This window comes from Bos taurus, chromosome 20 (assembly GCF_002263795.3).
Source record: "Bos taurus isolate L1 Dominette 01449 registration number 42190680 breed Hereford chromosome 20, ARS-UCD2.0, whole genome shotgun sequence".
Taxonomy (NCBI): domain Eukaryota; kingdom Metazoa; phylum Chordata; class Mammalia; order Artiodactyla; family Bovidae; genus Bos; species Bos taurus.
Window position 1 is genome coordinate 71,912,001 of NC_037347.1, and position 62,595 is coordinate 71,974,595.

General features: G+C 56.6%; 1 protein-coding gene and 3 gene segments (V, D, J or C); all 4 read left to right on the forward strand.

Annotated features, from left to right (window-relative positions):
- The first annotated feature begins 14,956 nt into the window (after nt 1-14,956).
- On the forward strand, nt 14,957-16,747 carry IGCGAMMA (Ig gamma chain C region). The segment is given in 5 exon segments: nt 14,957-14,966; nt 15,031-15,363; nt 15,695-15,733; nt 15,871-16,191; nt 16,274-16,747. Coding segments are annotated over 5 exon segments (1,032 nt in total).
- Nucleotides 16,748-17,922: 1,175 nt separating this feature from the next.
- Nucleotides 17,923-19,477, forward strand: LOC101906441 (immunoglobulin heavy constant gamma 1-like). The segment is given in 2 exon segments: nt 17,923-18,281; nt 18,448-19,477. Coding segments are annotated over 2 exon segments (330 nt in total).
- Nucleotides 19,478-31,725: 12,248 nt separating this feature from the next.
- LOC524810 (IgM) lies at nt 31,726-53,885 on the forward strand (the record flags this gene model as incomplete). The annotated part of the gene is given in 9 exon segments (NM_001205186.1): nt 31,726-31,741; nt 39,352-39,369; nt 48,995-49,006; nt 49,008-49,010; nt 52,310; nt 52,312-52,321; nt 52,397-52,737; nt 52,918-53,247; nt 53,436-53,885. Coding segments are annotated over 9 exon segments (1,126 nt in total), but the record flags the coding sequence as incomplete, so codon positions are not given.
- On the forward strand, nt 36,414-38,873 carry IGHE (immunoglobulin heavy constant epsilon). The segment is given in 4 exon segments: nt 36,414-37,513; nt 37,632-37,955; nt 38,043-38,366; nt 38,439-38,873. Coding segments are annotated over 4 exon segments (1,329 nt in total).
- Nucleotides 53,886-62,595: the final 8,710 nt, after the last annotated feature.

The window sequence follows — 62,595 nt, forward strand, 5'->3', positions numbered from 1 at the left end:
TTGAGCTGCAAGGGGTGGCAGTGTTCTGGATCTTTGTCTTCCTTCGAGCCAGTCATCTTGCTTTGCCCACAGCTCTCCCCAGGCTAATTTGTCTCAGGACCCTCCCCTGGGTGTGCACCCACCCCTCAGCCAAGCTGGATCTCAAAGTGAAGGTTTATGGGAGGAGCAAGACCCATTATGGCCTGGCGTTATTCCCTGACTCTTGACCCACAAGGAAACTTTCTGCACATGTGTAGTATTTCACATGTCCCAAAAAGGAGTAAAGATCCCTTAATTCTTTACTCAAAAACAATTTTCCCCCCTTTTTTGATTGTTGCCGTGACTATTACCTTAACATGTTTACAAGAGAGAAAGACGGCCTGTTTACCCTCTTTTTACCAATGCTGTAAAGAACAGTATTGCATAGGAACCTGGAATGTTAGGTCCAAGAATCGAGTGGTCAGCAAGGAGACAGCAAGAGTGAACATCAACTTATTAGGAATCAGTGAACGAAAATGGATGGGAATGGGCAAATTTAAATCAGATGACTATTGTATCTACTACTGTGGGCAAGAATATCTTATACTAAACGGAGTAGCCCTCATACTCAACAAAAGAGTCTGAAATGCAGTACTTGTGTGCAATCTCAAAAAAAAAAAAAAAAAGGCAGAATGATTTCAGTTCATTTCTAAGGCAAACAATTCAATATCACAGTAATCCAAGTCTATGCCTCAACCATTAATGCCAAAAAGGCTGATGTTGAATGGCTGAAGACCTATAGGACCTTCTAGAACTAACACCCAAAAAAGATGTCCTTTTCGTCATAGGGGACTAGAATGCAAAAGTAGAAAGTCAAGAGATACCTGGAATGACAGGTAAGTTTGTCCTTGGAGCACAAAAAGAAGCAGGGAAAAGAATAACAGAATTTTGCCAAGAGAACAACACACTGGTCAAGCAAACACCCTCTTCCAAGAACACAAGAGATGACTCTAAACATGAACATCACCAGGCGGTCATACCAAAATCTAATTGATTATATTCTTTGCAGCTGAAGACAGAAAAGCTCTATAAAGTCAAAAAAAAAAAAAAAACAAGACCTGGAGATGACTGTGGCTCAGATCATGAACTCTTTATTTCAAAATTCAGGCTTAAATTGAAAATAGTAAAGAAAACCACAAGACCATTCAGGTATGACCTAAATCAAAAGCCTTATGATTAAACAGTGGAGGTGACAAATACATTCAAGGGATTAGATCCGGTAGCCTGAGAACGTGAAGAACTATGGATGGAAGTTCATAACACTGTACAGGAGGTGTTGACCAAAACCATCCCAAAGAAAAAGAAATGCAAGAAGGCAAAGTGGTGGTCTGAAGAGGCCTTACAAACAACTGAGAAAAGAAGAGAAGCAAAAGGCAAAGGAGAAAAGGAAAGATACACCCACTGAATGCAGAGTTTCAGAGGGGAGATAGGAAAGCCTTCTTAAGTGAACAGTGCAAAGAAATAGAGGGAAACAATAGAATGGGACAGGCTAGAGATCTCCTCAAGAAAACTGGAGAGATCAAGGGAATATTTAATGCCAAGACGGGCACAATAAAAGACAGAAGTTGTATGGACCTAACAGAAGCACAAGAACTACACAGAAAAGGTCTTTGCTGTTGTTCAGTAGCTCAGTCATGTCCAGCCCTTTGTGACACCATAAACTGCAGCACGCCAGGCTTCCCTGTCCTTCACTATCTCCTGGAGTTTGCTCAGACTCATGTCCACTGAGTAAGTAAGGCCATCCAACCGTCTCATCCTCTGTCGCCCCCTTCTCCTCCTGCCCTCAGTCTTTCCCAGCATCGAGTTCGCTCTTCGCATCAGGTGACCAAAGTATTGGAGCTTCATCATCAGTCATTCCAATGAACATTCAGGGTTGACTTCCTTTAGGATTGATTGATTTGATCTCCTTGCTGGGCAAGGGACTCTTAAGAGTCTTCTCCAGCAACACAATTCAAAAGCATCCATTCTTCAGTGCTAAACCTTCTCTATGGTCCAACTTTCATATCTGTACATGACTACTGGGGAAAAAAGTCTTAATGACCCAGATAACCATGATGGTGTGATCACTCACCTAGAGCCAGACATCCTGGAGAATGAAGTCAAGCAGGCCCTAGGAAGCATCACTATGAACAAAGCTAGTGGAGTTCCAGCTGAGCTACTTCAAATCCTAAAAGATGGCGCCATTAAACTGCTGCACTCAATATGCCGGCAAATTTAGAAAACTCAACAGTGGTCACAGGCCTGGAAAAGGTCAGTTTTCATTCCAATTTCAAAGAAAGGCAATGTCAAAGAATGTTCAATCATACAGTTGCACTCATTTCACAACTAGTTAGGTTATACCTCAAATCCTTCAAGCCAGGCTTCAATAGTAGTGAACAGAGAACTTCCAGATGTACAATCTGGATTTAGAAAAGGCAGAGGAACCAGAGATCAAATTGCCAACATCCGTTGGATCATAGAAAAAGCAAGGGAATTCCAGAAAAACATATACTTCTGCTCCATTGACTATGCTAAAGCCTTTGACTCTGTGGATCACAGCAATCTTTGGAAAATTCTTAAGGAGATGGAAATACCAGACCTCCTTACCTGCCTCCTGAGAAACCTGAATGCAGGTCAAGAGACAACAGGTAGAACTAGACATGAAACAATAGACTGATTCAAAATTGGGAAAGGAGAACATCAAAGCTGTGTATTGTCACCCTGCTTATTTAACTTCTATGCAGAGTACATCATGCAAACTGCTGGGCCGGATGAAGCACGAGCTGGAATAAAGAGAGCCAGGAGATATATCAACTACCTCAGATATGCAGGTGACACCACCCTTATGGCAGAAAATGAAGAGGAACTAAAGAGCCTCTTGATGAGGGTGATAGAGGAGAGTGAAAAAGCTGGCTTCAAATTCAACATTCAAAAAACAACAGTCACGGTATCCGGTCCCATCACTTCATGGCAAATAGATGGGGAAAAAATGGAAACCAAGGCAGATTTTGTTTTGTTTTCTTGGGCTCTGAAATCACTCTGGCCAGTGACTACAGTCATGAAATTAGAAGATGCTTCCTCTTTGGAAGAAAAGCTATGACAAACCTACTTATTGTTCAGTTGCTCAGTCGTGTCTGACTCTGTAACCCCATGGACTACAGCACACCAGACTCCCCTGTCCTTCACTGTCTCCAGGAGTTTGCTCAAACTCATGTCCATTGAGTCGATGATGCCATTCAATCATCTCATCCTCTGTGGCCCCATCTCCTCCTGCCCTCAATCTTTCTCAGCATCACTGTCTTTTCCAATGAGTTAGCTCTTCACATCATTTGCCCAAAGTATTGGAGCTTCAGCATAAGTCCTTCCAATGAATATTTAAGGTTGGTCTCCTTTAGGATTGACTGGTTTGATCTCCTTGCTTCCAAGGGACTCTCAAGAGTTTTCTTCAGCACCACGGTTCAAAAGCATCAATTCTTGGGCACTCAGCCTTCTGTATGATCCAACACTCACATCCATATATGACTACTGGAAAAACTACAGCTTTGATTAGACGGATCTTTGTTGGCAAGGTGGTGTCTCTGTTTTTTAATATGCTGTATGGGCTTGTCATAGCTTTTCTTCCAAGGAGCAAGCATCTTTCATTTTCACGGCTGCAGTCACCATTCACAGTGATTTTGGAGTCCAAGAAAATAAAGTCCGTCACTGTTCCTGTTTTTTCCACATATATTTGTCATGAAGTGATGAGGTCAGATGCCATGATCTTATTTTTTTAAATGTTGACTTTTAAGCCAGGTTTTTCACTGCTCTATGACCCTCATCAAGAGGCTCTTTAGTTCCTCTTCACATTCTGCCATTAGAGTGGTGCTGTCTACATATTTGAGGTTACTGGTATATCTCCTGGTGATCTGGATTCCAGCTTGAGCTTCATTCAGCCTGCCAGTTTGCCTGATGTACTCTGCATAGACATTAAATAAACAGGGTGACAATATACACCTTTGATGTACTCTTTTCCCCATTTTGAAGCAGTTTGTTGTTCCATGTTTGGTCCTAACTGTTGCTTCTTGGCCAGGATGTGGGTTTCCTGAGAGGCAGGTAGGGTGGTCTGGTATTTCCATATTTTTCAGAATTTTCCAGTTTGTTGTGATCCACACAGTCAAAGGCTTTGGCATAGTCGATAAAGCAGAAGTAGATGGTTTTCTGGAACTCTCTTGCTTTTTCAATGATCCAGCAGATGTTGGCAATTTGATCTCTGGTTTCTCTGCCTTTTCTAAATCCAGCTTGGACATCTGGAAGTTCTCAGTTCATGTATTGTTGAAGCCTGGCTTGGAGAATTTTGAGCATTATTTTACTAGCGTGTGAGATGAGTGCAATTGTGCGGTAGTTTGAGCATTCTTTGGCATTGCCTTTCTTTGGGATTGGAATGAAAACTGACCTTTTCCAGTGCTGTGGCCACTGCTGAGTTTTCCAAATTTGCTGGCATATTGAGTGCAGCACTTTCATAGCATCATCTTTTAGGACTTGAAATAGCAAAACTGGAATTCCATCACCTCCACTAGCTTTGTTCGTAGTGATGCTTTCTAAGGCTCACTTGACTACCATTCCAGGATGTCTGGCTCTAGGTGATTGATCACAACATCATGGTTATCTGAGTCATGAAGATCTTTTTTGTAGAGTTCTTCTGTGTATTCTTGCCACCTCTCCTTAATATCTTGTGCCTCTGTTAGGTCTATACCATTTCTGTCCTTTATTGAGCCCATCTTTGCATGAAATGTTCCCTTGGTATCTCTAATTTTCTTGAGAAGATCTCTAGTCTTTCCCATTCTGTTGTTTTCTTCTATTTCTTTGCACTGATCACCGAGGCAGGCTTTCTGATCTCTCCTTGCTCTTCTTTGGAACTTGTCATTCAGCTGGGTGTATCTTTCCTTTTCTCCTTTGCCTTTTCCTTCTCTTCTTTTCTCATCTATTTGTAAGGCCTCCTCAGACAACCATTTTGCCTTTTTGCTTTTCTTTTTCTTGGGGATGGTCTTGATCCCTGCCTCCTATACAATGTCATGAACCTCTGTCCATAGTTCTTCAGGCACTCTGTCTATCAGATCTAATCCCCTGAATCTATTTGTCACTTCCACTGTATAATCATCGTAAAGAATTTCCTTTAGATCATACATGAACAGTCTAGTGGTTTTCCCTACTTTCGTCAATTTAAGTCTGAATTTTGCAATAAAGAGTTCATGATTGGAGCCACAGTCGGTTCCTGGTTTTGTTTCAGCTGACTGTATACAGCTTCTCCATCTTCGGCTCTAAAGAATATAATTAATCGAATTTCAGTATTGACCATCTGATGATGTCCATGTGTATACTTGTAACTTTTGTTTTTAGAAGAGGGTGCTTGCTATGACCAGTGCGTTCTCTTGGGAAAACTCTGTTAGCCTTTGCCCTGCTTCATTTTGTACTTCAAGGCCAAACTTTCCTGTTACTCCAGGTATCTCTTGACTTCCTATTTTGCATTCCAGTCTGCTATGATGAAAAGGACATATTTTTTTGGTGTTAGTTCTAGAGGATCCTATAGGTCTTCGTAGTACCTACAACATCAGCTTCTTCAGCGTTAGTGGTGGGGCATAGACTTGGATTCTGTGATATTGAATGGTTTGCCTTGGGAATGAACAGAGATCATTCTGTCATTTTTGAGCTTGCACCCAAGTACTGCATCTCAGAGTCTTTTGTTGACCATGAGGCCTGCTCCATTTCTTCTGAGGGATTCTTCCACACAGTAGTGGTTGTAACGTAATGAATTAGATTCACCCATTCTGGTCCGTTTTAGTTCACTAGTTTCTAAAATATTGTTGTCATTATTTCCATCTCCTGTTTGACCACTTCTAATTTACCTTGATTTATGGACCCAATATTTCAGATTCTATGCAGTATTGTTCTTTACAGCAGCAGACTTTACGCCCATCACCAGTCACATCCACAGCTGGGTGTTGTTTTTGCTTTGGCTCAGCCTCTTCATTCTTTCCGGAGCTATTTCTCTGCTCTTCTCCTGTAGCATATTGGGCACCTTCCAACCTGGGGAGTTCATCCTTCAGTGTCAAATCTTTTTGCCTTTTCATATCATTCATGGGATTCTCAAGGAAATAATGCTGAAGTGGTTTGCCATTCCCCTCTCCAGTGGACCATGTTCTGTCAGAACTCTCCACCATGACCCATCCATCTTGGGTGGCCCTACATGGCATGGCTCATAGTTTCATTGAGTTAGACAAGGCAGTGATCCATGTGATCAGTTTGGCTCATTTTCTGTGATTGTGGTTTTTATTCTGTCTGCCGTCTGATGTATAAGGCTAAGAGGCTTGTGGAAGCTTCTTGATGGGAGGGACTGGCTGTGGGGGAATCTGGGTCTTGTTCTCATGGCCAGGACCATGCTCAGCAAACCTTTAATCCAATTTTCTGTTGATGGCTGGGGCTGTGTTCTCTCCCTGTATTTTGGTGTGAGGCCAAACTATGGTAGGGGTACTGGTTGTAATGGCAACCTCCTTCAAAAGGACTTTTGCCAGCACCCCCCGCGGCTCCCAGGACCTTGGTATTCAGTGCTCTTGACCCTGTAGCAGGCCACTGTTGACCCATGCCTCTGCCAGAGTCTCCTGGACACTCCTGGACACTCAGAGGCAAGTCTGGCTCAGCCTCCTGAGGGGTCACCACTCCTTTCTCCTGGGTCCTGGTGCGCACAAGGTTTGGTCTGTGCCCTACAAGAGTCTGTTTCCCCAGTCCTGAGGGAGTTCTGTAGTCAAATCCCACTGGCTTCCATAATCCAATTCCCTGGGGGTTCTCAGTCCCTTTGCTGGATCCCAAGGTTGGGGAATCTGTTGTGGGCCCTAGAGCTTTTGAAACAGTGCAAGAACTTCTTTGATATAATTCTTCTCCAGTTTGTGGGTCGGCTGCTCAGTGGTTTTATGGCGGGGCTAATGGTGACCTCCTCCAAGAGGATTTATGCCACATGCAGAGCCTCCCAGATCTGCTGCACAGTGCTGTCCCCGTCGCAGCCGCTGCTGATTCGTGCCTCTGCAGGAGACAGGCAAACATTCAATGGCAGGTCTGTCTCAGTCTCTCATGGGGTCTCTGGGACCTGGTGCACACAGGTTTTGTATGAGCCCTCTGAGCGTCTCTGGCAGGTATGGGATTTGGTTTTAAGCACAATTTTGCCCCTCCTACTGGCTTTTGGGGTTTTCCTTTGCCCTTGGATGCAGAGTATCTTTTTTTGGTGGGCTCCAACATTCGCCTGTCAACAGTTGTTCAGCAACCAGTTGTAATTTTGAAGTTCTCACAGGAAAGGAGGAGCGCACATCCTTCTAGACTGTCATCTTGAGACCCAGGCCATAGGAGGCTAGTAAGACAGGTGGTCCAGAGACTTCCAATTCAGTTCAGTTCAGTCGCTCAGTCATGTCTAACTCTTTTCGACCCCATGAATCGCAGCACGCCAGGCCTCCCTGTCCATCACCAACTCCCAGAGTTCACTCAAACTCACGTGCATCGAGTCGGTGATGCCATCCACCTATCTCATCCTCTGTCGTCCCCTTCTCCTTCTCCTCCTGCCCCCAATCCCTCCCAGCATCAGGGTCTTTTCCAATGAGTCAACTCTTCGCATGAGGTGGCCAAAGTACTGGAGTTTCAGCTTCAACATCATTCCCTCCAAAGAAATCCCAGGGCTGATCTCCTTCAGAATGGACTGGTTGGATCTCCTTGCAGTCCAAGGGACTCTCAAGAGTCTTCTCCAACACCACAGTTCAAAAGCATCAATTCTTCGGCGCTCAGCCTTCTTCACAGTCCAACTCTCACATCCATACATGACCACTGGAAAAACCATAGCCTTGACTAGACGACCTTTGTTGGCAAAGTAATGTCTCTGCTTTTTAATATGCTGTCTAGGTTGGTCATAACTTTCCTTCCAAGGAGTAAACTTCTTTTAATTTCATGACTGCAATCACCATCTGCAGTGATTTTGGAGCCCAAAAAATAAAGTCTGACACTGTTTCCATTGTTTCCCCATCTATTTGCCATAAAGTGATGGAACCAGATGCCATGATCTTCGTTTTCTGAATATTGAGCTTTAAGCCAACTTTTTCACTCTCCTCTTTCACTTTCATCAAGAGGCTTTTTAGTTCCTCTTCACTTTCTGCCATAAGGGTGGTGTCATCTGCATATCTGAGGTTATTGATATTTCTCCCAGCAATCTTGATTCCAGCTTGTGCTTCTTCCAGCCCAGCATTTCTCATGATGTACTCTGCATAGAAGTTAAGTAAGCAGGGTGACAATATACAGCCTTGATGTACTCCTTTTCCTACTTGGAACCAGTCTGTTTTTCCATGTCCAATTCTAACTGTTGCTTCCTGCCCTGAATATAGGTTTCTCAAGAGGCAGGTAATGTGGTCTGGTATTTCCATCTCTTTCAGAATTTTCCACAGTCTATTGTGATCCACACAGTCAAAGGCTTTGGCATAGTCAATAAAGCCAAAATAGATGTTTTTTCTGGAACTCTCTTGCTTTTTCAATGATCCAGCAGATGTTGGCAATTTGATCTCTGGTTTCTCTGCCTTTTCTAAAACCAGCTTGAACATCTAGAAGTTCACGGTTCACATATAGTTACTGTTAATAAGGTCCAGTCCAGTAACAATACATTGAGTGGCCTATCAGTGAAATATTTTCCAGAACCAGGAATGAGCATTCCTAGCACAGTGGGATGAAATGGCCATGAAATGCCCCCCAAACCTTGGTCAAATTCATGACCATGAAGGGACCCTGCCAACTGGAAACTGGCACTTGCCAACTATCTCTACAGGATTAATTCGTGAACCACTACAGCTGCTGACCTTAAATACCCTCTGAAACGAGTTCAGGTGTCTATGAACCCATGCCAACGTGAAGAAGCTACAGGAGGCAGAACTTCACCCTTCATCTTCCAAATAAACATTTCTTGGGGTTCTCATCTCTCAGAGGGATTTGAGGTAGTAGAAAGAAGAGCCCCAAGGCTGAGCAGGTGGAGTTTGCCAAGCACAGTAAGTGATTCCCTGACACTCCAAAGACAAAGCTAGTGGCAGGAGCTGAGCTCAGCTGGGATAGAGACAAGAGGACCCCATCTATCAGACAGGGAAGCCTCCCCAACTGTATTTGTGCAGTAAGCCTCCTTGAGGGTCATAAAGGGAGGGCGCCACCCCATAATAAATGTTATCAAACCTCCTGTTACCCATGCACTGAAATCTTTCTTGGTAAAAAGATCCACACGCATGAGGGCAGGGCCCAAGGACAGGTCAAATGTGGGGAAAGAGGTGAGATAATCGGCCAGAAGAGAACAAAACCCAGAAGAACTGCCCTATAGACATGAGTCAACACACACGAGTCAACACAGACATGAGTCAACATACACGTGATTCAACACACATGTGTGTATACATACACGAGTCAACATACATGTGAGTTTACATACACATGAGTCTACATACACAGGAGTCAACATGCACATGAGTTAGCAACCTCTTCACTGCACTCCTCCCCGTTAGGGAGGATGCCCACACCCTTTCTTTCCAGGCTGGTATCTCTGCCTTGCTCTGTCTTGAATAAATGAACCTCTTCTCTGTGTGCTTTCCACATGTTGTGCTGTGTCTTTAATCATAAACTTCACACCTGTATTTACAGTGTTTGCCTCCTTGGAACATTCGTGTTTTCAAATGAGGCAAGAGCCAGGCGATCCTTCCTTCTAGTCTCCAGCCTCTGGTGCTCTAGCTGCTAGGAGTCCGGGATTTCATCCAGGCTATGCAGGTCCAATCGGAGAAGGCAGTGGCACGCCACTCCAGTACTCTTGCCTGGAAAGTCCCATGGACAGAGGAGCCTGGAAGGCCGCAGTCCATGGGGTCGCTAAGAGTCGGACACGACTGAGTGACTTCACTTTCACTTTTCATTTTCATGCATTGGAGAAGGAAATGGCGACCAACTCCAGTGTTCTTGCCTGGAGAATCCCAGGGATGGGGGAGCCTGGTGGGCTACCGTCTCTGGGGTCGCACAGAGTCAGACACGACTGAAGCGACTTAGCAGCAGCATGCAGGTCCAATACAAGGGCAGGGAACTAAACTCCTGCTTCAGGACTGCTCCCTGTTGTCTCTCTAAGGAAAAGACCTCCACCCACATCACTTCTGGGGTGGGGCTATAGTGTCTCCCAATCCCAGGCCTACTGCTCTATCTATGGGACAGCCAGAGTGCACATGGGGTCTAGGGTGCCCTACAGCATTTCAAGACACTAGAAGCAGGGGGCCCCTGTCATCCACACACGGGGAGGTCACTGTGCCCCAACCAGCCGTGGAGGGGCTGCACCATGTCTCTCAGCTGGACCGTCACTTTGGGCCCCAGTGACCACCATAACTGCCAACGGCAACAGCTATGGCCAGGAGAACAGCTGCCCTCTGACCGTAGATGCTGTTCCGGCCTCTGTCAGATATCAGGGCCATAGAAGAAGGCAGGGGGAGGAGGTGGGAAGAGTCAGGACCCAGACGAAACAGTGGTCTAGAGGGAAGCCCATCCGGGCTGGAGGACCAGACACGGCCCGAGGCTGGGCCGCACACTGGGAATGACACGCTCTCCAGGGCTGCAGAGGAACCCACCAGGGCTGGGAGGCCCAGAGGGCAGAAGCAAGGGCCCAGACCCTGGGCTGTGGTTCAACCAGGCATAATCCCAGCGGAAGGTGGAAAGCCGTGACGGCTGGGGTTCCCACTCCTCCCTTGGGTCCCAGGGCACTGCTCAAACCACCCCACTCACCCACAAGACGCAACTCAGCTGCATCTGGACTCCCCCAGGCCTTCTGAGGCAGAAACCACCCAGAAGAAAAGGGAACTTCAGGAAGCAAGTTGTGCCACCAGGTTTCAATCCACTTCTTAGTGTTTGGAGACTTGTGGGCAGGGAGTTCACACATCAGGGGACTGGTGACCAAGTGCTAGGGAGCAGGGCTGCAGACACAGCGCACAGATCCCAGGAGCCACATGTGTCTGGGGCCAGAGCAGGGAAGGGGCCCAGAGCCCCAAGCTGCAGGGGAGCCCCCTCCACAGCCCCCACTATGGGTGAGTGGGGACCCCGAGGATGAGCACACAGGGACAGGAATGAGAGCCCTGGAGGGAGACCGGCCTCAGGATCCCCAGAGAGGCTGGAGCAGCCAAGCGGGCCGGGGGAGGCAGCTGCCCCCGGTCACGGTGCCGGACGAGAGTGGGGACGGAACCCGGGAAGGGCGCACAGCACCGAGAGTGCTGCTGCCCAGGGCTGGGGAGCTCGGGGGGCTGTGGGCCGTCGAGGAGCAGGACAGGCTGGAGACGGGAGGGGAGGGCTGTGCATGACCAGGGGCTCTGGAGGCCCGGGCTGGGCAGGCATGAGGACCAGCCAGGACAGAAGGAGGGTCTGATGTGAGGAGCAGGGAAGGGAGAGGACCCCAGGGCAGTGACGGCTCCTGGACAGGCCGGTGGAGCCGGCACAGGTCTCAGGGCAGGGCCACGTGCAGGGACTGTGGGTCCCGACTGGGCTGGAGCCGAGTGCAGAGGCAGAGCCGAGGGGCAGGGCTGCAGGGCCGGACAGGCTCCATGTCCACAGCGGGCAGCACAGGGCTGAGCCCGCAGCTCCCCAGAACGCAGGGGACTGACCAGAGCCCAGGGCCTGAGGACCAGCACCGGGAGCTGGAGAGAGGGCACGTGACCCGAAAAGTGGAGGCAGCAAGGAGCCACAGGAGGGCATAGGTGGAGGGACAGAGAAGAGTGGAGAGAAAGGGCCAGGACCTCCACCAGGAGGGGCCCGGGTGGACAGAGCTCCTCCAGGGGAGAGCAGCCCGTAGGCCACGTGGACACCTGGCAAGTCCAGGGACGAGAGCTGAGCCTAGGAAATAAAGGGGTGAGGAGTGGAGCTGGGCAGGGGTGAGGGTTCCTGGAGGGGCCAGAGAGGCAGGGGAGCCTGAGGTGGCAGCCCAAGGGACAGGGTGCAGCGAGGCTGCAGGTGAGCAGGGGCTGGGAGGGCAGGGGGGCCCCTGGAGATATGGGGAAGCAGGTACAGCTTGTTGGTGAGCAGGGGGCTGGGAGGACAGGGGGAGCCCTTGGTGCTTTGGGGGAACAGGTGCAGGTCATGAGGGTGAGCAGGGGCTGGGAGGACAGGGAGTGTCCCTGGTGTTTGGGGTAGAAGGCACAGCTTATGGGTGAGCAGGGCCTGGGAGGACAGGGGGAGCCCCTGTTGCTTTGGGGGAGCAGGTACAGCTTGTGAGGGTGAGCTGGGTCTGGGAAGACAGGGGGAGCCCCTGGTGTTTGGGAGAGCAGGTACAGCCTGTTCGGGTGAGCAGGGGCTGGGAGGACAAGGGGTGTCCCTGGTGTTTGGGGGAGCAGGTACAGCTTGAGAGGGTTAGCAGGGGGCTGGGAGGGCAGGGGGTACCTCAAGAGCTTTAGGGGAGCAGGTACAGGTTATGAGGGTGAGCAGGGGCTGGGAGGACAGTGGGAGCCCCTGGTGTTTGGGGGAGCAGGTACAGCCTGTTCGGGTGAGCAGGGGCTGGGAGGACAAGGGGTGTCCCTGGTGTTTGGGGGAGCAGGTACAGCTTGAGAGGGTTAGCAGGGGGCTGGGAGGGCAGGGTGTACCTCAAGAGCTTTAGGGGAGCAGGTACAGGTTATGAGGGTGAGCAGGGGCTGGGAGGACAGTGGGAGCCCCTGGTGTTTGGGAGAGCAGGTACAGCCTGTGAGGGTGAGCAGGGGCTGGGAGGACAGGGGGTGTCCGTGGTGTTTGGGGGAGCAGGTACAGCCTGTGAGGGTGAGCTGGGTCTGGGAAGACAGGGGGAGCCCCTGGAGTTTGGGAGAGCAGGTACAGCCTGTTCGGGTGAGCAGGGGCTGGGAGGACAAGGGGTGTCCCTGGTGTTTGGGGGAGCAGGTACAGCTTGAGAGGGTTAGCAGGGGGCTGGGAGGGCAGCGGGTACCTCAAGAGCTTTAGGGGAGCAGGTACAGGTTATGAGGGTGAGCAGGGGCTGGGAGGACAGTGGGAGCCCCTGGTGTTTGAGGGAGCAGGTACAGCCTGTTCGGGTGAGCAGGGGCTGGGAGGACAAGGGGTGTCCCTGGTGTTTGGGGGAGCAGGTACAGCTTGAGAGGGTTAGCAGGGGGCTGGGAGGGCAGGGTGTACCTCAAGAGCTTTAGGGGAGCAGGTACAGGTTATGAGGGTGAGCAGGGGCTGGGAGGACAGTGGGAGCCCCTGGTGTTTGGGAGAGCAGGTACAGCCTGTGAGGGTGAGCAGGGGCTGGGAGGACAGGGGGTGTCCGTGGTGTTTGGGGGAGCAGGTACAGCCTGTGAGGGTGAGCTGGGTCTGGGAAGACAGGGGGAGCCCCTGGAGTTTGGGAGAGCAGGTACAGCCTGTTCGGGTGAGCAGGGGCTGGGAGGACAAGGGGTGTCCCTGGTGTTTGGGGGAGCAGGTACAGCTTGAGAGGGTTAGCAGGGGGCTGGGAGGGCAGCGGGTACCTCAAGAGCTTTAGGGGAGCAGGTACAGGTTATGAGGGTGAGCAGGGGCTGGGAGGACAGTGGGAGCCCCTGGTGTTTGAGGGAGCAGGTACAGCCTGTAGGGTGAGCAGGGGCTGGGAGGACAGGGGGTGTCCGTGGTGTTTGGGGAAGCAGGTACAGCCTGTGAGGGTGAGCAGGGGCTGGGAGGACAGGGGGAGCCCTGGTGAGTTGGGGGAGCAGGTACAGCTTATGGGTGAGCAGGCTTTGGAAGACTTGGTGTGCCCCTGGTGTTTGGGGGAGCAGGTACAGCTTGTTAGGGTGAGCAGGGGGCTGGGAGGGCAAGGGGTACCTCAAGAGCTTTAGGGGAGCACATAGAGCTCTGAGGGTGAGCAGGGGGCTGAAAGGACAAGGGGCAACCCCAAAGTTTTGGGGGAGCAGGTGTGGATTGTGAGGGTGAAAGCTGCAGGGAGGGCAGGGGACTCTCTGGGGTGTCTCAGGGGACAAGGTGGAGATTGCACAGGTGAACCGGGCTCTGGGAACGAGCAGCTGGCCAGCTAGTGCTGAGGTCGGAGGCAGAGGGTCTGAGCTAAAGGGCGCCCTTTTGGTGGAGGGTCGGGGACAGCAAGGCCACGTGCAGAGGAAAATGAAGGATGCTCTGGCCTGAAGTGGGAGGCCTTCCCGATGAGAGCAGGCGGCCTCCATTCATAGGCCCGGGGTTCCCATCGTGTTGCAGCCATCTCTGGGGACTCAGGATGGATGGGGGTCGGCCAAGGCAAGGGGCAGCTGCCAGGACAGAGGACAAGGCTGGAGTACATGAGGCTGTTCCTCGAGGTCTCAGACGGGCAGGGCCCGGGGGGCTGACCAGGCTCTTCCTCGAGGTCTCAGATGAGGCTGCAGGCCCACGGAGCTGAGCAGGGTCTGGGGACAGCCCGGTTAGACGAGCTGCGGCCCGTGGAGCCGCCCGGTGCTGGAGGTGCAGGCAGGGCCCAAGCAAGGCCCCCACGGTGCTGAGTGCAGGGTGCGCCCAGGAAGGTCAGGGCCTAGACGGTCTGGTGAGGAGGAGCCGGGCGGCCAGGAGCGTGGAGCAGGGGCCGAGGGCCAATCAGGGGAACCAGGTGAGGGACGGGGCCAGAGACACACCTTTGGGAGCCTGGTTGAACCAGGGTTGGAAGGGGACAATCAAGGAGGAGACCTCAGGGACAGGGTCCAGGACCGGGGCAGGATGTGAGCCCAGAGCACCTGTGCGCAGAGCTGGCCCGGAAGTCACGGGCCTGCAGGGCTGAGGCCAGGCCGGACGGGGGCCGGGGGCAGAGCAGGGCGAGGGGGACAGGCTCCTCCAGGCTGAGGGAACAGGGGCCAAAGGAAGGGCCAGGCGCCCACAGGAGGGAAGGGGCCCTGGGCTCTGATCCAGGAGGCCACACTCACCGACCCAAGCTGTGTCCAGACACCCCAACTGCAGTACAGAGAGCCGGGTGGCCACCATGCCGGCCGGTCATCAGACCCTGGAAGCAGGTGGTGGCTGGGCTCGGAGGTGCCCCAGGCCTGGGCTCCTGAGGTCCTGCTGGACCCCGCATTCACCCAGCCTCCTCTTTCACAGCCTCCACCACAGCCCCGAAAGTCTACCCTCTGGCATCCCGCTGCGGAGACACATCCAGCTCCACCGTGACCCTGGGCTGCCTGGTCTCCAGCTACATGCCCGAGCCGGTGACCGTGACCTGGAACTCGGGTGCCCTGAAGAGCGGCGTGCACACCTTCCCGGCCGTCCTTCAGTCCTCCGGGCTCTACTCTCTCAGCAGCATGGTGACCGTGCCCGCCAGCACCTCAGGACAGACCTTCACCTGCAACGTAGCCCACCCGGCCAGCAGCACCAAGGTGGACAAGGCTGTTGGTGAGAAGATGGTCCCCGGGGAGGGTGTCCACTCCAGGAGACCAGGGTCAGCCCCACTGCCTGCAGGGGCCCCACCCCCGGGGGTGCTGTGAACCAGGCCCAGTGTGTCAGGGGAGGCCCTGTCTGTCTCTCTCCTGACAGTCTTGCAGGCTTGGGGAGGGGGTTGTCTGGAGTTTCCGCCAGGTCCAGGGTGGCCGCAGGTGGGTCGACATCCACACGCCTGGACCCACAGAGACGGGCCCTGGGCTCAGACCTGCTAAAACCCGTCCCTGCCCTAAGCCCAGCCCGTGGCTTCCTGCCCCTGGTAACCCCCAGTCTGCTCTCTCTGCAGGGGTCTCCATTGACTGCTCCAAGTGTCATAACCAGCCTTGTAAGTCGGGAAACCTTTTCTCCATCCAGCGGATGTGAACAGCACCAGGAGGACTCAGGGTGTGCGGGTGGAGGGGGATGGCTGCCTTAGATGAGTGAGACCCCGATACTAATCTCCTGCCATGTCTCTGCCATCAGGCGTGAGGGAACCATCTGTCTTCATCTTCCCACCGAAACCCAAAGACACCCTGATGATCACAGGAACGCCCGAGGTCACGTGTGTGGTGGTGAACGTGGGCCACGATAACCCCGAGGTGCAGTTCTCCTGGTTCGTGGACGACGTGGAGGTGCACACGGCCAGGACGAAGCCGAGAGAGGAGCAGTTCAACAGCACGTACCGCGTGGTCAGCGCCCTGCCCATCCAGCACCAGGACTGGACTGGAGGAAAGGAGTTCAAGTGCAAGGTCAACAACAAAGGCCTCTCGGCCCCCATCGTGAGGATCATCTCCAGGAGCAAAGGTGGGCCAGGTGGACGGCACCGGGAGGGCCCCGTGGGCCAATCAGAGTGACCGCTGTGCTAACAGCCTTCCTGTCCCCACAGGGCCGGCCCGGGAGCCGCAGGTGTATGTCCTGGACCCACCCAAGGAAGAGCTCAGCAAAAGCACGCTCAGCGTCACCTGCATGGTCACCGGCTTCTACCCAGAAGATGTAGCCGTGGAGTGGCAGAGAAACCGGCAGACTGAGTCGGAGGACAAGTACCGCACGACCCCGCCCCAGCTGGACACCGACCGCTCCTACTTCCTGTACAGCAAGCTCAGGGTGGACAGGAACAGCTGGCAGGAAGGAGACACCTACACGTGTGTGGTGATGCACGAGGCCCTGCACAATCACTACACGCAGAAGTCCACCTCTAAGTCTGCGGGTAAATGAGCCTCACGTCCCTGCACCAGCAAGCCCTCACCCAGCCCACCCTCCCCGGGCTCCAGGTCCAGCCAGGACGCCCTAGCCCCTCCCTGTGTGCATTCCTCCTGGGCCGCCGTGAATAAAGCACCCAGGCCGCCCTGGGACCCTGCAACGCTGTGCTGGTTCTTTCCGAGGCAGAGCCCTGGTGGCCGCCAGGCCTGCGGGGGTGGGCTGAGCCGACTCTGGGCCACTTTGTTCAGCATCTGTGGGGGAGCTGACCCCACTCCGGGCCAGACACACAGTGAGTGGGTCCAGCAGGCCACCTGAGCACTGCCCGAGGCCACAGAGGGGCTTGGCCAGAGGCGCACCTCCACGGCCCCCTCCAGCCACCACCTGTAGGGCCACACTCTGGACAGGAACGGGGGAAGCCCCCGAGACCCTCAGGGATTGAGGCCCAATGCTTCCCGCCTCTGCTCCAGCCCACACTGTGGGGCAGGGCCACATCCTTGTCCCCAGGCCCCTGTCCCTGGGTGTCCAGAGTCCTTGTGTCCACTCTGGGCCTGCCTGGAGCCACGCGTGGCCGGGGGGTGGCCCTGCTTCACCCTCAGGCTCCCAAGGTCAGGCCTCGCCCTCCCTCGGCCAGAAGGCTCTGCCCAGCTCTCCCTGCCCGGGGCCAAGCCTGTGCACCCGTGGGGAGGTCATCCCTGTGCCTGAAAGGGGTCCAGGCCGGGAGCCCTGAATGTCCAGGGCAGGGACCTAGCTGCTCCCTGTGGACACGGAGCCCAGACCACAGACAACAAGCCCCAGCCCCGCACGCACACGAGACAGCCCACACCAAGCCTCCTCCACACGGACTCAGGTGTCCACCCTCACATGAGCACACTTCACCCCCGGACACACCCACATGCCTGCACACACTCAGGTCTCGCACTCGGGGACCCATGGGGTGACCCCACGGGCCCAGACCAGAGCTGGGTCTTCTGAGCCCTCCCTGTGGACACCAGCTGGGCCCCACCCTCCAGCGCCCATGGGCTGCTCAGTGGCCCTTTCCCACACTGAGCACACTGACCAGGTCAGACATCTGTCCCTCGCCTCCCCTGGGGCACCCACGCCCCTCCCTAGCAGGCTTAGATCCCCACTCAGCCCCTCGTCCCAACACCCTCACCCCTCGGGCACAGCACCCCTCAGGCCCGGTGCTGTCAGCCCTCCCTCCCTGGGGGCAGGGCCCAGGAACGTGTGCTCTCCTGACCCTCCTGGCTCCAGGCCTGGCCCCTAGGGCAGAGGAGGCCCGGAACTGAGCTTCTGTCCTGCGGGGAGGTGGGGTCAGGGCCCCAGCTCAGGGCACAGCTCAGGATGGGAGCAGGACACCACAGGCCAGGCCCAGGCAGTGGCCAGGGCTGGAGGGGTTGGGGCTGGGGCTGGGCCCCAGAGACTGACCTCAGGTGACCCCTGCCTGGCCCATGGGGAGATCACGCCACCTTCCCCCCACCCAGAGGGAGCCCTGCCCTACCCCAGTGACCCTGCCCAGCCCCCCGTGGGCAGACACAGCACTGACCACCCCTCCCTGTGCAGACCTGCTGCTGGAGGAGGAGATCTGTGCGGACGCCCAGGACGGGGAGCTGGACGGGCTCTGGACGACTATCTCCATCTTCATCACACTCTTTCTGCTCAGCGTCTGCTACAGCGCCACCGTGACCCTCTTCAAGGTGGGAGGCCACCCTGCTGTCCCTCGGGCCCCCTCTGTCCCCAGGATCCCCTCAGAGCCCCTCATCAACCATTGACTGTCCCTCACTGTCCACTCGCTGTCCACTCCCTGTCCCTGGGAGCAGCCCGGTGAGATTCAGGCTGCACTCACCCCACTCTCCCCGGCAGGTGAAGTGGATCCTCTCATCCGTGGTGGAGCTGAAGCAGTCGATCACTCCCAACTACAGAAACATGATCGGACAGGGCGCCTAGAGCTCCTGTGGGCCACACCCGGACCACCTCAGACCCGACTGGACCACACCTGTCCACTCGTGACTCTCAGCCTGGGCCAGGTCTGTCCCATTGCCTTATGAACTCACTAATCCTTGAGCTCATGCCCTTCTTGGCCCGTACCTCAGAACTCTGGCATTGTGGCCACCACTGTCTGCCCCAGCCCCCGTCAAAGACCCAAGTGGACAGCAGGTGATTTCCCAACCTGAGCTGATGGACGCCAAGGGCCTCCGCACAGCCTGCAAGACACCACTGCAGCCACATGCCCTACCAAGAATGCACGGGTCCAGGGCTGTCTGCAAAGGGCACCCGCATCTTGTCCAGGCTGGGATCCAGACCCAAGGTCCCTGGAGGAGGCCCCTGTTTCAGATCCTTGGGAATAGCTGTCCTGCTGTCCAAGTTCCTGGGAGGACCACTAACAGTTACTCAGGCCACCTCCACCGAGGACGCTGCTGTGAGCAGGCCTGGGCCCACGGCTGCTGCAGGAGCCCTGGTGGAGGAAGGGGTGACGTCCAGCCAGACGGACCGCCTGGACACGAGCTTGGTGATCGGTTCCCAGTGGACAGAGCTGGAGAGGCTCCCAGAATACAGAACGGCAGGGCAGCCAGTCCATCTGGCGGCCAACAGCCTGACACGTCCCGCAGGAGCTCGGCCTGCACCGAGGGCAGGGGTGAGAGGCGAGACCAGAGACCCACAGAGGCCCAGCCCCAGGCCCCGGGGCCCCACCTCGCCTCACAGTACAGACTCTCCCGTCGTTGCAGAAACGTGCATGGGCGTCTCTGGATGGGAGGCGCTGCCCCTAAGACTGGAAGGAAGGACCACAGTCTCAGAGCTTGGGAAGCTTCTTCTGCCTAATGTGGGGGCCTGTTCTTTCTCTTTGCTGTCTCTTTATCTCTTTAATGACAATAAAGCATCTTTACTTCACCTAGCTCACTGGCCAGTCTCCGTATGTTGACACACCTTCTCCCTTTGAGGAGTCCACAGCCTGGCTGCCCCACCCCCACTGGCCCCTGAGCTTCCTGCCCCCCCCCCACCTGCACTTAGGGTCCCTGGTCCCATCCCTACCTGACCCATGGGTGCCTGACTCCCACCTGCTACCCACCCCTAGGGCTCCACTCCGCCTCCCAGGCAGAGGCCAGCCTGAAGCCAGGGGAGCCACAGACAAGCACCCCGTGCTGGGTGGTCAGCACAGGAGGCTGTAACAAACACCGCGGGCGGCTGGACCACGGGCGGCGCCGCTCACCCCTGGAGCCTGGGACCCCGGATCCAGGAGCACAGGGCCGGCTCCTGCTGAGGCCTGTCTCCATGGGGTGCAGACGCCGTGTCCTCACGGGGGCACCCCTCTGTGCCTGTCTCTGTCCTCACCTCCTCTTAGAGGGTCTCCAGTCAGACTGGACGAGGGCCCACCCTGGGACCCCAGTTCACCCTCATCACCTCTTCAGAGACGCCACCTCCAGAAGCAGTGATGCTTGAGGTCTGGGGGTCAGGGCTGCAAGACTTGAATTTGGGGGTCACAATTCTGTCCCAAACAGGCGGGTTGATGCCAGAAACCCAGAGCAGGAGGGGACACCAGTGAAGGCGGGCCAGGAGGGGCAGCTGGGGGAGGGGTGTCAAACCCCTGACCTGGTTCAGTGCTCAGGACACAGTCAGTGAGAAGGACCTCAGAGGGCGCTGGGGACACCGTGCTCAGCCTGGCTGCACAGAGGTGATGGCTGTGCCACAGGAAAAGCAGGAGGGGCCCAGGGCGCCAGAGAGGGACCAGGAAGGGTGGCCGCTTGCATGAGATGAGGCCGCTGTGTCCGTCAGCCGGCCTGGGTGCAGGATGTAGTCAGGACTCTATCCTCACAGACACCAGGGACCAAGGAGACTGGACACTCCCCGAGGGAAGAGGAGGATCGTGCTTAGGGACAGTTCCAAGTGGGGGCCCAGGCCTGGGAGGGTGCTGGCCGTGCTGGGCTCTCTTCGGAGGGCATTTTCGGGGAGTTGGGTCATCATGGGGGCATGCCAGTGTTTGCCCAAGCCTTTCGGGGGAAAGGGAGGTCCTGCCGCTGGACAGCCCAGGCCTGGGCCCAGCAACACCAGCTCCAGACAGAGAGCTGCCATCATGTCAGCATGACCGCATCACCCCAAGGCCCTCGGAGGTGCTGATCCAGGCTCCTGTGGGTAGAGGGACAGACAGAGGACTTCACACATCATTCAGAGGACCAGACGTAAGACTGGGTACTGGGAGGGGGCCAGCAGGATGGCCATGGGGTCGACACCATGGTCCAGGAAACCATCTGGCCCTGGGGGACCCGGCCAGGCCACATGTACATGAGGCCTCTCTGCCAGCAGCTCTTGGGGGTCCCCCACACTCTGCTTCTCCCACTCAGTAAGTAACCATCTAACCAAGACGCTGACCATCCTATCAGCTGTCCAGCCTGCCCAGCCCTGGGCCCTGCCCGTCACATCCATCCCCAAGACCATCAACAGCTGCTAGCTGGTCCAGCCATCAGGAAGGCTAGGGTAGCCAACTCAAGCACTGGCTCTCTGGCCTCCTAGCTGAACACAACCCCTGGCAAGGCTACCCATGGGCCCCTGGAGAACTGACCCCACCTTCCAGGACTCCCATGCTGACCTCTCAAAAGCCACGCCACAGAGCACCCCTCCTCACACTTTCCCTCTATTTAAAAGCATTCACAACATAAAAGTCATGAGTTGTGTTTACTTGGGCAGGAATTTTTAGGACTTCAAGCCCGGGGGCAGCACCTCAAGCACACTGAGAGAACTACTATGAGGAGGGGAGGGGAGGAGCCAGCATGTAGAAGTTTGCAACAAAGGGCAGGCAATCTGAATGTCAAAAGGTTACTGTTAATTAAATAAAATCAGAAGCCCAAGCTCAGGGACTTAGCACTTTTCTGTACACCTGAAGATACAAGAGTCTGAGTTCGCTGACATGGTTCCTTTCATATGCACCTCAGCTATCCTGGGGCCAGCATCCTGCATCTTCACATCCTGAGTTCCCTAGGACTCACCATAGGGAGTGGCTGCAGCCTGCGGGCTTCTAGGAGGCAAGTGCTCTTCTGAGTCCTGAGTGCCCTCAGGGCCACTGGCTCACGCTGGAGGGACGCAGTCACTGACAGCTGCGGCAGGCTCGTTCACTGATGTGGCAGGAAATACTCCGTTTCTCATGCCAACCTCTGCACATTCCCCATGCCCCCTGAAGCCCAGTGGGGGTGCCTGCCCTTGAGCCACTCCAGCTGTGCCCACATGAGCCTGAGGTCAGCCTCCAGCTGCCTCCTCACCCCAAGAGAGTCCCGGCTCACGCCTGTCACTGTGCCACCTGGTGTGCACGCACCTCCATCTGAGTCTACACACAGAGACACACACACATCTACACACATACACACACACACACGCCCCTCAGTGTGTCACCTGGTGTACACACACCTCCGAGTCTACACACAGAGACACACACACAACATTAGCGTGTTACCACATGTACACACACCTCCATCTGCATCTACGCACACACACACACAATGTCAGTGTGTTACCACGTGTACACACATTTCCCTCTGCATACACACACACACACACACACACACACCTGTCAGTGTATCAACTCCTATACACACACCTCCATCTTCGCTGACACACGCACATCTGTCAGTGTATCTCCTGTACACACACCTCCATCTGCGTCTAAGCACACACACAGGAGTCCTGACACACGTCTGTCAGTGTCTCACCTCATGTACACACACCTCCATATGCATCTTACACACACATACACACACACACACACACACCCCTCCACAATGAGACCCCCTGTCCCAGCCTCCTGCCTTATCCCATGGGAATCATTTGAATTCTGAAACCTGATATAGCCTCAGTGGTGTGGTATCCCTGGGGGGCCCAGGCTATAGAGGGGTCAGTGTGAGTGGGACAGGGAAAGAGGAGGTGCATTGGACTGAATGTTTCCCCCGAGATCCCTGTGTTGAAGCCCTCAGCCCTAATGTGATGCCACTCAGAGGTGGGGCTTCGGGAGATGACGTGGTCATGATGGTGGAGCCCTCGGGAAATGGATTGGAGTCCCTGTCAGGACCCCCAGAGCTCTCAGCTCTCCTGTGTCAGGGCACAGCAGGGAGATGCCACCTATGATGCCCCCACAAAACACTGAATCTGCCAGCACTGTGACCTTGAACTTCCTGCCCCAAGAACGGTGAGAGCGTGTCTGCCATCCACACGTCTGTGGTGCCCAGTCAGAGCAGCCAGACCCACTGAGACAGGAAACTCCTGGCCAGATGCCCCCACCCCCAGGACCCAGTTGGGTTGGCAGAGCAACACTTGGGCTACTGAGATGGGGGAGGGACCCACCACAGTCAGGGTGTGGGCACACGAGACCCCACACACTTGCTACCAAAGCCCCACCATGAGCTCAGCCTGCGTGGGCGGGCGCAGGGACTGGCCAGGCCAGGGAGTGAGGTTCCTGCGGAGTCCTGGTCCACAGGCTCCTGGCACTGCAGTTGCCAGGGCACCAGGCAGCCCGAAGTCACAGGGTCAGTCAGCCTGTGGGGGAGGGGTGGGGAGAGCAGATGGGCCACCCCCAAGAGGCTCTTACAGGCATCCCCAGATGTGTCTGAACCCCTGACAAGGGAGGGAGCCAGGATGGACACCCATCTGCCCACTGCCCCTGTGGACTCGTCAGACTGCTCTGCAGGCTGGGGTCACTGTGGCCAAGGCCTGCCCAGACCCACCCAGAATGGCCCGGTTGTGGGCTGTGGCTAGGGGCCAGTAAGTGAGGTGTGGGTCACAGCATTAGCATGGCTTCAGGTTGGATGTTAGTGCCCACCACCGCTACCCCCGGGCTCCCTTCAAATGTAGGCTGCAGAGGACAAGCCAGAGGAGAGGCCAAGGGGGACTGTAGAGCTTCCCGGTGGGGAATCAAGCCAGGTGAGGAGCCAACAGCGTCAGAGACACAGACAATCCAGCGCAGTCACAGGACACGGCTGACACACCAGCTCTCAGGCAGCTGGCTTCAGGCTCCTTGAGTGTGTCCTCATCCTGGGGGTACGCTGGTGACCGTCCCCACGGTTCACCATGCACCCCCCATGGCTCTGTCCCTCAGTACGACGGTGCTCCCCTCCCACCGGCCTTGCCTCGGCTGCAGGAGCATGCATGGCAGCATCCACACCTGCTCCGTCCCTCCACCCTGACAATGGCAAGTTTCAGAAACACCTGCTCCTTTGGCCTGGATCCCAGAACTGAGAAGCCCAGACAGCCTGGAAGAGACACGGCCGCAAAAGAGAAATATGGCCTGACACCGCAGCCTGTTCACCTGGGGCTGGTACCATGGCATCCTGGTGAGAGCTGGCGACACAGTCATCCTCAGACACCACTGCGCAACGTGAGCTCAGCAACGAGTATAAACGTAATAACACGTCTGATGTGTGCAGAGTCCTGACTGTTCCAGAGTTTTCAGAGACTATTGTCAAGAGAAACAGAACCAACAGGACAAAGATGACGCATGCACTGCATATATGCATACAATACAGCTACACGTACATACATGTACAACTAGGGACAGCTGTAAATACAGCGTAGGATGGATCCAGACGTAGGTGACACACGCACATCGACATACAGAGACCACAAGCTTTCTTACAAAGAGCTGGCTCTCTGCTAGCACGGGGCTGGCAGGCAGGGCTCACACACGCGGGGCGGGCCAGTGGGCTGGAGGCTCAGCCAGGAGAGACCTGCTGCTGTCTTGAGGAAGAACTCCTTCCCCCCAAGGAAGCCTCAGTTCTGTTTCCAGATCCTTCACTGGTCGGATGAGGCTTGCCCACGTAGCAGAGGGTCAGCTCCTCTACTCGAAGCCCTTTGGTTGTAGGCAAGTACAAAATACCTTCACAGCAATACCCAGACTAGTGTTGGAGTGAATGGGCCCACTGAGTGGGCATATGGGACTGACGCTCACAAGGGCCTCACCTCCCTTTGTGCCCATGACACCCCATGAGGCCGGGTCACTGCCACCACCTTACCACTGAAGAAAGCAAGTGCCTGCAGCCCCTGCCCGTGGGAACCCCCTGCCTCTGGCGGGAGGGAGGTGCCAGGGCTTCATCTATGTCTTCTGAGCCCAAAGCTCCTGTTGTCTCCACTGTCCAGGCTGCCTCTGACAGAGACCCTGGGAGGCCCTCCTGGTCAGTTTCCTGCCCTCAGGACAGGCTGCCTGAGGGCATCCATCCAGCCGGGAGGCTTTCAGAGAGAAAGAAGCCCTGGGAGGTCTGTGCAGGTACGTCCGTTTATCTGCTGGACAGCTCCTCACCAGAGGGCAACTCTGCCATCAAGCCAGCCACCGAGTGTCCCTGATGAATGACACAGGCGTGGCCTCTGACCTCAGGAAAGACAAAGCAGGGCAAAGGCAGGTGCCGAGTGAGTCGTCCCACAAGCAGTGATGTGAGGGCTGCCACAACCAGGGCGATGAATGGGGAGCTGGGGCAGGAGGCCCTACAGCGGGGAAACAGCCCCTTCTGCGGGGTCAGGGCAAGCTTCCCGGGGCACTCCCTGAAGCAGAGCCCCAGGGCAATGGTGTGGCTGCCTTGGGTCTGCTTGTCAACGCCTGGTCTCCCGCCCTCCAGGCCACAGGACTTCCTGGACTCGGGCTGCGTGAGGCCGCGTGGGAGAACATGGCAGTGACCTGCTGAAAAGCAGGTTTCGAAACACAATCTGAGGACGAGCACACACGCAAAGGACACTCCTCACAGTGCAACTCACTCACTAGTGGGCCACACCCAGTGCAAAGGAGAGTTCAAAGTGTCACATGCATACAGTTGAATCAAGGGTGCAGAAATGAGTTCATAGGGACGTGCTTGGTGATCCAGGGGTTAAGATTCTGCCTTGCAATGCAGGGGACACAGGTTAGCTCCTTGGCTGGGGAACTAAGAGCACACATGCCATGGGGCAACTTTGCCCACACACCGCAACTGCTGAGCCTGCATGCCACAATGAAAGACCCCACGCCAAGACGAAGAACAACACAGCCAAACAAATGAATGCCTTCTGGAGGGGCTTTCCTCACAGCTCAGTAGTAAAGACTGCGCCTGCTCCTGCAGGAGATGCAAGTTCCCTCCCTGATCCAGGAAGATCCCACTGCCCCAGACAACTAAGCCGGGAGCCACAACTATCAAGCCTGCTCTCTGGAGCCCAGGAGCCACGCCTACTGAAGCCCACACACCCCAGAGCCTGCGCTGCACAAGAGAAGCCTCCGCAGCGAGAAGCCTGCGCACCGCCTCGAGGAAGTAGCACCCGCTCACCGCAACAGCAGAGGCCAAGCACAGCCAAAGTTAAATAAATAAAGTGTTTTAAAAGAAATGAGTTTATAAATGAGAGGCAGGGAAGAAACAATTGTCCTTCCAAAACAGAGAATTTGCATTGCCATCAATTATCCATGGCTTATGGAGTTATGAAGTAGCTCAAAGACAGTGAAGATCGTAGAGCCCTCTAGGATCAGACAACCCTGAAGGGCATTCAAGACAGCACCTTGTTTTCCACAGAAAATACAAGAAGTAGCCTTTGGACCCACTGCCAAGACTTTCACAGTTTCTCCTACTAACATATACAACAGAAACAGATCCAGAATGTAGAGAGAGCTCCTGCAAATCAATCAGAAAAATCAGTTTGGCAGAGAAGTGGTAAAGAGAATTAAACAGATGTTTCACAAAAGATGTCCAAACAGCCCTCAAACGTTTGAAAGGAAACATGCTGGTTACCAGGGAAATGAAAGTGAAAAACCACATCAGAGAAAGTAGTTCTGATTCCAGCACAGGTGGGGCAGCCTGGCCCAGACTAACCCTTTGCAAATAATAATTATAAGCCGTGGGAGAAAAAAAAAAAACTACCTAAAAAAGGATCTGAAGGCACTGGGGAATGCCCAAAAGACACTGGAGACCCTTTGAAAGGTTAGTCTGAGAAGGTACCTGTGGCCAGGCGCCGGGTGTAGCTAGGACACGAGCAGGAACTGCAGTCGGCATGAGCATCGCATCACAGGACGCAGGGCTGCATGCAAGGGCAGCTGGGACTTAAGCTGGGACAAGCCCAGAAAAGGACAGGGCCACAGAAGGGGGCCCCCAAGTGCCGCATGCGCACTCTGCACGGACCCTCAACTGCCCCTTCCCTGGGCCCCCCAAGTGCCGCATGCGCACTCTGCACGGACCCTCAACTGCCCCTTCCCTGGGACCCCCAAGTGCCGCATGCGCACTCTGCACAGACCCTCAACTGCCCCCTTCCCTGTGCATGTGTAGGGAAAACTCCAAAGGGCCTGGGAGAGGCACCAACAGGAGGTCAGAAGAACTGAGGCGACCTGAGCTACCACCAGATACAGGAATGGTGTCACAGCAGACAGACTGGAGCCAACTGCCTCCCAACAGAAAATCAATCCTTGTCTGAGGAAGAGCACACAACCCATCGCCTTTCTTACATTTAATCTGCAACACCCAGCACACACTCAAAAATCACTACTTGTGCAAAGAAAAAAGAAAATGTGACCCACAGTCAAAATACAAGGTTGTCAATGGAGTAGATAATCTCTACAGAAAATTTTTAAACTATTTACAAGAACCAAATAAAAATTCTAGAACTAGAACTACAATTCTGAATTTTTTAAGTTACTTGATGAGCTTAACAGCAGATTGAAGAAGCTAAAAGAAAGGTCAGAAAACTGCATTTCAATATAGAGATATTCTATATTTATTCTAGATATTCTAATGTGTTACATATGTAAAATACATTTTAAATAATATATAGATACACATTAAATCTGTGTTTTATATATCAATAAAATGTTTTTAATCCAATTCAAAGAACACAGAGAAAAATATTGGAGAAAATAAAGAAAAGAGACTCAATGTCCTGCAGGACACTACAAAACACTTGGAAATACGTAAAACCAGAGTCCTAGAAAGGGACGAGAAATAGAATGGGGCAGAAAAAGTCTTTGAAGAGATAAAAGCCGAAAGTTCCCAATGTGGCCAAAAGATCAATTCACAGATTTAGGAAGCTCAGCCAGTTCCTAACAGTAAGTAGGATATGATACACCATGTGGAGGCATATTGCAGAAACTGATGAAAGCAAAGGTAAAGAGGACGCCTTGAGAGCAGTCAGAGAGCTGACACAAATGCGCAGTGAGCACATCACACCTGGCCTCTCAGAGGGAAAAGCAGTGCCCAGGAAACAGTAGAACGGGGAGTTTCTGCCAGAGCTCTATATCCAGAGAAAATATCATCCCAAAGTGAGTATGAACATATAATAGACATTTACAGACACACAAAGCCTGAGGGAGTGCATTTCCAAGAGACCTGCAGTAAAGGAAAGGCTAACAGAGCACCTTGTGCTAAAAGGAAATGACACCAACTGAAGACTCAGATCTACAGGATGGAAAAAGGAGCTGCAGAGACAGTAAATATGCAAGTGCAAAAATTATCTTTCGTCTCTTAGTTTCTTGAAAAGATAATTGATTGTTTAAAAATCACCAACAGTATGTTGTGGGGGTTCTAATATGTATGGATGCAATGTACATGATAATACCACAAAGGATGAGTTCATAAATGAAACTAAAGGTTTCAGAGTTCTAATGACCTATGTGAGGTAGCAAAATATTTAACCTAAGTTCATCGTGGTGACTTCAGGATGCACATTATAATCATGAAAACCATAATGCAAAGAGACTCATCTAAAAAGTCGACAGGGGAATTAGAATGGAATGCTAAGAAGTACTTATTAACCCACAAGAATGTAGGAAAGAAGGAATAAAGCTATAGGGAACACATTTGACAGACAAACTTTAGAGGCATTCCCACAAGATTGGAGATGTGTAGTGCGAATCCCTAATAATGTACTTTCACAGCCTTGAGAGATCCCACAGAAATAGAATCTGGAAAAACAGCATATATTAAGAAACTGCATTAATGATTAACTTTCAAACCCCAAGGCCAGACCCAGAAGGGAGTATGACTGGGATCATGAAAACATGGACCTTGGAACACTGGGTCGGCGCCAGGCGTGAACGCTGCCTATGAACTTGCTAACTGTTCCTGAGACTAGACCAGAAGAGAATGGCCTAGGGTATAAACAAGGAGATCTGGACTATGTCAGTGTCGTCCGGGACATTTAGCAGTACATGATTAACACTGCGTGTGTCTTGAGAAAGATGAGACCTGAGAAAGTCTTGCAGTCTGCAATTAGGAATAAAAGCTGGACTCGGAGTGCTCTACATGCCAGTCCAATAGAGGCTGCAGGTCCCCGACCCATTGCACCAGGTTTCGTGTTCTGTCTGCATCCTCGTCACTCGCCCCTGGACCATTGCGGCAACAGAGAGGAAGCAAGTATGCCTGTCCCTTCTGTCATGCTATGTTGCGGTGCTTTTCACACATGTGACCTGACTATTTGTGGACTGTGAAATCAAATCAGAGAGTTACCTTTTTAATAAAGAAAGAATAAAAAGCCTTTATATGGTTTAATAATAAAAGTTTTTAAATAAAAAACCTTTAATAAAAAACCTTTTCTAACAAATAAAAAAATGAGAAAAATCTATGCATTGTATATAACAAGACTAAATATTTTCATGAAACTTTTGTTTCAGTTACATAAATAAATATACGTAATATGTGTTATATATAAACAATGGTGGGCTTCTCTGGTGACTCAAATAGCAAAGAAGCTAGCTGCAATGCAGGAGACCCAGGTTCAATCCCTGGGTGGGGAAGATCCCCTGGAGAAGGAAATGGCAACCCACTCCAGTATTATTGCCTGGAGAATTCCACGGACAGAGGAACCTGGCAGGCTACAGCCAACAGGGCTGCAAAGAGTTGGACACAACTGAGCAACTAAGACTCTCACTATTCTTTCATAAATAATGTACGCATATGAACGAAATTATAATGTAAAACAAGGACTGTTTTAGAGTTATAATACAGTTATAATACAGTTTTACTGTTATAATGTCAAAACAGTTTGAAAGATGATCATTTAATAGATTATTGGAGGTCCTGGCCGATGGAATGTGACAAGGAAAAAGAAACAGGGCTGTTACAATTGAAAGGAAAGATGTGAAATAGGTATTATTTGCAGATGATATGATCATTTCCAAGGAAAAGCCAACACAATCAGCAAACTGTTAGAACTAACAAGAAAACCAGCACAATTTCTATGCAAGACCAATTTACCAAAAGTAGTCGTGTTCTTCCGTGTCAGCAAAACCTATTAGAAACTGCAATAGAAAAGACAGCACAAGCAACAGCAGTACAAAGAATAACCTGGAAAAGAATGTCCCAGGCCTTTGGAGAAAAAAAAACAAATTCCATTCAAGGGCATAAAAGAAATCTGAATGGCTGGAGAGATACACTAGTCAAGAAAGGGATGGCTTATTAAAGTATCATTTGTTTCCCAGACTAAGAGATACAGTGTATGCCAAATCAAAATCCCAGCTGCATTGGTTGGTTGGTTGGTTGGTTGGTTGGTTGTTGAGATCCATTTACAGCTTAGACCATTTTGAAAAATAAAGCAAAGAATGAAGGGTTTTGGGGAGACTGTCCCCCTCGGTGTTAACACATCCCCTAACCATCACTGAAAAGGGTGGTCTCATGCACAAATCAGCAGGCCCAAGGATTGGAGAGCACTCAGAACAGCCTGGTCGCTCCTAGGAGCTTGGACTACAGTGAGCACGGCACTGTCAGGCAGCAGGAAAGCTTCTGAGGTGAGCGGGGAAACTGGCTTCTTCCATGGAGAAATTCAACCTGCGTTTCTACTCCGCAGCAATTGCGAGGTGAGTGGGTGGGGGGGAGCCTGCTGGAATCCAACACTTACATCAGAAAGGCCAACTTTAAAGCTGAAAGAAAGGGACTGGCCGAGGCTGGCAAAGAAGAGCATCTCCCTGGTGCCATGTGCGTCCTCCCAGAACTCCAGAATGTGACCTTGTCTGGGCATGAGGTCTCTGCAAATGTCATTTGCTTAAGGCCCTTGAGATTAGGTCACACTAGATTTCAGAGGCATGGTAAGTCCAATGACTTAAAACAGGAGGAGCTGATACACAGGGCAGATGACCATGTGAAGATGGAGGCAAAGACTGGTCGCCACCAGGCACTGAGAGAGGCAGGAGGGCTGCTCCCCTGGAGCCTTCTGGAGAGTTCAGACTCCCAGAATGTGAGGGTCCATTTCTTTGGTTTTAAGCCACCAACTATGTGGCCTTTGCTATGGCAGGCCCAGGAAGCCCACACAGCAGCCCCGAATGTGCAGGCTGGAGGGTAAATAACCAATGAATCCATCATGTGGAAATCAAGAATTTCTGTTCAATGAACAGGATTCAATAAGCAGCATTAACAGCCAAGGGATGAACCAGGAGAAGCTTATCACAAGTTGAAAGCTAGCAAGGGGGAACTTTGCTGCTGGTCCACCAGTTAAGACTCCATGCTCCCAATTCAGGGGGCCTGGGTTCGATCCCTGGTCAGGGAACTAGCTTCCACATGCCACAGCTAAAGATCTCGTGTGCCACAGCTAAGACCCAGCACAGCCAAATGAACATACATGCTGGCTGGGCACCAAGGCCTCTGCCCTGAGTGCCCGAAGCAGGAGAGAATGAGCAAAGGGGTGCCGGGGTGGGCCCAGGCGGACAGGCCAAGCCCCAGACCCACTCACACAGTGAAGGCTGCAGGGCCTGACACCACCTGGCAGGAGGCTCCCCAGTGGGGCTCTGCCCTCCCTGTGGTTTCTCTGAGAACCCTGGGTCTTTCCAGGGAACTCGGTGTTCTCCCATCCACCTCCCATGCACCATCTGTCCCTGGGGCCAAGGGGGGAGGGGTGGCACAGACCAGGACAATCTGTTCTGGGGTCCTTGGGGCCCCAACTCTGTGCACTGGGTCCACCCCCAGGCATCCAGCTGTCCCTCTGGGGTCTTTGGCCCTCCAAGGGGACCAGGCCTGACAAGGCCTCTGGCATGCGGACCTCCAGCCCAGGACGTCTTGGGTCCAGGAGACAGGGTCCTGCAGCCCAGGTCCACAACACAGAGGCAAGGCCGACACTCAGCCATCACTGGCTGAGCCACATCGGTGAGCATCTGCGGGGGACCAGCTGCCCCACAGGTCCAAGGTCATGCTGTCCTCACACCCTGGATGGACAATGGCAGCCCAGGTGGCACGGTCCACCCCAGGCTCCAGGGAAGCTCGTGTCCAGCCTTCCCCAGGCCCTCACTGGCCTGATGGGAACCTGGCTGCAGGACAGTGATAGGGCAGCGGGCACACAGACAGAGGATGAGCCTGCGGGCGGGCGGGCTGTCGCTCCCCTACCTACATCCAGCTGGACTCATGGCCCCGCACACACAGCCAAGGCCACCCCAGTGGGCCAGACCCCAGCCTGCTCCTCCTGCCAGTGTGCCCTCGGGTAGCCCCAGGATCCACCGCAGGCTCTGAGGCCACCAGGCCTCGACCTCTCCCTGGCAGGGTGGCCTCAGGGACAGTGGTGGTTGTGCCCGTTGCCCTGTCCCTTCCTGGCCATCACACGACCACAGTGCATGCCAAGGGCTTACCAAGGCAGCTCGTGGCATTGAGGAGAGAGGCCATGACCCAGCAGCAGAGGCTGGGGGGTGAGGCCACAGAGAGGAGCCTGGCCTGGGACCTGCCATCACTCTGTCAACTTCCCAAGAACAGAGAGAGAAGGGAAGTTCCAGGGCTGCTGAGGCCTCAGGGGGTTCCCACCCCATTTTTAGCAAGAGCAGTGAGGCAGAGCTCCCCCAATCCCCGCCCAGGCCCTACCATCTGGATGTAAAAATAACAGCAATGGGTATTAACGATTCACCTCACCCGGGAGCCTATCCAGGGATCCTGCAGATGGCCACCACTGGCCAGACGGGCCACATCAGCCATAGACACATGACGGAGGACCCAGCACCTCAGGCGTCCCAGTTCCTGGAGCCGCCCAGACCCTGGTGGGAGAAGATACCTGAACTGCCTGCCATGGGAACACAGCCTGCAGGTCACTGCTTGTCTCTCCACTGTCCACTCCCCACATGGGGACACGGGAAAGGGAGAAAATGCTCGGAGCCGACCTGGAGGAGACAAAGGGGTCAAGATTCTCAGACAGGTCAGGGCCAGGGCAGGGACCACACACAGGGCCTGGAAAGTGGGCTGAGCATGGATCTGCCCACAGCCAGCCAGGACAGTGGCGGCCAGCCCAGGGTCAGGGGAGAAAGCTGCAGGGGTCAGTCTACATGCCAGCCAACACAGCAAGAGTGCTGCACCCATATCATCTGGCCTGAGCCACCCTGACTCAGGTAGGCCAGGCAAGGCTCCTCTGGGCCAAGTGTGGCTTAGTGGACGGAGCTATGAGGAGGGAGACGAACCATCCCAGCCTCAGCTGGGCCTCACTGGCCATATGGGCTGTCTTCAGCCACGTGGGACTGTGCACTGAGCTGAAGTGAGCTGGGCTGCTTGGAGTCAAGGTGATTTGGCATTAAACTGGGTGGACTGAGCCAGGTGGCTTGGAGAGATGCCGTCCTCAGGGGGCCCGGGTAGCCTGTCTTGGCTGTCCTAGACCAGGCTGGTCCAGCTGAGCAGAGCTCAGTAGTCAACTGTCCTGGGTTGGCTGAACCAGGCTGTGCTAAGCTGAACTAGGTGGACATGGACTTGACTGGACTCGGCTGGATTGAGGTGGGCTGAGTCAGAAGAAACTGGGCTCAGCTGAGTACAGCCAAACTAGAATGGCTAGATGGGATAAAATGGCAACCCAAACCTATCTGGGCTGGATGGGCTGGGCTGGGCTAGAATTTTCTCTAGTGAGCTTGCCTATCCTGGAGGGGTGGGGCTGAGTGGGGATTGGCTGAGTTGAGCTGTATCAAACTGGGTTGAGCTAGGTTGAGCTGCACTGTGCTGGGCTGAACAGGGCTGAACTGGGCTGACCTGGGTTTAGCTGGGCTGAACTGGGCTGAGCTGGGCTGAAAAGGGTTGAGTTGGGCTGAACTAGGCTAAGCTGAGTTGAATAGGGTTGATCTGGGCTTAACTGGGCTGAACTGGGTTGAAGTTGGCTGAATTGGGCTGAACTGGGTTGAGCTTGGTTGAACTGCCTTGAACAGGGCTGAACTAGGCTGAACCGGGCTGAGCTGAGCTGAACAGGGCTGAGCTGGGCTGAACTGGATTGAACTGGCTTGAACAGAGCTGAACTAGGCTGAGCAGGGCTGAACCGGGTTGAGCTGGGCTGAAAGGGTTGAGCTGGGCTGAACTGGCTTGAACTGGCTTGAATAGGGCTAAACTAGGCTGAGCAGGGCTGAACCGGGTTGAGCTGGGCTGAAAGGGTTGAGCTGGGCTGAACTGGCTTGAACTGGCTTGAACAGAGCTGAACTAGGCTGAGCAGGGCTGAACCGGGTTGAGCTGGGCTGAAAGGGTTGAGCTGGGCTGAACTGGCTTGAACTGGCTTGAACAGAGCTGAACTAGGCTGGGCGGGACTGAACTGGGTTTAGCTGGGCTGAAAAGGGTTGAGCTGGGCTGAACTGAGTTGAACTGGCTTGAATAGGGCTAAACTAGGCTGAGCAGGGCTGAACCGGGCTGAGCTGGGCTGAACTGGGCTGAGCTGGACTGAACTGGGTTGAGCTTGTTTGAACTGGCTTGAACAGGGCTGAACTAAGCTGAGCGGGGCTGAACCAGGCTGAGCTGGGCTGAACAGGGCTGGGCTGAGCTGAGCGTTTAGCTCAAGCTGAGCTGGGTTGAACTGGGTTGAGCTGAGCTGAATAGAGCTGACCTAGGATGAACAGGGCTGAATAAGGCTGAGGAAGGCTGAACTAGGCTGAGCCAAGCTGAACAGACTGAGCTGGGATGAGCTGGCCTGAGCTGCGCTGGTCTAAACTGACTGAACTGGACTGAACTGTGCTGAGCTGGGCTTGGTTGAGTTGCACTCGGCTTGACTGAGTTGAGCTGGGCTGACCTGAGCTAAGCTGAGCTGGGCTGAACTGAGCTTAGCTGGATTGAGCTGGGCTGAACTTGGCTAAGCTGGGCTGAGCTGAACTGAACTGGGCTAAGTCGGGCTTATCTGGGCTGAACTGGGCTGAATAGGGCTGAGTTGAACTGAACTGAGTTGAGCTGGGCTTAGCTGGGCTGAACTAGACTGAGTTGGGCCTATCTGAGCTGAACTGAGCTGAACAGGGCTGAACTGGGATGAACAGGGCTGAGCTGGGGTGAACATGGCTGAGCTGGGCTTGGTTGAGTTGAGTTGAGCTGAGCTGAGCTGGGCTGAAATGGCCTGAACGGGGCTGAACTGGACTGAGTTGAGCTGAGCTGGGCTGAACTGGGCTGCGCTGAGCTGAACTGGGCTGAACAGGAATCAACAGGGCTTAGCTGGGCTGAAATGGGTTGCGCTGGGCTGAACTGGACTGAGTTAAGCTGGGCTGAAATGGGATGAACAGGGTTGAATTGGGCTGAACTGGGCTGAACAGGGCTGAATAGGCTGAGCTGAATGAACTGGGCTGAGCCTGAGGTGGGGGTCTACAGAGGGGGCTGAGGAAGGCCTTGAGGGGTCTTAATCCTCTCTCGATGGGGCTGTAGTTGGAATTCCCTGGGGGTCCACAGGCAGAGAACCAGGGGGCCTGGGCTGTTCAGGGGAAGAATGGGGTGGAGGGGCAGCCGTGATGGAACAGCTCAGGGACCTGAAGGGCTAATCCACTGGCCACAGGGAGCAGGGCCCAGAGGGCAGCAGGTGGATCCACCCACAGGATGCCCACAAGGCCTGGGGTGATTTCTGGGAAGTGGGGGCTTTTGGATCCCCAGGGAGGTCTGAGTTAGGGTTGGGAGTGGGGAAGCAGCCTGGTGATTCCTGGGGGTCTCTGACCCAGGCCAAGGCTATGGGTTGGCAGAGGGGACAGACTCGTGGTTGCTGGGGTTCTCAGAGTCCCTGATCTCCAACGGGGGTCTGAGTAGGGACAGAAGAACATCCTGGTATCTCCTGGAGGTCTCTCTGGTCCCCAGGCACTGACAGGGGTCATGGGCTCTGAGCACCCACCTCCAGGACGTGGGTTGGCACCTCCATTCAAGTGTCCTGTGTCCAGGCACTCAGGCCAAGGGCAGTGACTGTCACTGCTCACTGGTGGGGTTCCTGGTGGGTTCAGGAGGTGGAACACAGCTGCTCACTGGAGGGGTCGCTGGAGGGGTCAGGAGGTGGAGCACAGCTGCTAGCTAGAGGGGTCCCTGGAGGGGTCAGGATGTGGAGCACAGCTGCTCGCTGGAGGGGTCAGGAGGTGGAGCACAGATGCTCACTGGAGGGGTCACTGGAGGGGTCAGGAGGTGGAGCACAGCTGCCCACTGGAGGGGTCACTGGAGGGGTCAGGAGGTGGAGCACAGCTGCTCACTGGAGGGGTCAGGAGGTGGAACACAGCTGCTCGCTGGAGGGGTCCCTGGTGGGGTCAGGAGGTGGAGCACAGCTGCTCGCTGGAGGGGTCACTGGAGGGGTCAGGAGGTGGAGCACAGCTGCCCACTGGAGGGGTCACTGGAGGGGTCAGGAGGTGGAGCACAGCTGCTCGCTGGAGGGGTCAGGAGGTGGAACACAGCTGCTCGCTGGAGGGGCCCCTGGAGGGGTCAGGAGGTGGAGCACAGCTGCTAGCTAGAGGGGTCCCTGGAGGGGTCAGGAGGTGGAGCACAGCTGCTCGCTGGAGGGGTCAGGAGGTGGAGCACAGCTGCTAGCTAGAGGGGGTCCCTGGAGGGGTCAGGAGGTGGAGCACAGCTGCCCACTGGAGGGGTCACTGGAGGGGTCAGGAGGTGGAGCACAGCTGCTCGCTGGAGGGGTCAGGAGGTGGAGCACAGCTGCCCACTGGAGGGGTCACTGGAGGGGTCAGGAGGTGGAGCACAGCTGCTCGCTGGAGGGGTCAGGAGGTGGAACACAGCTGCTCGCTGGAGGGGTCCCTGGTGGGGTCAGGAGGTGGAGCACAGCTGCTCGCTGGAGGGGTCACTGGAGGGGTCAGGAGGTGGAGCACAGCTGCCCACTGGAGGGGTCACTGGAGGGGTCAGGAGGTGGAGCACAGCTGCTCGCTGGAGGGGTCAGGAGGTGGAACACAGCTGCTCGCTGGAGGGGCCCCTGGAGGGGTCAGGAGGTGGAGCACAGCTGCTAGCTAGAGGGGTCCCTGGAGGGGTCAGGAGGTGGAGCACAGCTGCTCGCTGGAGGGGTCAGGAGGTGGAGCACAGCTGCTAGCTAGAGGGGGTCCCTGGAGGGGTCAGGAGGTGGAGCACAGCTGCTCACTGGAGAGGTCAGGAGGTAGAGCACAGCTGCTCGCTGGAGGGATCAGGAGGTGAAGCACAGCTGCTTGCTGGAGAGGTTCCTGAGGGATCAGAAGGTGGAGCAGAGCTGTGCTCTGGAGAGGTCAGGAGGTGGAGCACAGCTGTTTGCTGGAGGGGTCCCTGGTGGGGTCAGGAGGTGGAGAACAGCTGCTCACTGGAGATGTCAGGAGGTGGAGCACAGCTGCTCGCTGGAGGGGTCCCTGGAAGGGTCAGGAGGTGAGAAAAGGACCCAGAAGAAACCATCTATCCCTCAAGGCTGGAGCAGAGCCCCAGTGTTCCCTGAGCCAGACCACCCCACCTCAGCTCCACAGCCCACCCCAGGTGAGCAGTCAGCCTGGCACATATGGGTGAGAGTCCTGAGACCAGCGCTGACCCTGGTCCTGTCCCCACAGCCTCCATCCAGGCTCCATCCATCTACCCCTTGAGGCTCTGTTGCACAGAAGAAGCCCGTGTAAGGCTGGGCTGCCTGGTCAAGGACTACTTGCCAGGGTCAGTGACTGTGACCTGGGACACAGTGCCCCTGGATGGAAGCACCCTGACCTTCCCTAGCATCCAAATGGCGAGCTCCAGTCTCTACATTACCACCAGCCAGCTGACCATCTCGGGCGAGCAGCCCAAGGAGTTCACCTGCAGAGTTTTACACGCTGAGACCAACTCCAACTTGAATAAGACCATCAGCACTGGTGAGCCAGGGCTGGGGTAGCTGGGAGTAGGGGGCGGGCCAGCCAGGCTGGAGGAACAGGGAGGAGAGGCTTGGGGTCTCCAGGAGACCAGCCCCATGCCTGCCACCTCTGCCCGCAGAGTGCGCCAAGAACTTCAGCGACCCCTCAGTGAAGCTCTTCTACTCCTCCTGCAACCCCAATGGCGACACCCAGACCACCATCCACCTCCTGTGCCGGATCTCCGGCTACACCCCGGGCAAAATCAAGGTCACCTGGCTGGTGGATGGGCTCAAGTCCGAAGAGCTGTATGCACGATCCGGCCCTGAGATACAGGAGGGCAATCTGACCTCCACCTACAGTGAAGTCAACATCACACAGGGCCAGTGGGTGTCCGAGAAAACCTACACCTGCCGGGTCAACTATTACGGCTACAACTTCGAAAGCCACGCCCACAGGTGCACAGGTACAGCCCTCACCTACGCCAACACTCAGACACCAGGGGCTCAGGGAGGAGGGCGGCCAGCCTCACACAGGCCCCTCTCGCACACAGCCGAGTCCGAGCCCCGCGGCGTGAGCGCCTACCTGAGCCCACCCACCCCCCTCGAGCTGTACGTCAACAAGTCACCCAAGATCACCTGCCTGGTTGTGGACCTGGCCAACGAGAAGAACTTGAGCCTGACCTGGTCGAGGGCAAACGGGAAGCCTGTGCACGCAGGCCCCCCTGAGATCAAGCGTCAGTTCAACGGGACGGTCACCGTCACGTCCACCCTGCCGGTGGACGTCACTGACTGGGTAGAAGGCGAGACCTACTACTGCAAAGTGAGCCACAGCGACCTGCCCACGGACATCCAGCGATCCATCTCCAAGGATGTTGGTGAGCGGCAGGCTGAGGGGAGGTAGGCGGGCCTCCTGAGAGAAGCCTGACTAACCACACACCTGTCTGCAGGCAAGCGTCTGGCCCCCAAGGCCTACGTGTTCTTGCCAGACGGAAAGGAGCTGGAGAACGAGGAGGAGCTCACCCTCACCTGCATGATCCAGAAATTCTTCCCCAGGGACATCTTTGTGCGGTGGCTGCATAACAAGGAACTGATGCGGGCAGACCAGCACACCACCACACAGCCCCACAGGGCCGACAACAACACCCCAGCCTTCTTCGCCTACAGCCGCCTGGCGGTCCCTAGGGCCAACTGGAAGAGGGGCGATGAGTTCACCTGCCAAGTGATCCATGAGGCACTGCCCAGGACTAGGACCCTGGAGAAATCGGTGTTCATTAACAGCGGTAAATAACGCCCAGCCTCCCGCCTGCCCCTCTCCAGGGGCAGGGGAGGGGCCAGTGGGACCTTCTGTCCACTGTCAATAAACACTCTGGTGCCTGCTCAGAGCCCTGGGCATGCCTGTTCTTGGGGCTCGTGGGCTGTGGGTCAGGGTGGTGGGGGGGATGTCCCGGCACAGAAGAAGGGAAGGCTCGGCAGGCAGACAGGGCTGAGGGAGGGCTCTGTCCAGCATCACTCTCCATGTCGAGGCCCTCCCCCTACCCGACTATGAATTCTGCCCACTCAGCAAGTTCTAAGAGCCAGAGGGTGGTCCTAGCGGAGGGACCACAGAGACCTCAGCCTTTTCTGGGGGTCTCAGACCCCTGGGTGGGGGCCCTCCACCAGAGGCTCCTGCCAGCCCCTCTGGACACAGATAAGCCCCCAAGCGCCCAAGTCCAAGAGCTCACACAGAGGCCCTCCAGACAGAAACGGGTCAAGTTAGACCCGCACACAGGCGCCAGCATGCGGGTCCCTCCACTGTCACCTCCGAGGCACAAACAGGCCAGCTGCACACGTGGGCTAGTGTGGGGTCTGCTCCTCCGGCCTCCACCTCTGAACTCCCCGCTACCCACGCGGCCCTGCTGGGCCGGGCTCAGTGCCCAGTGCCCCATCTTGCTGCTTAGCCTCACTCCACTCTGAATCGGTCTGGGACACACCCATCACTCTCAAGCACCCTCAGGCCACCACGTGCACTGGTGCCAAGGCCCCACACCCATCCACTGCCAGGCACAGGCAGCGTCCCACACACTCACAGGAGGCCCGCCTCTCATCCAGGCCACACCCTCACACCCTCTCCGCCAGGCCATATCCTCACACCCTCTCACCCAGGCCACACCCTCTCACCCAGGCCATATCCTCACACCTTCTCATCCAGGTCATATCCTCACACCCTCTCACCCAGGCCATATCCTCACACCCTCTCATCCAGGCCATATCCTCACACCCTCTCACCCAGGCCATATCCTCACACCTTCTCATCCAGGCCACACCCTCACACCCTCTCAGCCAGGCCATACCCTCTCACCCTCTCACCCAGGCCACACCCTCTCACCCAGGCCATATCCTCACACCTTCTCATCCAGGTCACACCCTCTCAGCCAGGCCACACCCTCTCACCCTCTCACCCAGGCCACACCCTCTCACCCAGGCCACACCCTCTCACCCAGGCCACACCCTTCACCAGGACCACACCCTCACACTCGTATCACCCCAGTCACACACTGGACCCTGGACCCTGGACCCTCCCTTGCCCCATGTGGTTTCCTGCTGTGGCCCCAGCCTCCCTAGGCCAACCCTTCTCTGTCAGTTGCGCCCCACAGATGACCAGTTGGACGCACAGACACATGGAAACACACAGACACGTGGACACACAGACACGTGGACAGACACACGTGGACACACACCTGAGTGCACACAGACATGGACACAAGCACACAGACATGTATGTGGATGCACATGTGGACAGCACACAGGCCCCACCGCACGCACGCAGGAAGCACCACATGCACAGCCCACACCCTGAAAGGAGCCCAGAGTGGAGGCTGTGCTGGGAGAGGAGAGGCCCAGCCCCAGGACAGGAGGGGCAGAGGGCTGGGGCAGCTCTGCATTCCCACAGGTTGGGCAAGGTCCACATGTCTGGGCACAGCCCCCAGGCGCCCCTTGTGATGATCTGTTGACTCCAGGGGCCGTCCGGGTCCAGGCTTCTCCTGAGGGCTCCAGGCAGGGAGGCCCAGCCCCGTGCTTTTCGAGGGGCCCCCAGGCTGAGGAGAGTGAAGCTGAGCAGGAATGGGACCCAGGGGCCTGGGCTAGGAGGCCACGGGCCTTGCAGCTGATGGAAGAGGGCACTCCCCGGGCTGGGGGACCACCACCTGCCATGGAGCAGGGAGTCGGGGTGGGACAGAGGTGAGGAGCCCACAGAGTTGAGTGCAAGTGACCAGCAGTTCCCAGAAAAGCTGTGCAAAATGGTGGGAGACAAAACACCAACCACCTGGGGGTAGAAGGATGGACGACAGAGGGCAGGGGCCCGCAGTCCCCCACACAGCTGCCTGCCAGCTCAGGGGCCTCCTGTCCCCGTGGCCAGGGCCGGCTGGAGGGGCCAGAAGCGGGGGCCACCCAGGACCAGGGCACTAGGCCCAGCTCCCTCCACTCCCTAAGGGTGGCCAGGCCTGTCCTCCCCACCTTGACCCCAGGCCAGGGGGCTGACCACCCGGTGCCCACAGAGCTGGCCCTCGAGGACCTGTGTGCAGAGGAAGCTGAGAGCGAGGAGCTGGAGGAGACCTGGACCAGCCTCCTTGTCTTCATCGTGCTCTTCCTGCTCAGCATGAGCTATGGCGCCGCCGTCAGCCTCTGCAAGGTGGGCATGGATGCCCCACTTCCGGGCGGGGCGCCCTGAGAAGGGGAGCCCCAGCTGGGCTCAGAACCCGCCTCACACGTGCCTTCCCCCAGGTGAAGTGGATCCTGGCCGCCATCCTCCAGGGGCAGCCCCAGGGCTCCCAAGACTACACCAACGTCACACAGCGCCCACTGCCTGCTGGTGTCTGAGCATCTCTGCGGCTGCCCAGCTGCCCTGGGAGGAGGAAGGAGCAGACAACCACTGAGGGGCTCAACAACCAGCATGCAGGTGTCCAGACAGTCCAGCTCAGCCTCAAGGTCAAAGACAACAAGGAGGCCCACCATTCACAGCCCCACACCCACCCTACTTAGGGAAAAGCCCCAGGAGAGCACCTGTCCCCTCCAGAGACCTGGGCTGGGCGTGGACACTGACCACCCTAGGCTCCTCCCAGGCCCCTGGGGTGGGGGCCATATCCTGACTAACAGAACCGCCCCCAAAACACAGGGAGGGCCTAGAGCTCACAGCCCACCCCATGCTCAGAGTCCAGAGCCCAACTAAGACTCAAGAGCCCCAGTCCAGCCCAACCAGCGTCTGAGTCCAGCCCAACCAAGCCAAGAGCTCCCTCCCCAGCCTCCGTCCTGCCTCCTTGCCCCAGGTCCAAGAGCCCTGCCCCCCACCCCCTGCCCTGTTCCCATGTCTACCCTCCCTGCTGTCCACCCCCAGACCTTGGGCCTGCAGAATAAGGGGGCAGGGAAGCCCTTCTGGGGAGAGCTGTGGGGGTTTTCAGGGCTGCAGGCAGGGCCTCCAGAGTGGGAAGCAGGTCCCACAGAACAGGGGGATTACAACAGGGCCTGTCCCGCAGCTGGCTCAGCCCAGGCCCACCCCAAACACCCCATTCAGCCTAGCAGCCCATCCCAAACTCCCCCCACTGTGGCCTTGTCTGACCTCTCTCTCCACAGGGCCTGTACTGCAGCCCACTCAGCCCAGCGGCCCACCCAAACCCCCTCCCCACTCAGCCCAGGCCCACCTCAAACGCTCCCCCCCACACACACACTGTGGCCTTGTCTGACCTCTCTCTCCTAACTTTCCAAGTAAAGTTCTTTAAAGTAAAAAATCCCATGAACATACTTTAGGGGAGGTACCTGTGGTCCCATGGAAGTGGGAGGTACCTCCACCCAAGGAAATGGACAAGGAGCAGAGGGAAGCAGGCAGAAGACAGCTCTGGGTCCTGAGCACCCAATTATCCAGCCAGGCCTGATTCAAGCATCCTTCGATGCCCACAGAGACCCTGCCTCAGCCTCCACCACACCTGCTCCCCTGGCCTCCAGCCCAGACTCACACACGGAGTGTATGCCCTTCCCCATACAACAGTGTGTTTGACTGTTGTCAAACAACAGTCCCACTCCCAGCAGGCAAACCCTAGGGGGTCAGTCATGGTTAGCGCTGACAGGAGAGACCATTCATGGTGAAGACCCTTCTGAGAGCCACCACCCATGCTAGGAGACCACACCCCATGGACACCAACATGGACCAAGAAGCCTGCAGGGATCGAGGGTGGACCACCCAGGGTTGGGCAACTCTGAGGTTGTCCAGAGACACCCAGAGTCTGATCCAAATAGAACATGAGACCAGGAGAGAGCCTCATACAAGGCCAAGGCCATGGCCCTGCATGCTCCACCCTCACAGGTGAACACGACACACTTGCCCAGACCTGTACCGTCTCAGGCAACCAGGCCTGAAACCAGACCCCACCTGCAGGGTGCTCTCAAGCTGGGGCCAGGCACCCTCCTCCCTGTCCCCTGAGCTGGGGCTCCTGAGGGCACAGTGGGGTGTCTTCTCTCTCTGACTTGCACCCCAGACCATGAGATCCACTGGGAACCCCAGAACGAGGGCCACGAGGGCTCAGCCCTGTGAGCTGGGCGTCATCACACACAGACCACACACATCTTCCCAGAGTCAGGAGGGAAAGGGGTGAGGTAGGAGAGAGAGGGCCCTGGGCTGAGCAGGTGGAGTTTGCCAAGTGCAGTAAGTGATTCCCTGAAACTCCAAGGGCAGAACTAGTGGCAGGAGCTGAGCTCTGCTCAGGTAGAGACAAGAGGACCCCATCACCACTCCTCAGGTCAGGGGATCCTCCCCAGCTGCACCTGTGAAGGAAGGCTCCTCCAGGGTCACAAAGGGAGGGTGTAACCCATAATAAGTGTGGTCAAACCTCCAGTGAGTCTGTGCTAGAATCTTTCTCAGTAGAAAAACGCATATGGGGAGGGCCTGAGGACAGGTCAAGTGTGGGAAAAGACGTGAGATAATCGGCCAGAGGAGAACAAAACCCAGAAGAACTGCCCCATAGACATGAGTCAACACACACACGAGTCTACACACACATGAGTCTACGTACACATGGGCCAATGTACAGATGAGTCAACATACACAGGAGTCGACACACATGAGTCAACACACACATGAGTCAATACACATGAGTCAACACACATGAGTCTACACACACATGAGTCAATACACATGAGTCTACACACACATGAGTCAACATACACAGGAGTCAACACACACATGAGTCTACGTACACATGGGCCAATGTACAGATGAGTCTACATACACATGAGTCAACACACATGAGTCTACACACACATGAATCAACACACATGAGTCTACACACACATGAGTCAATGTCCACATGAGTCAACACACATGAGTCTACACACACATATGAGTCAATGTACACGAGTCTATGTACACAGGAGTCTACATACACATGAATCTACATACACGAGTCAACATACATGTGAGTCTACATACACGTGAGTCAACACACACACGATTCAACACACACGAGTCAACGTACATGAGTCTACATATACATGAGACTTCGTACACATGAGTCAACACACACATGAGTCTATGTACGTATGAGTCTACATACACGTGAGTCAGCGTACATGTGAGTCTATGTACATGTGAGTCTACTTACATGTGAGTCAACACACATGTGAGTCTACGTACACGTGAGTCAACACACACATGAGTCTATGTATGTGTGAGTCTACATACACGAGTCAGCGTACATGTGAGTCTACTTACATGTGAGTCAACATACACGTGAGTCAACACAGACATGAGTCAACATAGACATAGGTCAACATGCACATGAGTTAGCAACCTCTTCACTGCACTCCTCCCCGTTAGGGAGGATGCCCACACCCTTTCTTTCCAGGCCAGTATCTCTGCCTTGCTCTGTCTTGAATAAATAAACCTCTTCCCTGTGTGCTTTCCACATGTTGTGCTGTGTCTCTAATCATAAACTTCACACCTGTATTTACAGTGTTTGCCTCCTTGGGAGGCAAACTCCTTGGAACATACGTGTTTTCAAATGAGGCAAGAGCCAGGCAATCCTTCCTTCTAGTCTCCAGTCCCTGGTGCTCTAGCAGCTAGGACTCTGGGATTTCATCCAGGCTATACAGGTCCAATTCCAGGACAGGGAAATAAGCTCCTGCTTCAGGACCTCTCCCTGCTGTTTCCCTGAGGACAGTGGCAGGCAACCCCTCTAGTGGGGCTGGATGGTGAGTGCTCGGCCAAGAGCAGGGTCGCAGAGAAGGACAAGAGGAAGGGTTATGCCAGCCAGCTGGGTTCTGAATGAGTGACCCTGCTGCATGTGCCCTCCCAGCAGCAAGATGCCAGCTTCTCAGGGTCCCCTTTGTCCCTCCTCCTCTTCCTTCTCCATTAACCCACCATTGAATGGTGCCCCCCAGAAATTATGTCCACATCCTAAGCCCTGGAACCCATGAGTGTGACCTTATTCAGTCTTTGCAGATACGATTAAAGGATTTTAGAATGAGATTGTCCAGGTGGGCCCTAAATCTAATGACAAGAGTCCTTACAAGGGACAGAGGAGGGGAGGTCAGACTCGGGGTGGGAGGTCATATGAGGACAGAGGCAGAGATCGGGGCGATGCCTGGGATGCCTGGGCAGTCAGAAGCTGGAGGAGGTAGGAAGGCAGGGGAGAGCACGGCCCTGCCCACACCTTGATCTTAGGCATCTGGCTCCAAGTGAAAGTCACTCAGTCGTGTCCAACTCTTTGTGACCCCATGGACTATACAGTCCATGGAATTCTCCAGGCCAGAATACTAGAGTGGGTAACTTTTCCTTCTCCAGGGGCTCTTCCAAACCCAGGGATCAAACCCAAGTCTCCCTCTGGCTCTAAAGCATGAGATTAAATTTCTGTTGTTTTGAGCCCTGCAGTGAGGTCTTTGTCATGGCCCCAGGACCCTCACTGCCAGCCAGCAGGCCTTGGCCATGCTGAGGCCCCTCCTGCTTCTGAAGAAGCCCAGGAGGACTCGTCCAGTCCTAGCTCTTTCCTCTCCAGCCTGGACCCACGTTGAACAAGTCCCAGACTCCAGAAGATGCTCAGTGAATCTTACCAACAGTGCCCAGTAGGGCTCAGACCCTTCCCCCAAACTCTGCGGCTCTCAGTCCTATAGACCCCATGTCCATCCATCTCAAGTCCAAGCTCTTCTTTCTGCCCAAAGCTCCATGCCCATCTGTGACCTTGGTAGGGTAGTGTTGTCTGTATGGGGGCACAGGATGCTGGAGAGGGTGGCCCCCAAAACACCCACCACCTTCCTCTGTTTCCTGCATGCCCGCCAGGCCACATGTGACCACACATCCTGAGTCCCGTTCCTCCGGCTCTCTCAGGGACAGCACCAGAGGACATGAGGGACACAGGACCCCCACAAGGCACAGAGCCCTGGGCACCGGAGGACAGGCAAGAAGAAGGATTCTTGGAGCCAGCCATCTGCAATGCAGACACCACTGATACAGTGGGCATGGAGTGGACCAAAGGCCAGCCGGCAGCCTGGGAGGAAATGTCCCTTGTGGGTGGCACTATGGGTGACCCAGGGTTCATGATAGACCCCAGAGGTCCTTAAACTAAGCCAGGGTGTATGTGCCCACCTGGCATGCTGCCCTGGGCTCCCTTTCCTCCATCCATCTCCTCCCACCCTCCCGGCCCCACCCCTGCCCCAGGGAAAAGCCAGTCTCCCTCTGAGGCCCAACATCTCCACCTGCCAGCCACTCTCCCCACAATAGTGTTCTTTCCAGGAGGGGACTGTTGGTCCCTGTATTGCTCCAGAACCTTCTGTGTGTGAAGAAATGAAGGAACAGGGCTTCCCTGGTGGTCCAGTGGTTAAAATTCACCTTGCAATGCAGGGGACACCAGTTTGATCCCTGGTCCAGGAAGATCCCTCCTGCCGCAGAGCAACTCAGCCCGTGAGCCACAACTACTGGGCTCTAGAGCCCACAAGCTGCGCCTGCTGAGCTCACCCAGAGCCCGCGCTCCACGTTAGAGAGGCCGCCACAGCGAGAGCCTGCACGCCGCAGTCAGAGCAGCGCCTGCTGTCTGCAACCAGAGAAAGCCCGCGCATCACAACCGAAGACCAGCACAGCCAAAAGTAAAAATAAACAAATAAATTTTATATGAACACAGATGCAAACCAAGCCCCTCAGCCCCGTTGTGTGCCCAGGCAGGGGTCACCTCCTGAGGGTCACCAGGGAGTCCAAGCACCTGGGCAGCTGGAAGGGCAGCTGGTGGGAGAATCCTGGGCAGGAAATAGGGCGGAGGCAGCAGGGGCAGGAGGTCAGCTACCCCCACCACACAGGACTCCAGACTCCAGACAAGGGTGACCCCCACACCCCAGCTCCAGTCAAGGACCCCGCCACTCCTGGAGGAAGAGGAAGCGTTGTGGCCAGGCTGGAGAGGCCCCACCCCCACAAGCCACCCTGCACCCTGACGGTCTAGGAGGCCTGCTCGCTGGGGCCACCCTGAAGTGCCTGTGCCTCGGGGCTCCAGCCTCTGCTGACCCGTGCAGCCTCCTCTCCCTCCAGCCTCACTTCTTCTCCACTCTGGGACCACATCTCCCTCGGTGATCCTAGGCCCCTGACTCTCTGGCTACTGTGGCCTCTGCTTCTTGCACTGTGACCTCAGCTTCTTTTCACCTCGGCCCCCACACATCCTATGGACAGCCCCTGGGGCCATGACCCCCCCACCCATGGCACCTGCCTCTGCACCACAAGGACTCAGTCCAGGGTCAAGTTCCTGGGGGTCCCACAGTCCAGGCCACACACACCTGGCCCCACCACAGCCAGACCACAGACCAGACATGACGTGAAGGCAAGCGGCCGCAACTGGCGGGACAGGAAGTGGGTGAGTGACCCCATCTATGGGGTCACGCAGCCGATCCCAGCCTGCCCCTCACAGCATCAGCCTCACCAACAGCCCAAATGGCCCAGAGCGGGGCAGGGTCAGCTGAGACTACACAGCCATCAGGAGGGCCTGGACAAGGCCTAGGCCTCCACCCACTCCAGCACCTCTGGGGCAGGCAAGCAGAGGGACCTGCAGGGCGGGGCCACATGGCCAGAAGGCAAGGGCCCCGCCCAGCCACACTGGACCCTTGGGCAGCCACGAGCAGGTGGGTCCCAGAAGCTGTTGAGGGTCGTCTTCTCTGTAGTTGGGCATACTATGGCCTCCTGGGGTGGGAGGACAGAGGACAGGCTCCAAAAAGAAAGGCAGACTGCCACCCACCAGACACAGAGCAGGATGCTATACACAGCAGGCTGAGCTGGGCTGGGAGCTGAGAGCTGGACTAGCCTGAATTGGGCTTGGCTAGGCGAGCTGGGCTGAACTGGGCTGGGCTAGGCAAGCTGAGCTCAATTAGGCTAAAATGGACTGAGCTGGGCTGCACTGGGCTGCGCTAGGTGAGCGGAACTGAACTAGGCTGAACTGGGCTGAGCTAGGTGAGCTGAACTGAACTAGGCTGAACTGGGCTGAGCTAGGTGAGTGGAAATGAACTAGGCTGAACTAGGCTGAACTGGGCTGAGCTAGGTGAGCGGAACTGAACTAGGCTGAACTGGGCTGAGCTAGGTGAGCTGAACTGAACTAGGCTGAACTGGGCTGAGCTAGGTGAGCTGAACTGAACTAGGCTGAACTGGGCTGAACTGGGCTGAGCTAGGTGAGCGGAACTGAACTAGGCTGAACTGGGCTGAGTTGGGCTAGCCTGAGATGAACTGGGCTGAGTTGGATGAGCTGAGCTGAACTGGGCTGAGCTGGGCTCAATTAGGCTAAAATGGACTGAGCTGGGCTGAACTGGGCTGAGCTAAGTGAGCTGAACTGAACTAGGCTGAACTGGGCTGAGCTAGGTGAGCTGAACTGAACTAGGCTGAATTGGGCTGAACTGGGCTGAATTGGGCTAGCCTGGGATGAACTGGGCTGAGTTGGGTGAGCTGGGCTGAACTGGGCTGAACTGGGCTGAACTAGGCTGAACTGGGCTGAGCAGGGCTAAGCTGGGCTGAGATGGGTGAACTGGGCTGAAATGGGCTGAAATGGGCTGAACTGGGCTGAACTAGCCTAGGCTGGGTTGAGCAGGGTTGAGCTGGCCTGAGTTGGGTGAGCTGGGATGAACTGGGTGGAACTGGACTGAACTGGACTGGGCTAGACAAGCTGAGCTGAACTGGGCTGAGCTGGGTGAACTGAGCTGAAATGGGCTGAACTGGCCTAAGCTGGGCTGAGCAGGGTTGAGATGGCCTGAGCTAGGTGAGCCGGGTGAACTGGGCTGGACTGAGCTGAACCGGACTAAACTGGGCTGGGCTAGGCAAGCTGAGCTGAACTGGGTAGAGCTGAGCTGAACTAGGCTGAGCTGGGTTCAATTAGATTAAAATGGACTGAACTGGGCTGAACTGGGCTGAGCTGGGCTGAGCTGAGCTGAACTGGGCAGAGCTGGGCTAGGCTGGGCTGAGCTAGGCTGAACCAGGCTTAGATGAGCTGAGCTGAACTGGGCTGAGATGAGCTGAGCTGGGCTGAGCTGCGTGAACTGAGCTGAACTGGGCTGAAATGGGCTGAACTGACCTAGGCTGGGCTGAGCAGGGTTGAGATGGCCTGAGCTAGGTCAGCTGGGTGAACTGGGCTGGACTGGGCTGAACCAGACTGAACTGGGCTGGGCTAGGCAAGATGAGCTGAACTGGGTACAGCTGAGCTGAACTAGGCTGAGCTGGGTTCAATTAGATTAAAATGGACTGAGCTGGGCTGAACTGGGCTGAGCTAGGTGAGCTGGGCTGGGCTGAGCTGAGCTGAACTGGGCTGAGCTGGGCTAGGCTAGGCTGAGCTGGGCTGAACCAGGCTTAGATGAGCTGAGCTGAGCTGGGCTGGGCTGAGCTGGGTGAACTGAGCTGAAATGGGCTGAAATGGGCTGAACTGACCTAGGCTGGGCTGAGCAGGGTTGAGCTGGCCTGAGCTAGGTCAGCTGGGTGAACTGGGCTGGACTGGGCTGAACCGGACTGAACTGGGCTGGGCTAGGCAAGCTGAGCTGAACTGGGTAGCGCTGACCTGAACTGGCTGAGCTGGGTTCAATTAGGCTAAAATGGACTGAGCTGGGCTGAACCAGGCTGAGATGAGCTGAGCTGAACTGGGCTGAGATGAGCTGAGCTGGGCTGAGCTTGGTGAACTGAGCTGAACTGGGCTGAAATGGGCTGAACTGAGTTGAACTGGCCTAGGCTGGGCTGAGCAGGGTTGAGCTGGCCTGAGCTGGGTGAGCTGGGCTGAACTGGGCTGAACTGGGCTGGTCTAGGCAAGCTGAGCTGAACTGGGTAGAGCTAAGCTGAAGTAGGCTGAGCTGGGTTCAATCAAGCTAAAATGGACTGAGCTGGGCTGAACTGGGCTGAGCTAGGTGAACTGGGCTGAGCTAGGTGAGCTGAGCTGAGCTAGGCTGAACGGAGCTGAGCTGGGCTAGGTTGGGTGAACTGAGCTGAACTGGACTGAGATAGGTAAGCTGAGCTGAACTAAGCTGAACTGGGCTAGGCTGGACTGAGCTGGGCTGAACTGGGCTGAGCTGAGCTGAACTGGGCTGAGATGAGATGAGCTTGGCTGAGCTGAGCTGAACTGGGCTGAGATGAGATGAGCTTGGCTGAGCTGAGCCGAACTGGGCTGAGATGAGATGAGCTTGGCTGAGCTGAGCTGAACTGGGCTGAGATGAGATGAGCTTGGCTGAGCTGAGCTGAACTGGTCTGAGATGAGCTGAGCTGGGCTGAGCTGCGTGAACTGAGCTGAACTGGGCTGAAATGGGTTGAACTGGCCTAGGCTGATTGAGCAGGGCTGAGCTGGCCTGATTTGCGTGAGCTGGGCTGAACTGGGCTGAGATATGTGAGCTGAGCTGAACTAGGCTGAACTGGGCTAAGCTAGGCTAGGCTGGGCTGAGCCGGGATAAACTGGGCTGAGCTGGGTGAAGTGAGCTGAAATGGGCTGAACTGGGTTGAACTGGCCTAGGTTGGGCTGAGCAGGGTTGAGCTGGCCTGAGCTGGGTGAGCTGGGCCGAACTGGGCTGAATTGGACTGAGCTGGGCTGAACTGGGCTGAGGTAGGTAAGCTGAGCCGAACTAGGCTGAACTGGGCTGAACTAGACTGAGCTTGAAAGGTTGTTGCTGAGCCATGAATGATGCTGGAATTCTTGGCCTCCAGAGTAGAGGAATGCAATCCAGGGCCAGTGACGAGGCTTGATCTCTCAGAGCTTTTGTGTGATAAAGATTTATTAAAGTATGAAAGAGACAGAGACAGCTTCTGACATAGACATCAGAAGGGGGCAGAAAGAGGGCTCCCCTGCTAGTCTTTAGGAATAAGTCATATGCCTATCAGGAGGCTGTTAATTAGAGAAAGGAAATGTCTCAAAACTCAGAGACTGGCACCAGGCCCCTCACCCACAGCATGCATTTTGAGACAATGTTGACACAAAGCGAGTCATCCCAGGCCATATAACGATTGACATGAATCAAAGAAAGGCAGGTTTCCAAGCAGATACACGGTCTCATTAACATAGCTTAAGACAGTATTTGCATGGGTAAAATATACTGGTTTGTCAAGTTGGTTCTGAGTCTTGGGTGGAACCGACTTGCAGAGTCTAGAGTAAATACATAGCTCATTAGCACAGCTTAAGGAAAACATTTCCATAAGGAAAATGCGTTGGTGAGCTCAAGGTTTGAGAAAAGCTAAGTTCAGGTGGAACCAGGTGTCGTCATGGCAACACAGAATTTTGAAAGAAACCTCCTTTTAAATTTGTACAGAAAAGGGAAAAATCTGACGCTTGTAGTCTGTTTCCTCCTGCCGCTTGAGAGAGAGAAAAAATGCCTGACCCTTGCAGCCTATTTCCTCTGGAGACTCCTAGCCCTCCTGCCTGTTCCCCCCTCAGTTGGTCTAAACTGGGCTCTTCTTGGCTGAGCTGAGATTAACTGGGCTGTACTGAACTGGGCTGAACTGGGTTGAAATGGTTTTAACTGCGTTGACCTGGGCCGAGTTGGGTTGAGCTGGGTTAAAATGCACTAATCTAGGCTGGGCTGGGCTGGGCTGAATGTGGCTGCCTGGGCTAGTGCCCGAGTTGACCTGGAGGCGTGGGTTGAGCAGGGATCGCTCCCAGAGCCCTGCTGTCCAGCCAGATAGCACCCCGTGTTTCCTGGGGGCACACAAGGGCCACGCAGCCCCAGGTGCACCTCTGCTCTGCCCTCTGCCTTCACCTGTTGACAGGAAGGGGACTGTGAAAACACAGGTGTAGCCCGCACCCTCTGTAGGGGCCATCCAGGGGGCAGCCCTGAAGGACTGATTTGTTACTGGGCTTCCAGCCTCAAAAACCTCGTAGTCCACGGAAGACAACTGCTGGTTTAGGAGAACAGGTGGGGGGATTCGTCGGGGTGGGGGCGGGGGCGGGCGGGGAGTGTGACTGAGACATTACCCAGGGAGTGGGAGGGGACACAGAAGGCAGGCTTCCCTCTCCCCACCAGAGCCCCAGGACAGCCAAACTAAGCCCCCACAGACTCAGCTTCAAGCCCAGGCTGCTGTCTCTGCTTAGCCCGCTCTCTACTTCTCACGATCCCCCACAGCCTGGGGGAGGGCAAGCTGGGCCCACCACACAGAGGGCAGCTGAGGCTCCTACAGTGCCCACAGCCTCAGCTGGTCAGTGAGAGAGTCCTGTGTCAGCCAGGACCCCCACCCAGGAGTGGCCTGACCCAGAGGCCCCATCTGAAGAGCGTGTGTGGTCCCCATGCTTAGAGCCCTGAGGGGCATGCTCAGAAATGGCTCACCTGGACTCAGGTGGGCACTGCTGACCCCAGGGGCACCTCGTACAAGCTGAGCGACCTTGGGCCAGTCACTCACCCTCTGTGTGAAGGAAAGGGGGGCGCCGCCCTGTGTCCGCGGGGCCGTCAGGGGTCCGGTCAGCAGAGGGCTGCTGTCTCACAGCGCACCCTGTGTTTCAGAGAGTGAAACCAGCCCCAGCATCTTCCCGCTGAGCCTTGGGAACAACGACCCAGCCGGGCAGGTGGTCATCGGCTGCCTGGTCCAGGGCTTCTTCCCGTCGGCACCCCTGAGCGTGACCTGGAACCAGAATGGCGACAGCGTGTCCGTCAGGAACTTCCCTGCCGTGCTGGCCGGGAGCCTGTACACCATGAGCAGCCAGCTGACCTTGCCGGCCAGCCTGTGCCCAAAAGGCCAGTCCGTGACCTGCCAAGTGCAGCACCTCTCCAAAGCCAGCAAGACCGTGGCCGTGCCCTGCATAATTCAAGGTCAGAGGGCAGGCTGGGGTGAGGCCCCGTCCTCCCACCCCGACCCTGTGTGGACCATTTTCCTCTACTCAGACAAGAGGGGGTTGAGCCCCCAGTGGGGGTGCCATGAGGGGCCCGGGCTGGTGCTGAAGGCCAGGGGAGGTGGGCAGAGGGCACTGACCTGCCCCGCCTCTCTTTCAGACTCAAGTTCATGTTGCGTGCCGAACTGCGAGCCCAGCCTGTCCGTGCAGCCACCAGCCCTCGAGGACCTGCTCCTGGGCTCCAACGCCAGCCTCACGTGCACACTGAGTGGCCTGAAAAGCGCCGAGGGCGCCAGCTTCACCTGGAACCCGACAGGTGGGAAGACCGCCGTCCAGGGGTCGCCCAAGCGTGACTCCTGTGGCTGCTACAGCGTGTCCAGCGTCCTGCCGGGCTGTGCCGATCCCTGGAACAGTGGACAGACTTTCTCCTGCTCTGTCACCCACCCCGAGTCCAAGAGTTCACTGACCGCCACCATCAAGAAAGACTTAGGTGGGCCTGGACCACTGCGTGTGGGCAGCTGGGCACTCCACACACAAGGCCCCCTCCCAAGCCTGCCCCTCCCTCTCCAGCCCTGCCCACTCCTCACAGAGGGAGACTGAGGCATGGGGGGCCCAGGGGACAGGGGTGCTCTCCTCCCTGTGAGACCCCTGACCCCTGACCCCCCCTCTGCCCTGCAGGGAACACGTTCCGGCCTCAGGTCCACCTGCTGCCGCCGCCGTCGGAGGAGCTGGCCCTCAACGAGCTGGTGACGCTGACGTGCCTGGTGCGGGGATTCAGCCCCAAGGAGGTGCTGGTGCGTTGGCTGCAGGGCAATCAAGAGCTGCCCCGCGAGAAGTATCTGACCTGGGGCCCCCTGCCCGAGGCTGGCCAGAGCGTCACCACCTTCGCCGTGACCAGCGTGCTACGCGTGGACGCCGAGGTCTGGAAGCAGGGGGACACCTTCTCCTGCATGGTGGGCCACGAGGCCCTGCCCCTGGCCTTCACCCAGAAGACCATCGACCGCCTGGCGGGTAAACCCACCCACGTGAACGTGTCCGTGGTCATGTCAGAGGTGGATGGGGTCTGCTACTGAGTGCCCCACCCCCAGCTCTTGAATAAACTCCGTGCTCGCCTGAAGCAGCTCCGCACTTCCCTGTGGCCGCCTGTCTGTCCGTACTCCTCCTCAGGGTCTGTGCACACTGGGAGGGGGCAGGTCCCACGAGGAAAGCCACAGCGCCAACCCTCTCCAGGCCTCAGCGTCCCCTCAGCCTGGCGCTGGACATGCCTTCATGGCTGTGCATGTGTGTGTGTGTGTGCGCGCGCGCACACATGGGTGTGAGCACAGCAGTGAGGGCTGAGCTAGGGCCAACCTTGCGAAGCAGACACAGCCTGGTGGGTTCCCGAGGTGGGGAAGGGGTGACTCGGTCACTTGTAGTTCAGGAAGCTGCCTCTAGGGGCAGCCGGCAGGCACGAGCCAGTCAGAGCGGGGAGCCAGAGCCCGCCCAGGACGGGGCTGGAGGAGGAGAGGCTTAGAGAGGGCTGGACACCAGGGGCCCTGCACCACCCTCTGCACAGGAGAACTCCTGACAGAACAGAAAGGGGCCACCCCAGCCCCAGGCACAGCTCTCCCCACCCCACACCCCACTGCTCTGCATGTGTACTCAGGGGTGCATGCACACACACACACAGGCTCTCAGGTATGCACATGTTCTCTCTCTCACACTTCTGTGTACATACACGCACACATGCACGCCTGAGCCCTGCAGGTGCAGGAAGCTGGCAGCCCAGACCCAGCTCCAGGAAGGCTAGGGGAGTCCCCACCCAAGCGCCCAGAAGTTCCCCAGGCCCAGCTCCACTGCCCCAGGCCCCTCCTGGCCTCAGGCCTCTCTGTGTGTCCAGCTGGGTACAGCTCAGGGACCCACTGCGGAAGCCCAGCACCTGCTCCCTGCTTGGCCCCCAGATTCAAGTCTCCCATCCCTTCCTGAGCCCAAGTGTGGCCCACACCATGGACAGTATGGTGGGCAGAGGGAGGGGTCAGAAGACAGCACCTCCACCCAGGGACCCTCGATAGCTTCTGCTCAGAGCTCTGGGCAGGAGGGAAGCCTGGGGAGATGGAGCCCAGGAGGACAGGCCATGACTGCTGTGGGGCACCTGCTCCAGGGCCCCACAAGGGGGCAGCTGGGCCCCTGCTCTTGTCTAGACACCTTCTGGGCCCCCCCAGGGGACATGGCCTTCTGGCTGCCTCTCTCTTCTCCCAGGGCCAAGGTGGGCTGGAGACCCCTGCCAATGCTGGCCATTGCCCCCCTCTCAAGAGTCAGTCCCCAAGGGTAATGGATGAAGCAATGGGGAAGTGCTGCCACAGAGAAGGTGGACCAGCTGCCTAGAGCCAGGACCTGACCACAGGAGGAGCTTTCTAGAGAGACGGGGAGGAGGAAGGGTCAGCAGATGAGGGTAGAGCCAGCAGACAGCACAGAGAGAACATGTAACGGATGGAAGGGTGGACATACAGGTGGACAGGAGGACGGATGGAGGGACAAACGGACCAACAGGTGGGAGGGTGAGTGATGGTCAGACAGACAGATGGGCGAGCAGATGGACAAACGGACAGACAGACAGCTGGGTGTGTGGAGGCTGGATGGGTAGATGGATGGATGGACAGGTGGGAGGGTGAGTGAATGGTCAGACAGACAGATGGGCGAGCAGATGGACGAACGGACAGACAGACAGCTGGGTGTGTGGAGGCTGGATGGGTAGATGGATGGATGGACAGGTGGGAGGGTGAGTGAGTCGACGGGTGAATGGGTGGGCATAGTGGACGGATGCAGAGGTGGATGGATGAATGGATGGATGACTGGATGGTCAGCTATGACACGCAGGTCCAGATCCCACCTGACAGGCAAGGCCTGGGCCTGGGACCTGAGCTGGGGCTTCACCTGGGCCTTCCTTGTGTCCCGGGAGAGCAACAGAGCCCCTTGGTCTTGTCCACCCAGCCCTCGGCACACTGAGCGACAGACCGAGACCCATGTCCCCAGCTGGAGCACCTGCAGGCGGGCGTGGCTGGTCTTCTCTGGCCCCCCAGGGCCCAGGCCAAGAAGGCCCAAGAACAAGGGCTTGCTGAGGAAGCAGGCAGGGCTGGGAGTCGGGAGACCGTGGTCTTTAACTCTCCTTGGGGCAGCAGAGCTGTGCCCACCCTCCTGCCCTACCACGTCTCTTCCTAAGGTGTCCTGAGACCCCAGAGGCGGGAGTTCTGCGGGTGTCTTCAGGGCTGCAGGGTCCTGGCCCCTCCCCTGGGCATCTGCAGCCTCAGTCCTGAGACCGGGCACTGGCTGCTAGTGCACCCTCCTGAGACTCAGGGCAGGGAGGGCGCTGGCCTGGCAAAGCCTCTGTGTCTTACAGAACATCAGCCCTGGCTGGTGCTGGACCTGATGCAGAGCAGCCCCGAGGAGGACAGCCCAGAGGCCAGCCTGTGGCCCACGACCGTCACCCTGCTCACCCTCTTCCTGCTGAGCCTCTTCTACAGCACAGCACTGACTGTGACGAGCATCCGGACCACGCCGGACAGCCGGGAGGTCCCCCAGTACTGAGCAGGAGCCAGCCGGGCAGGTGGGCAAGGAGGCAGAGCCGTGGGCTGAGGGGTGGGAGTGCCCAGCCTCACCAGAGCTTGACTGTCCCTCCCCCGTGGGGGACTGGCCTCAGAGGGGGATGGTGCCTGCACGGACACTAGGGGCTTGTGCAGGCCGGGGGCAGGCCCTGTGTGCCCCTCCAGGGCAGGCCATCCCTGGACTCGGCCACAGGGCATTGGCAAGGACCCTGCCCACCTTAGGAGCTCACCAGGCCCTGATCCCTCTTGTGTTGGCAGGAAGAAACTTGAGGAGCCTCCAGAGAGCCCAGCTGGATAACAGACATCAGTTCCGGTCAGAAGTCACAGGCCCACCCACAAAGGCCTTCCTTTCTGGTGCAATAAATTATCCCAAAGGCAGAAGTTTTCAGACTCTGAATGAGGGGAAGGGAAGAAGAGGGGCAGAGGCTCTGGAGACACAAATGCCTGCCTCATGGATGAAGGAGGGTCTCAGATGCATGGATGGATCATGAGCTGATTCTGCCCTCCAAATATTAGGCAAAGACTAGAGCTATGCTTCATCAAACACAGTATAAAGTAAAAGCTCTACAATAACTGAATTCAAGTTCCTGGCCCTGAACACTGAGTCGTGGTCCTGATTACTGGGCCCTGGTCCTGATCACTGGGCCCTGGTCCTGATCACTGAGCCCTGGTCCTGATCACTGAGTCTTGGTTCTGATTCTGAGTCCTGGTTCAAATCACTGAATCCTGGTCCTGATCACTGAGCCCTGGTCCTGATCATTGGGTCCTGGTCCTGATCACTGAGCCCTGGTCCTGATCATTGGGCCCTGGTCCTGATCACTGAGCCCTGGTCCTGATCACTGGGTCCTGGTCCTGATCACTGAGCCCTGGTCCTGATCACTGACTCCTGGTCCTGATCACTGAGTCTTGGTTCTGATTCTGAGTCCTGGTTCAAATCACTGAATCCTGATCCTGATCACTGAGCCCTGGTCCTGATCATTGGGTCCTGGTCCTGATCACTGAGCCCTGGTCCTGATCACTGAGTCCTGGTCCTGATCACTGGGCCCTGGTCCTGATCACTGGGCCCTGGTCCTGAACACTGAGTCGTGGTCCTGATCACTGAGCCCTGGTCCTGATCACTGGGCCCTGGTCCTGATCACTGACTCCTGGTCCTGATCACTGGGCCCTGGTCCTGATCACTGAGCCCTGGTCCTGATCACTGGGCCCTGGTCCTGATCACTGAGCCCTGGTCCTGATCACTGAGTCTTGGTTCTGATTCTGAGTCCTGGTTCAAATCACTGAATCCTGATCCTGATCACTGAGCCCTGGTCCTGATCATTGGGTCCTGGTCCTGATCACTGAGCCCTGGTCCTGATCACTGGGTCCTGGTCCTGATCACTGAGCCCTGGTCCTGATCACTGAGCCCTGGTCCTGATCATTGGGTCCTGGTCCTGATCACTGAGCCCTGGTCCTGATCATTGGGCCCTGGTCCTGATCACTGAGCCCTGGTCCTGATCACTGGGTCCTGGTCCTGATCACTGAGCCCTGGTCCTGATCACTGGGTCCTGGTCCTGATCACTGAGCCCTGGTCCTGATCACTGAGTCCTGGTCCTGATCACTGACTCCTGGTCCTGATCACTGAGCCCTGGTCCTGATCACTGAGTCTTGGTTCTGATTCTGAGTCCTGGTTCAAATCACTGAATCCTGGTCCTGATCACTGAGCCCTGGTCCTGATCATTGGGTCCTGGTCCTGATCATTGAGCCCTGGTCCTGATCACTGGGTCCTGGTCCTGATCACTGGGCCCTGGTCCTGATCACTGGGCCCTGGTCCTGATCACTGAGCCCTGGTCCTGATCACTGGGCCCTGGTCCTGATCACTGGGCCCTGGTCCTGATCACTGGGTCCTGGTCCTGATCACTGGGCCCTGACCCTGATCACTGGGTCTTGGTCCTGATCACCGGGTCCTGGTCCTGGTCACCAAGCCCTGGTCCTGATCACTGAGTCCTGGGCCTGATCACTGGGTCCTGGTCCTGATCACTGAGTCCTGGGCCTGATCACTGGGTCCTGGGCCTGATCACTGAGTCCTGGGCCTGATCACTGAGTCCTGGCCCTGATCATGAGCCCTGGCCCTGATCACTAAGCCCTGGTCCTCATCGCTGGGCCCTGGTCCTCATTGCTGGGCCCTGGTCCTCATCCCTGGGTTCTAGCCTCATATGCTGTCCATTCATCAGGAAGCCCCTGTTCTTTGGCTTCATCACTTGATCTTAGATCCTGAGCCGTGGTCTCACCGGGTGGGTCCTGGATCTTGCACTTTATAAAAAGTGACTCACATGGAGGAAAAGAACCTCCCAGGGACCCTGAGGCTCCTGGAGATCCTCTTGGTCTGAACACAGAATGGAAATGAGGTGATGCTCCATCACTGACTTCACCCCTTCCAGGGTCCAGAGGTGTTTGTAGATGCTAGGCCACCCTGATGGAAAGAAAATTGGCCCAGGGCTCAGGCTCCAGGAACCGGAACCCCGTCCACTAGGGTGGCCAGGCACAGTCACCAGAGGGGGAGGGCTCGGGTGCAGGGGTGCGGGAGGGTGGGGGAGGCAGCGGTGTTTGTGTCCTCTTGTTTTTCTCTTTCTTCTCAAGCCCCCTGCACCTCATCACCTGCTGAAACATCCAAAATAGCTCTAGGTGGCTACTGAGTCATTGCGAGCACAGCCCAACCCAGGTGTCCCAGCCAGGCTGCTCTTCTGAGAATCGGGCCCCAAAACCGAGACCTGGCCAGGTGGGCCTGGGGCCTGGGCCCGGGGCCAAAGCCCAGGGGAGTCCTACGGGGGCAGTGAGTTCCCCAAGGCCTGGAGAGGGCCCTGTCCCCTCCCCCACCAGCCCCCACGGGCCTAGGATCAGCCAGGATCTTCCCAAGGTCAGCTGGGGGATAGCCTGTTATCTGTTAACAGGGGATATCCTGGCTATCAGCCATCACTGGCTAATAGCCAACATCAGCCTAGGATCAGACAGGATAACTAAGGTCCGTCTAGGGTCAGTCAGGATCAGCCAGGGTCAACCAGGGTCAGGTCAGTTAGCTCTAGGTCAGTCAGAGTCAGCTAGGGTCAACTCAAGGTCAGTCAGGGTCAGCCCTCAGTCGGACAGTGCCAGGCCAGGGTCAGGCAGGGTTCCACCAGGATTTGCATAGGTTATTCTGGCATCCACCCAGGCTGGGCCAGGTCAGAGTGCTCTTGCCAGCCACAGGACCCTTCAGGGTGTGGGTCCCATGCTGGCTGAGCCCATGGCAGAGCCAGGCCCAGGTATGGGGCCCAGCCATGGGGCCCAGCAGCGACTCTGCCTGTCCCAAATCACATGCACCCCATCCCTCCTCTTCCCTGTGTGGGCCCTACAGCCAGGGGTGGATGGTGGGCTCAGCCCTGGGACCCCAGCAGCTTCCCACAGACCTCAGACCAAGACAGAAGCAGCCCACAGGGCGCACCGCAAGGCCCCTCTCTCACACAGGGGCTCAGAAGGATCAGGGAGAGGGCACAGGGTCAGCGAGAAGGACAGGGCTGTAAGAGACAGAGACGGGGAGAGGCATGAGAGACAGGGGCAGAGAGGCAGAGAGGTGCATAAGAGACAGAGACGGGGAGAGGCATGAGAGACGGGGGCAGAGAGGCAGAGAGGTGCATAGACCAACCAAAGAGAAACACAGAGACGCCAAGAGAGGAAGAGACAGAAAGGGCCCTGAGGTGGGCACAGACCTCCGTGCAAGCCCCTCACACACTCACACGCACCCACATGCTCCTCACCCCAGGCCCTTGGGGCGCCTGGAGCCCCACTCAGGCTCACTCAGGCCCAGTCATGTCCTTTGGGGCTGAGGGCCTGCCAGGTGTCTGCGTCCACTGGCCCCACCACTCACTAGCCGTGTGCTGTCCTGCCTCAGGGGTCTCTTCTGGGAGGTGGGCACGTGCCCTCTGCCCAGGGAAGGCCCCACACACACACATGGTGCAGGGTCAGCCAGGATCAGCCAGGGTCCTGCCTTAGAGACCCCAGGGTCAGCCAGGATTCGGCAAAGGTCAACCTGGGTCTGCCAGGGTGAGCCTGTGTCAGCCAGTGCGGGAGCCCGGGGTTGGGTGGGGGCAGAGGTCAGCCAGCGCCTGGGAGCGGCCGAGACCTGGGTCAGAGCAGGGCCTGAGTGCACGTGGGCAGGGCGGCTCAGGGACCCTCCCGCACCTCTGAGGTCAAACCCCCGAGGTCTCTGGGACCCTTGGCCCTCTGCCCTGGGTGCTGACCTCCAGGCCTCGGGGACAAGCCCACAGGCCTGTCTGGGCCTGTATGGGCCCCGAGCATAGGGCAGGTAGGGGGGACACCATCTGGGGGGAGGCCCGGCGACCCTGGGGCACTGGGGCCTGAGCCCCTGGGCTGAGACCCAGGCTGGTGCAGGGCCCCCTTGAGGGGCTGACACCATCTAAGGGGGTGGGAGGTGCTGGGGACCCTGGGGCACTGGGACCTGAGCCCCTGGGCTAAGACCCGGGCTGGTGCAGGGCCCCCTCAAGGGGCTTACAGTCGGGGCTGGGGGCTGCTGCCCCCTGAGCAGGCTCTCACAGGTCCTCAGAGCTGGGCCATCAGCCAGCCTAGCCTGAAGGTGGTGATGGATGCTGCGAGGCCAACAGATGGGGCTCTGGAGGCCATTTCCAGGTGGGGGCCCAGGAGGGCCGTGCGGGAGCTGATGTCTGAGAGAGGGTCTGACATGTGAGCAGCCGGGGAAACAATGAACGGGGTTGGGGAAGCAGTGAGGAAGGGTGGCAGGGCTGGGGGGCTGGTTTGCTCTGACGGCCCCCAGGTGCAGGCGTGAGCAGCTGGACCCCTGTCCCCGGGGCAGCCGGGTGGGGAAGGGACCCGGGTCCAGGCAGAGACAGGGATGTGGGGTGGGGGCCCCATCCCATCAGGGTTCACAGAGGGCTCCCACTCCTCCAACCCCTCACGTGTCACTGGGAACCTTCTGGAAGGAGAGGCACCCTCAGCTACTGTGTGCCCTCCCATTCTTCACGTTTCAGAGCAGCTGCTTAGTCCCCGGGGCAGAGGGCCCGTGTGGAGCTTGCACCACGGCCCTTCCACCAGGGCGGCCGCAGCCTCCACATCACCCTCTCCCCTCGGCTACAACAGCCTCTGCGGCCACGGCCCAAGTTGCTGGCCAGGCGGCCAGGGCCAAAAGGCCCTCCTGGTCTGCCCATCCACCGTCACCGAGGCCAGGGGACACCCAGGCCTCCGCCAGCACCAGTCCCTCAGAGGCACCTCCCTCCAGAGCCAGTGACGCTCCGTGGCCACCAGGAACTGGGCCTGGCTGTGGCCTCTAACACCAGTGGCGGAGTCGGTGCCCAGACCCTGTGGGCCCTCCCCTGCCCAGGGCCCCTGGGTGCTGTGTCCTGGCTGACCTAGGGCACGGGCGGCTGAGCAGGCCTCTGAGCCACACACTCTCCTCTGGGGGCCCCACCCGGGGGCTGCTGGGGGCTTCCCTGGGGGCCTCAGTGCTGAGCTGGCAGAGATGGCTGGCTGGGGGCTGCCGTGCCAGGGTCTCTGGGCCACGAGGCCAGCCGGGGCCTGGGCCTGCTCCCTTGCAGCCCCCGCCCCCCCCATCCCCCACCCCTAGGCAGGTGCGAGGCCCTCTCAGTTTCCCCCAGGTTACTCATTTGGGGCACACTCAGCCTTTGCAGGGCATGCAAATGGCTGTTTGTTCCACACTGAAAAACATGTCTAAGCCTCTGTGGTTATTTCCAGAAATAGCCTACGCCCACGCCCCACCTGCAGCCCCAGCTCTGACCCTCCAGAGTGCCAGGCTGGCCTGGGAGCTCAGGATTCGGGGGACCCTGCACCCCCGCCCCAGGACAGAGCCTACTGGCCCCCCTGGGTCAGTGAGCACCCTGGTCATGGAGACTGAGTGAGCTAGGAACAGTCCCTCAGCTTGTCTCTAGCGTTGCTGCCCTGGCCCACAGGTGTACCCACAGCCCAGCACTGGGGATTCGGGGTATGGGGAGTGGGATGTGCTGCCTGTCCCCTGGCCTGGCATCCCCAATGACAGGCCAGGGAGAGGGCCTGAGGTCACACACCGAAGGGCACTGTGGCCCTGGGCCTGTGGGCCCAGGGGCAGCCACAGCCCTGACCCCTCATCATCCACCTGGCACGGCCCTGTCCTCATCCTACAGGCCCCGTATACCCCATCCATCTCCAACTGAGCCTCTGGCCCCAGGGCTCTCTGACTGTCCTGTCCCCTGTCTCCTGACACCCAGAGCTCTCCCTGT